General features: G+C 42.8%; 1 protein-coding gene across 1 annotated transcript; it reads left to right on the top strand.

Moving 5' to 3' along the window:
* Positions 1 to 34,739: 34,739 nt before the first annotated feature.
* Positions 34,740 to 55,706, top strand: PI15 (peptidase inhibitor 15). The gene is made up of 5 exons (XM_045002808.1): positions 34,740 to 35,018; positions 51,580 to 51,698; positions 52,040 to 52,172; positions 52,331 to 52,446; positions 55,571 to 55,706. Exons 1-5 carry the CDS (start codon positions 34,746 to 34,748, stop codon positions 55,704 to 55,706), a joined length of 777 nt encoding a protein of 258 aa, XP_044858743.1. The 5' UTR covers positions 34,740 to 34,745.
* The last annotated feature ends 16,383 nt before the right edge of the window (positions 55,707 to 72,089 follow it).

The following is a 72,089-nucleotide window of genomic DNA, read 5'->3' as shown; positions in this document are numbered from 1 at the left end:
GCTGTGTTTTGAGTCTTGAGATATTTGTTTATTCTGTTGTTAGTGTCTAATGTCCCATGTATGACACCACACAATTTGATACGCCTTTTTATTGCATTTGACACAGACTGGCAGGCAGTTTTGCTGCCATCTTGCCTCATTGTTATTGCATAAAGAAAGCAAAATGGTTCACATGTACATTCTACTTATAGCCTACCATTTTCTCACTTACCATTGTGGTTAAGTACTTTGCGAAATTAATCTGTGCAGTGTTGTTGTAGCCGTGTTGGTGCCAGGATATTAGAGAGATGAGGTAGGTGAGGTAATATCTTTTATTGGACCAACTTCTGTTGGTGAAAGAGACAAGCTTTCAAGCCTCACAGAGTTCTTTTTCTTCTGAAGAGCTCTGTGTGGAATTAATGGCAGGCATGGGGGATAGATTGATAATGTAACTATATTTATGCATTTAAAGATAGCTTCCTCTTTTATACTGTATGCCTGTGTATGTATATATATATATATATATGACTAATACCCATTTAGCTAGCATCCCAGAGGGATGATGAACAAGAAATTGCCTGGAATATATGCCTCCACATTATGGGCATGGTCTCAAACAATCCTTGTTTGTTTGGGGGAAAAGGGAGAGGAAGTCCCTTTGAAAAATCTTTCCTCCAGCAAAGCGGGTGGGGGTGATGTGTATTTTAACAAAGTCCTACCCAGGGATGTTTTTTGAAAATACATTTTCAATTAAAATAGTTTATTTTGGACCAATGGAGTTGGTGTTTTGTTGCATATTAGCACTGTGCTATAGTACATCTGAGATCTTGGGCATCGATCTGTCTAAAAGGAGTTTGGACTTCTTCTACCACTAGAAAACTCATTAAAATAAGAACATTTTTTTAAAAAGGAGTTTATGTGATTCCTGAAATATGGACACTTGAGGTACAATTAGAGATTGTAGTTTTTGCCCTAGACTCAGGATAGGAAATAACTGCAGTAATTCAGATAACACTCTGGGTAATTCTTCCCTTTTTATAGGCAAGCAGTATACTATCATCTACAGGCTGAAAGATCAGCTATGATTGTTCTTTTGGACACAGTATCATGTTCACTATGAGAAATTCAGTATATAATTTCTTAGGATGGGAATTAAAGATCTATACAGCAGAGAGAATGTATGATTTTATGTTATAAAATAGTTGATTTTCTTCCAAAACATTTCATTAAAAGTAAATTAGACTCTGTTACAGCACACATATTTTTGTAATCTGTTTTTATCATTGTAGGCACAGTACAGTGGAAGCAGGCAAGTTGTCTAAGATTCCCAGCTCAATTTGCTCACTTTGCAAACACACCACAGACTGATTAAATCAGGTGCTGCTGGATCGCTTGCATTACTAAAATAGCAGTTTCTTTTGGACTGGGCGCTGTTCACACAGGGTCTTTTCGTCAGTAAAACTTTTGTCATTCGGGGGTTGTGTTTTTTAACACCTCTTAATGACAAAAGTTTTGCCGACTAAGTGCCGGTGTAGACAAAGCCAAAGGGATCTGGGTTCTGTTTCCACCTGTGTCACAGAAGACAACACAAGCTCAGACATTATAGCTGTAAATTTCTCAAGCTGAGCGCTGAATCAAAAATTAGTGGTCAATAAACTTCTGCAACTTAGGTCATAGCCTCTTTGCACCTCAATTTCCCCATCTGTAAAATGGAAATAATATTACTTATGCCCCTCACAAGGTTATAGTGAGTCTTAATTCACTAACATTTATAAGTATCAGAGGGGTAGCCGTGTTAGTCTGGTTCTGTAAAACATTTATAAAGCATTTTGAAATTGTCTGATGGAAGGATTGATACATTTTAAGGTCAGAAAGGCCAACTATGATCATCTAGTCTGACCTGTATAGAACAAGGTATAGGACTTTGCCCTAATTAATTCCTGCATCAACCCCATAACTTCTGTTTGAACGATAGCCTATCTCCAAGAAAGACATCCAAGTTCTACACAAGTGCCTAGTAATTTTGAATCCAGTTCAGCAAGGTACTTAAGCATGTACCTTTCCCTAAGCAGGATTAGTTCTATTAACTTCATAATCTCATTGTACCTTGCTGAATTGGGACTTTTATTATTACGATTTATTATTTTGCAGTCATTGAAAATTGCCAAATAACTTGTTTTAAGAGCAGGAATAAGCAGTTAATTAATCCTAATTACTACATTTACTACCAATGCAATGTGCCAATTATTAAACAGACAACACATCTACAATTAATAGAACATTAAAGCCCAAATTTTCATGAATATGCCTAAAGTTAGCTCTTGAATCCATATTTAGGCACCTACACAAAGCTTTTATTTAGGTGTCTAATCATAAATTCAGGAGCTTATATTTAGGCTCCTAAATTTCAGTTTTGGATTACCTTTTCTGTTATTTAAATGAAATGTAAACTTTAAACCTTAGAAATCACAAATATCAAATTAGACTGAGTGTTTTAGTAGCTGTCTATTCTTTTGTGGCCGTGCTAATATTTTAAAATGATATACACACATTATTAAGATCTGTTTTCCATGCCTTATTTTGAGACTGCAGATGGGATAAAATGGCCAAGTTCACTGATTCCACAGGCACTGCTTCATCACAGCAAGATGCCATATATGTGAAGAGAAAGAAATAAAAAAGTCACTCCCTTTCCCAGTATTGTCATATGATTTCATAAGCACAACTTTGGGAGATATAATAAAATAAACAGATTGTTTTTTAAACAGATGCTGGTCTGCATGGGAACAGTTGATATATGAGGGAATAGTCTCAGATCTAGTACAAAAATAATATTTAAGTTGGAACAAGTGCCCTTGTGATTTACACCTAATATTGCTCTCCTTCTGACAGACAGCCAGATTTTAAGGGGGAAAATGTATTTCTCATTTCAAAGCAGCACTGAAAATTTGTAAGGGAAAACAATCCAAGGATCAGAGATATATTTTATATATTTTGCCATAGGATGCTTGTGTATTGATCTACAGTACTACTATGATAGACAATAAAACAGTCAAGGCATCTCATGTTAAAATAATGTTTTTTGATAACTACTTTGGTTTAAATGCTAAGATTTTTAATGGGACCTAAGAGAGTTAGGTACTCGAATCCCATTGAATCAATCTGGATTCTTAGCTACTTTTAAAGATTATGGATCCAGTCTTGTGAGATTATGAGCGATTGGGAGTTGAGAACATTCAACAATTTGCAGGATCAGATCTTATGTCAACTCCTACATCTCTCCTAAACAGAGCTAGTATTGTAGGTCAATGAGAGAGCCCCTCATCTGCAATAGCACTAATGAATGGAAAAGTCCTTTGGCTTCACTGGACCTGCAGAATCCACACATTTTTCATTCAGTCTGTAGCACTACTATGGGCCCAGAGTAGGCAGAGAAAGTGGTGAGGGAAGGAGTGCTTCAAGCAAATCTGGGGCCCCATGAAGCCTACTGACTGCTAGGAACCAGGTTAAGAAAGGCTTGCTTTGGAGGGGCGAGAGTGGGGGAGAGAGAGTCCAGAACTCATGTGTGTTTGTGGAGGGAATTAGGATAATAGTGACTGGAGGTTTCCTGTTAAAGTGAAGAAGTGGAAAATGTGCCCCACACAGGACTGGACAGGCATTCTAATCCCCCTGTGGCTCAGGTTATTTTTATCACTACAGATCTGTCAGTCAGCATGGAGCAGCTCACACTCCAGGCTATGGATCTGTGGCACAGGAGCAGCAAACATCACACTAGCATTTGGGATGGCCTAGGGCGCAGGGCTGTATGTGGCTGCAGATTTGGGACCATTGTTTAAACCATATAGGACCAATGATTTTGGGTCCCAATCCAAAGGAACATGCGTACCTGTTCCAGAACACTGCCCAGCAATGCTACCTTACTAGCCCCTGGTGCAAGGGTCATGGTCAGGATAAAGGGGGAATGCTTCTAAACCTGGTTAATCTCCAGCCAAAACAGCCCACTGAGGCCATGGGCAGCTGAGCATAAATTGGAGAAGCATTGATTCTTCTCAAATTTACTTCAGGGACCAATTTGATCCCTGACTGACCCAAGGACTGGGAAAGCATACTGCCATCTTTGTTTCCCCAGCTGGACTGGAGAATCTAGCTCTTCAGCTCTAAACATTTTTTCATGGCTAAATAAGCTATTGTCTTAATATTCGATTTCTTTTAAGGAGTGTAGATTTATCCTCACATTAGGGACTAAAACAGATTTGACTATAGTACAGAGGAATAACTCACTAGGAGAGAAGAGTTTCATGTCTTAATAGGGAGATATCAATAGGGACAATCTGTAAAATCCCATTTGTACATTTGGTTATTAGGATGATGAGAAATAAATGATGAGATGGACATACAAGTTACCCTGGTTGCTTTTACTTCACCATAGAGGAGGTATTGTTTAATACATCCCATCCGTGTGTGTGAGCACACAGAGGTTTGTGCTTAACCACTACAGTGAAGGGGGCAGTATAAAAACCTAGGAAAGAGACAAAAAGAGGCATCACATGTCTCCAAAGTAAAGGAGGAAATGTCAGGGTTTTCTCTAATGCAGACAGAGCTTTCTCTGACCCCTTGCAATAGGTATTCACAGAATTTGGTGTACTGCATGGCCAAGGAGTTCAGGTACAGTGGTAACAAGGATAAATTCTCTAGCCACTGCCAAACCTTGTGTTGGTCCACATGCTACTGGTAGGGATCAAGTGGAATGGACATAAATATGTGTAGAGTGGTTCTGGATGTCTAGTGCAATGCATGATGAAATAACTGTGTCCTTGCCAGTATGGATTCAACCCAAACACAAATAAACTGGGATACCCCAGAACTGATATATTACCAATCCTCCAAATAATATTCAAAATATTAATATTCTCCTTTTTTCTTACTTTTTTTAATGAATGGACTTTAGAATCTTCCCAGTCTCCTTTAATAAATGCAGTATGGTCCCTTAACTAGACATCTTGAAATGGGTCAGTCTTGGGACAAACTTTGGACTGGATAAGCTGTTCTTCTATCTCCTTTATCCATGAGTCTAGTTTATGTAAATAACAGAGTGGGGAGGAGTATATTAGCAGGTGGAGGAGTGTGGGGAGTAGGGGCGAAGCGAATTTGGGGTTGCATTGAGAGGTGGGTGATAAATGGGGATGAGTGGTAGGGGAGGTGAGAGGAGCTGGGGGCTCAGGTGAGGGAGAGGGACACTGGGAAGGGGATGGGGGTGAATGGCAGGGGAACTGGGGAAGAATAGGGATGGGGCACCTCTCTGCCTCTCATTCTCATCTTCTGTATGTATGCAAGGATATAGGGGTCTGAGCCTTGTCCCCTACCTCTCTCATGTGAGCTGGGATCTGGGGATCCCCTGCCCTCAGGGGATAATAGAGCCCATTTTCTGCCCCCTCAGGTAAGCCAGGTTCTGGGGCAGCTTGTCTTTTAGAGATATCTGATCCTCTTTCCCTACCCATCCTGTGAACCAGATCTAGGGAAGTCCTGCCCCTCTGGATGTTGAGTTTACAACATTCATGCACCATGAACACACTGATGAGACTGGAATAAGGATCTGAGAATGGATATACTTGAAATATATCTGAAACTCTCCAGCTCTGGGGAGGGAGGAAGAGAATGACTACTGAGATGAATGGAGCAGTTCACACACCTCAGAGCTATTGTTTTAGGCTGTAGTCCTATCCATGGGATAGTCTCTTTCAACTGAGAACATCTAATTGAGAAGAATGGGCCACTTACCAGCTCTTTGATCCTGCAACTCTGGAGCTGGAAATCCAGTCTGGGCAGAAATCTGAGAATGAACTTTAAATCCTGGGAAAAAGTCTGTCTGTCAACTTGCTTTTTGTTTTTTCTTGGAGAAATGTCATCTGAGTACATCAGAACATTTCCAAAGGTCTGAAAGTACAATTAAAAAGAAAATAAATTACACATGTGAATGCTCACTGGTGGCGAAGGGTGATTAGGAGTGCAAGATTAGGTGGTAATAGGAGAAGAGGAGCTTGGGTCTGCAATGAGGGCTTGGGGTAGGGTTTAAGGGGAGTGGGACAAGACAAGAGGGGTTGGATAATATGAGAGGTATCAGAAGAAACTGGTGGCTTAGGGGTAGGATGGGCTTCATCAGGCCAGAATTCTCCCCTTCCATGTGTGTACTGGGATCGTCCTACCTCTCCGCAGGGGTTCGAGCTCCTCTCCCTTCCCCTCCATGTGAGTTGGGATTGTCAGACTGAAGGTAATGCAAATTTAAATATCTGAAATCCAGAAAATAAATAATTATTTATGTGTGGGGGAGTGGCTGAGTTTCAAGGAGGTGCTTTGCATGGCTGGGGAAGTCTGGCTGAAGCAGAGGATGAGTGGTTGCAGTGAGGAGCCTTGCTCAGCATGCTTCTCAAGCTACATGCCCAAGGTAGTATGGAGCCCTCCAGTAAGCTGCTGCCTGTGATATGTGTATGCAGCAGCACAGGGTGGGAGACACCAAGAACCAACATGTTACTGGCTTCTTCATTGCCAACTAACCACTTAATGGGCTAGGAAAGGTTGGGAGCTGGAAATGGTGGTGGGGGACCACATGTTGTGGGGTATGGTGGGGCAGGGTGAAAAAGGAGGAAATACATACGTCTTCTCTCCGATGCTTAAAGTTATTGTAACCATCATGTAATAAAAATCTCAAGCTTATGGAAGGACCAAGGATGAGATTTCTCTCACTGGCCCTGTTAAGCATCCAGACATTGCAAACATTTCAAAGCATGACCATTATTTCCATTCCACTATAACAAAATGTACAGGAGGAGCAAATGTACATAGCAATTGTGTAGCCTAGTGGAAAGGCCACTGGACTTGTACTATTCTTAGCTCTGGCACTGGCCTGCTGGGTGACCTCGGGCAAATCAGTTCACCTCTGTATGCCTCAGTTTCCCATCTTTAAATTGGGAATAATGATCTAAAGTTCTTTGAGATCAGCTGATGAAAAATTTTATAAAAGCTAGGTCTTTTGATTATTACCTAGCCACAGTAGCATATCAACTGAAGACCTAGGTGAGAACTACAACTGTCTAAAAGACCATTAACTCCTACCAGTGAACATTTAATTTTTGTTTACAAACTAGGAAATTAAATGGCAAAAATCTTTACCACAAAGTTACAGTTGCCTGGGGAAAGCTCATACCTTTCCAGAGTGCTAAACTCAAACTTCTAAAAAATCAGGAAATACAGAGTGAAGATAAACATCCACACAGCTGTAACTCTGTCCTCTTTAAGCAATGCCCCAATATGTCCATATCTCACACGCTCCCACTCTGCCTTTTCACCGTAGTGGATAGGTGCTATCTGAACAACTTGCGCTCTGCTCAAACATTGAGCCCCCTCGCCGAATACCCCTGAGCTGGCAATAGCCACTGGACATTCTCTGTATGCTTTCTTGTCAAGGCTGATTTCCCACTCTGGCACTTCGAGTGCAGAAGGTGGGGGCCCGCAAGGATTTTAAAAATTAATGCTGTCCACACCAGGCTTGTATTAAACTCTCAAGGTTACAGCTTCTTTTTGACCTTGGATGGGTAGATGCTGCCACCACCCAAGTGCAAAAAAACCCTTGGGACCCAGGAAGGTGCACTTGGGAATTCCTTCCTGTGGGGTACCCTCAAGCCCTTTCGCCCTCCCTCCGGGGAAGAGCTGAGAAAGAAAACAAAGGAAATCAGCTGTTGCCACCAGCTAATTAAACAACCTATGCACACCTCTTAGGACACACAAATTCAATTCTGTTCTTAAAAAGGTAAATTTTATTAAAAACAAAAAAAGAAGAAAATACATTTGGAACCTAGGTTTTTTGCTAGGTTTAAAAAGAGCCACTTATAAGGATTAAGCATCAAAATAACTTTCTTGAGGTCCAGCTTAAAGGTTACAAGCAAAACAAAAGCACCTGGGGTTAGCACAGAGGAGCCCACAAGCCTTACAAAATAAAAGAAATAAACCTAATCGTATTTTCATAAACATTTCCTGATCTACTTACATATCTGGTGTTTCAGATAAGTAGTTCTAGGTATGATCTGATGATTTTTCATACTTCGCTTAAAGCTTCTTATAGCATTGCTGCTATGTCTCTCCTCTCTCCAGAGAACAACCACAGACAGATTATGGGAAAGTTTTTTTCCCCAATTTTAAAAAGTTCTAGCCCTCCCATTGGCTCTTTTGGTCAGGTGCCCACGCCCTTCCTTTTACCTGTGGACTTCTAAACCCTTTACAGGTAAAGCAAGTAGAGAACAGCTACTAACAGGGATTTTATAGCTAACTGGCTGGCTGGGTGTCCATAAAAGGGAGCTACTCCCTCCCCGCCTCATTTATCACAACTCTATACTATGCTATTCAGGTTCTTATACTGTGCTCATCACTGTAGTATCTGAGTGCCTTCCAGTAGTGCACTAAGCTACATGAGTATCATTTGTCACATTAGGTTTGTTCTCTCTCTTATCTTCCCCCTAGGGAAAAATTGTGTATGAAAAGTTCTGTTTTCTTCTGGTGTTTTTATTAATTATTTATTTTATTATTATATGAACAGATTGTGCTGTGTTTATATTACAGAAGGCATGGTCACAAAGTGTGTCTTTCACTTGGAATAGAAGTTGGTAAGGTTTGTGATGATCCTTAGTTCCTGTGGGTGTTTTTCCCCTGTTCTTGGACCAGCCTCCAACAAAACTCTGTTTCCTGCACAGATGGCAAACAGTAAAGGAACAATAAATAAGTGACACTTAAAATACTCATAAAACTTTTTCGGTAAAAATGGTACCTTCTTACTCAACAGATCTGCTCCTTGTGTGTATTCTGAAACATTTCTACTTGCTTTAGTGACAAAAATAAGGCTTTACTGCATTTTACTCCTTCTACCCCTACGGAGCCATAACAGCTAACAGAGAGAGAGCTGCAAATTCTATCCCATCAACACAATTGTTTGCTGAGTTCCAATCATTTAGGCCCAGCTCCTGAACCACTTAAGGCATTGACTTAATGAATATAGCATCAAGCTCTAACCATTTTTCCACCATGTTGAAGGCACTGGGGCTGCACACATTTTCTGATTACCTAATTTGACCAGCACAGTTTCATTCCTGTTGATGATGCACAAGATGGAAGAAAACCAGCACAACTTGAAGAACCCAGGCAAGTGTGCAAGGCTGGCAGTTAGAAAATATATATATATTTTGCTTGTAAACAGAGCATATTTGATCCATAAGTCATTAAGACATAATACATATGGAGCACTATGGTGCCATGTTTAGAAGCACCATTCAGAGCAAAACTGTACTTTAAGGGGTATGCAGCTATTTGTGAAGGCCCCTCTCCTGTGGTGTCACTTTTTCACTACAATACTTTTTGCTATGCTTTATAAACAGGACATTTCTGCCAGCCACAAGTAACTGAATACAGAAATGATATATTTTCTATTAGGGCTGGTTATGTTTCTTTCATGAGTTAAAGACCTAATTCACTAGGTTCTATAGTTGTGAATTTTCCTCTGAAGTGAAAGGTTAACAAAGGAGCTATGCAAAACTTATTGATTTCAGTTCACAGAGTCTCATGTAAAGCAAATGTTATCTTCACTTTCAGGTGGACTCACAAGATTTGAATTTCCCTTTGAGTTTCAGTACTGAATAAAGTCAAAGAAATGCAAAATGCAGTGAAAGACATGGTTTTGATACAAAACCACAAATCAGATGAGATTTTTTTAGAGCCTGGGCCCAGGTTCACTCAAAAGATTCATGAACCTTTTGGTGAATATGGGCTCAGTTTTGAGTGTGTAATGATATATAAAACCAGACATGTTTCACATGGGTTGTAGGTTTTGTAATTAAAGTTTTGCACATCTCTGATTAACCATCGCTTATCACTCTAATAATTGAGAACAATTGGCTAAATTCGGTGGTGTAACTCACTGACTTCAATGGGATGAATACACTGTAGTAGGGATGAATATAACCCAATATTATTTGCACAAAGCTGATGTTTTTTGTCTTTATTTATGGTCAGGTTTACACATATCAATCAGGAGCAATTCTATTAAGCAAACAAAAGTAACTAAAGAAAATCAAGAACCAGCTAAAGAAACTCACCACTCCTTACTGACTTTGACTGGAAATACTGCTTGTCATTATTACTCTGAAATGTTTCTAAATAGGTCATTTCAAATAAAGTGACCATAGGGTTTGTCTACACAAATATTTAGTTCGGGGCAAGCTGGGGTATAAATCTACCACGCAGAAGCCTGCTGTGCATCAGATGTCCATGTGGACTCTGTTGCTATGCACTAAGGGTTCCCAGGCTTTCATCTACCCTGCTTTGAAATGGGAGGAGATCAAAGTACACTAAGGAACTGTTAGTGTATGGCAGCAGGGTCCAAATGGACACATAGTGGACAGCAGACTAGAGGGGGTAGAGTTAATTCCCAGCTTGCCACTAACTAAATGTTCACATAAACAAGCTCTTAGTGAGCTAAATGTCATTTCTGCCACTCTCAGTTCCACCTGAAGATCTTAAGTTCCATCTTTCTTGTTTTTCTCATTTTCTACTTGGGGATGGAGTAAATGGATGGAGGACTCCTGGGGGTATTACTCTTCTCTCAGTTATAACTTTAGTATGTTACTGTAACACCGTTGTTTGCAAAGGAGTTTACATTGATGTAACTGAGATCCAAATGTGGCCCTAGTATTTGTATACGTTACAGACAGTTGCTTTTTCAGATTGTTGTGAATACATATGCTTAGGTCATTCCAGTCTGAAGCCATCCTATGTATGTGACTTGTCATTTCAAATATTTCAGCTTTTGAAGCAGTGAAAGTGCAAATATATATCTCTCTTTTAGCACACTATGGACCCTTTATTATTTTTAATGACCTATTTAGAAACATTTCAGGATAACATGACAAGCAACATTTCCAGTCAAAGTCCATAAAAGATTAGTGATTGTCTTTGAACTGGTTCATGCGTCATACTGCTTTCATTTGTAATTTATGCTGGCAGCTGGACAATCTGCTGAAGTGAATCTCACTTGGCACAACATAAACCTGGCAAAGATTTCTGGACAGTTATGTGCATTCACTTTATGAACAAGTACACCATTCTGTGCACTACCGTATACTGTATCAAATTAAACAGCCTCACATCATCCTCTTATTTTGCCTGCAGTTTTGCTTTTGCAGACAATTGCTGGTCCAAATGATGGTAAATGATTGCCTAACTACCTCAAGCTCTCTAAAAGTGGGGACCATGGCTGCCTGAACTGTGGCCCCGGCCTTGCCTCTCCCCCTGAGGCCTTGTGCTGTGCCACCTCTTCTTCTCAAGTAGGGTTGTCAGGTGTCCGGTTTTCAACTAGAATGCCTGGTTGAAAAGAGACCCTGGCAGCTCCAGTCAGCACCACCGACTGGGCCGTTAAAAGTCCAGTCAGCAGTGCTGCGGGTCTAAGGCAGACTAGTCCCTACCTGTCATAGCACAGCACTGTGCCCCAGAAGCAGCCAGCAAGTCCGGCTCCTAGGCAGGGGGGAGTAGGGGGAAGGGGAGAGCCATGGGGCTCCACGCACTGCCCCAGCAATGAGCACCGGCTCCATACTCACGTTGGCTGGGAACCCTGGCCAATGGGAGTTGGAGGGGCGGTGGCTGCAGGTGAAAGCAGCATGCGGAGCCTCCTGCCCGCTCCCCCACCTAGGAGCCGGACCTGCTGGCCACTTCTGGGGCACAGCATGGAGCCAGGACAGGCAGGGAGCCTGCCTTATCCCTGCTATGCTGCTGACTGGGAGCCACCTGAGGTAAGCCCAGGCCCCAGCCCCTCACGCCAACCCCTTGTCCCAGCCCTGAGCTCCCCCCAAACCCAGAGCCCCTTCCTGCACCCCAAATCCTTCATCCCTGGCCCCACTCCAGAGCCTGCACCCCAACCCCCTGCCTCAACCCAAAGGCCCATCCTGCATTCCGAATCCCTTGGCCCCATCCCCTAGCCTGGAGCCCCTTCCTGCACCCCAAACCCTTCATCCCCAGCCCCACCCCAGAGCCCACACCCCAAGCCCAGAGCCTAATACCCCCTTCTGTACCCCAAACCCCTTCTTCAACTCACAGCCCACTCCCACACCCCAACTCCCTGCCCCAGCCCAGAGCCCCCTCCTGCACCCTGAACCCCTCATTTCTGGCCCTACCCCAAATCCCACACCCCCAGTTAGAGCCCTCACCTCCTCCCACACCCCAGCCCAGTGAAAGTGAGTGAGGGTGAGGGAGAGCAAGCCACCAAGGCAGGGGGATTGTAGTGAGCGGGGGCAGGGCCTTGGGGAAAGGGCAGGGCTAGGGTGCTTGGATTTGAAAGTTGGCAATTCTATCCCCAAGGCCCCACCCCACCCTGCCCCTTCTCCCCGAGGCCCTGCACATGCACCGCCCCTTCTTCCTGAGGCCCCAGCCTCATGCCGCCCCTTCTACCTGAGGCCCCGCACTCTGGCCACCTCTTCCTCTGAGGGCCTGCCTTCCCCAAGCACCACTCCCACACTGCCTAGCATTACCATCCCTCCAGGATTGGCCTGGAATTTCCAGGAATTAAAGATTAATATTTAATTTAAAATTATGTCACGTGATGAAACCTCCAGGAATACGTCCCACCAAACTTGGCAACCCTAATGCTGCCTCTTCCTCACAAGACCCACCACTCACTTCTCTCCACATCCTCTCCCCCATTGCTTGCCGTAAAAAGTGATGGGGTCGTGGCACCATGGCCCCCCTGTTCCAGCACTCCTGCCAAGCAGTACTGCTCCTCCAACGAAAAAAAACCAAATTCAAAACACAAAATAAAGGGGAATTCCTTTTCCTACCTCCTCTCTGTATGTGTGTGACCTTGTTATTGGCCCCAGGGTGTCAGTCCTTTTCCTAAACAGGCAGTCAGTTAGGCAGCTTCCCCTGTAAGGAGGAGAGCAGCCTCCCACCCTGGAGAAGCCATTCTCCCTGAGGCCATACTAGCCCTGCAGCAGCTTGTCTCTCCCTCTCCTCTCTCACCAGAAGTGGGGTTTGTAAAGGTCTCAGGCAGCCCTTAATTGGGCTCAGGTGTCCCTAAGTGACCTGAGATTAAAGGGAAAGCTTTATTCTAGGGCTAACATACTGCCTTCCACCACTTTCTTACAGCTGTCCAGCCTGACTTTACATAAGAACATAAGAACGGCCGTACTGGGTCAGACCAAAGGTCCATCTAGCCCAGTATCTGTCTACCGACAGTGGCTAATGCCAGGTGCCCTAGAGGGAGTGAACCTAACAGGCAATGATCAAGTGATCTCTCTCCTGCCATCCATCTCCATCCTCTGACGAACAGAGGCTAGGGACACCATTCTTACCCATCCTAGCTAATAGCCATTTATGGACTTAGCCACCATGAATTTATCCAGTCCCCTTTTAAACATTGTTATAGTCCTAGCCTTCACAACCTCCTCAGGTAAGGAGTTCCACAAGTTGACTGTGCGCTGCGTGAAGAAGAACTTCCTTTTATTTGTTTTAAACCTGCTGCCTATTAATTTCATTTGTCACACAGGATGCTTATTTAAGTGTATAAATATGAATCTGGCCATCTACCTTTGAGAGGTAGACATTTGGGCCTCTTTCCAATTTTGACATTTTGGCCAAAGTGTTTCTGTGATTGTTTTGTTTTTACTATTTCATTGGTATGGCTGGATGATGTCCCCATATAGGGAATTTATGGGAAGGGTAAGTGAAGGAGCAAAGTAGTTTTGAACATACTCATTAGGATGACTCTTAGTAGGGGGGATTGGAAAGGTTGCTTCATTTTAGGGTCCTTTGAAATCTTCCCATGGCTCCTACTGAGAATTACCTACATTGACTGGGTGAAACAGAGTCTTACTGCATAACTGTGGTAGGATAATGGCAGGCCATTTCTGAATAAATCCAGCACTTTTGATGATTCTATTATTGAATGTCACTGTAACCCTGCATTTAATATTAAAACCTTCTTGAATAATATCTGTGGCCCTATTTTGGGACAGCTAGGTATTCAGTGATCCCTCAACTTTATGGAGTTTGAAGAAATTGTGTAAATTATGGTTCTGCTAGTGTACAGATGACCAGGTTCTATAATAAATGTCAAGGTTCTCTGAGCTGGTACTGATATTGTTCTTGGAGTCCTCATAGATTGGGGTCCTTGGGGACTTTACATTGGGATAGATCTTGACTTCCTGACTGAACAGTTCCTTCCCAGTCTTAAACATCTGTCATGAGGGAAAGGTAATTGAGAAGGCAATGACTTAATTTCCAGGAACACCAATGACATATGGTAGGTTCTGGTCTGAATTCAGCTTCCTTTGGAGTTGTCAGGGTTATGAATGATCTTCTGCTGGCTTTAGATTGTGGTCAGTTGGACTATCAGACTGTGCTGGGCCTCTCAGGAGCTTCTGATACAAACATGGGATTGCCACTTTTGCAACAAAATGATGTTTCTCTTGCATCTGGAACTACCAATTCCCTGTACTAAGAATTACAAAAGTTTCTTCCCTTAAAAAATGGACCCTAAAGATTGGAAACATTTTAATGGTGAATGAACTTATTCCTGTGTATAACTTGCAAAACACTTTATTATCCTTTTGGATCAGGATTCTTATGTAATATAAGATATTGTTATCAATAATTACAAGAGTACACACAGTAACCACATAAAAACTTGGGGCTTTATTAAACCCAGGTGTAATCAGAGCAACTTAAGTGACCCCTTGCCTACAGCTGAATTTGGACATTTATGCCTATGCTTAAAATAATTCTGTGAAATCATTCTAGTTAGCACAGTATATAAAACATTTCATTTGTTTGAAAAACAAAAAGGATTTTAAAATCTGAATTATTTAGATTTCATTTCTTGAACTTTGATTGAAAAATGTCTTTACTTGCTAAAATATCAGCATTGCTGTATACAGCTGGGAAAAAAAACATTTTGAACTACATCAAAAATAATATTGTACACAGTCTCACATTAATACAGAATGTAGAATTCCAGAATTTGCATCATTTGGCAAACTCACTATAAAAACAAACTTGACACTAGGATTCCCATTTTAGAAAATATTTTGTCTAGTTGTATTACCAGAGATCTTTGTTTGAGAACTTTGCTTAAGGTCAAAGAGGCCGTTGTATTGCTCTGTTCATAAAAGCGTAAATAATCTAACAAGACATAGAAGATTGACAAGACTGGAAGGTGTCTACCTCAGTCTTTGCCAATTTTTCCCAAATTGAATGCAGATGTGTGTAGAGGAAAGCTAATGATGACAGGAGAGATATCAAGAGGAATCAGAAAAAACATTACACTTACAGTGACAATATTTTTGATTCAGGTGATATCAATAGTTGAAATGCATCTATCTTCAAATCTTTCAGCCTCCAAGGAACAAGTAGTACAAAATTACTTACAACTATATGAACAGAAAAAAAATACCTCTGTCCAAAGTGTTTCAGCTTCAGAAATTGAGTTTATTACTGCCATTCTCACCATTTTAATCTCATTCGGGTGAAGGTCCTTTAACCCATCCTGTTAATCTCTTAATAGTTTCCCTGCAGCTTTTCCATTCAATGGACCACTGACATTTAAAAAATGTCATTTACTTCCTGTGCCCCACAGACGATTCACAGCTAGAGTTACATACTTACAAGAAGCTGTACTGATTTGAAAATCTCAGCCCTCATCTCTAATGCTAGGACCCATGAGAATGGCATGAGCATCCTAGTTCCAGTGATGCCTTATCTTGATCCAAGATGTTTGACTATGCATCTTGCAGGGCCTCTTTGCTCAAAGAGCACCATTTATACTGTCTGTGGCCTGAACCTCATTGTTAAAACTAAGGGATTCTATGTACCACATTATAGAACATGGTGTGTCATATTTGTCCAGTGGGCTGCACCATTCATTAGCGTGGAAAATTTGAGCTAAAATCAAATTTATGTTTTGCATATATCAAAAGCATTGGAGAGCCCAACTAAAGTTAAAAATGACAGCATTTGGAGTAAACTCTTGTAAAGTAAAAAATGGTAGTCAACATCGCATGTAAACCCAATGTAGCTGGCCTGCTATAGCTTTGCTTATAGTTAAGGTTGGACTCCTGTTCTTGTCTCTGTTGCCACACTTCCATTACAGTAAGGACAGGAAGAGAAGACCAGCTGTGACCCCCCCAAACAGGAGGAGGAAAAGGCTAGACCAGTGGTTTTTTTCCTAACACGAATCTTAGATCTTGTTGCATTGTTGTATGTTATGCTTCATAAAGGCTGCTGCACTGTGAGAGAGCAGATAGTCTGTTGGGCAGCAAGTGCGGGGGGGGGGGGGGGGGAGCATGGAGTGGATATGAATGCAGCAACAGTGGTCTATAGCTCTATGTGAATCAAATCAGCCTGTAGCCCTTTGGATACACCCTTATCACAGCTTGTAGCTCTAGGTGTAGAGGAATAATTCACCTTTAAAGAGGGAAATTCAGGCCTATAGTTCTGTGACGTCAGCTTCAGTGGCAAAAATCCCAACATGAGGTTGACTGAATCCAGTCTTGAGGAAGAGAACGTCACAACCATTAAGTGATTGTACCCTTGTGGAGGGAGACAAAATCTTTCTAATTACTGACTGTCCTTGCCTTAATGGTGGAAAAAACCCATTGTTTAAATTAGTGAATTCTACATTAGGATGTAAAGTCAGTGGCTTTACAAAGTCAAAAGTGGGAATTTTTGTAATCGTAAATACTCTTGTTGCAGTGAAAGGCCATTTGTGATGGACAATTTTGCCGTATCTATGTTCCACATGAAGTTGACTAAATTAACTTCACTGAATTCAGCTGAAGCCAATAGAATTACTTTACCCACTAAATTGTTAAATCATTTGGATGCCAAAATTATACAATACAATTTATGCTAGGGAAAAGATATGTACCTTTAGGAAGAAAAGTCATTGCAGTTAGCTCCAACCCTTGGGATTGAGCTTTTCAATTAAGCTAGAACGGTGGGAATGAGGCTTTTAAATACCTTTAAAAACCTGTGTCTCTCTGTGCCTCAGTTCCCCACCTGTAAAATGGGTAGACAGTACCTCCCTACCTCACAATGGTGTTGTAAGGATAAGAATATTAAAGACTGTGTGGCACTGAGATGCTGTGGGAATGGGGGACATATACGTTTCTTACATAGATAGATGTTCAAAGAATTAACCTAGCTCTGTTCCCTCTGAAGTCAATTATTTGTATTACAGTAGCACTAAGATGTGCAAAGCAAGATTGGAGGCTACATTGTGCTAGGCACTGCATGAACACCTATATTGAGACAGTCCCTGCCATCAAGAGCTTATACTCCTAATAAACAAAGGCTTGGAGGGGAAACGACTTACCCAAGGTCATCCAGCCGTTAGTAGAAGAGACAGGCATAGAACTCAGGTCTTCTGACTCTGGACCCAGCTAGACCACATCACCTCCCACATAATAATTTAGCAAGGATTTTTTAAAAATTACCTTTCCACACGCAGAAATCATTTTGGTCATTTTTGAGTTAACTTTATCTATTGTTCACAAAAGAAGCATATTCAGAAAGTTGAGTTCTCTTTGTCAGTAAGAAATAGTGATGATGAATAGCCTTGCATTTTGCAATGCTGATGCCGGGTCTCTGTCCACCTCTTCATACAAAAAGAAGTATTAATAGTGTTGAATAAAGAAATAGCACTCAGACCAGATTGTTCTTTCCTGGAGTTATATCCTTGCTGTCTGATAGACAGAAGGATATTGTAAGCTGGCGAGTCGGGGCTCAACCCTCCTGCAGACCCGGAGGGGAGCCACACCGACTCGCCCCTTGTCCCCTCTAAATAATGGGCGACAAGAATCAGGGGTTAGCTCAACCCTACGCCTCGGGCCCTCTGGATCCAGGGGCCGGGTGGCAATCAGTCTCCCGAAGGTTTCAGGGGTTCAAACCCTCAGGCAGGGGCTGACCTCAAGGCACACAGTCCATAAGTATACGCCCCGGCCCTCAGTCAGGTCGGGCACCAGGACAGCAGTCCTTGGGCCCAGACCCTCCTAGCGGGAGCTGGGCACCAGCAAAGTCAATTCGGCCCAGGCCCCCCGGAGCAGGGGCTGGGCAACAACAGAGTCAATATAAGCCCAGGCCTCTGGAGCAGGGGCTGGGCAACAGCAAAGTCAATATAAGCCCAGGCCTCTGGAGCAGGGGCTGGGCAACAGCAAAGGCAATATAAGCCCAGGCCTCTGGAGCAGGGGCTGGGCAACAGCAAAGGCAATATAAGCCCAGGCCTCTGGAGCAGGGGCTGGGCAACAGCAAAGTCAATATAGGCCCAGGCCTCTGGAGCAGGGGCTGGGCAACAGCAAAGTCAGTATAAGCCCAGGCCTCTGGAGCAGGGGCTGGGCAACAGCAAAGTCAGTATAAGCCCAGGCCTCTGGAGCAGGGGCTGGGCAACAGCAAAGTCAATATAAGCCCAGGCCTCTGGAGCAGGGGCTGGGCAACAGCAAAGTCAATATAAGCCCAGGCCTCTGGAGCAGGGGCTGGGCAACAGCAAAGTCAATATAAGCCCAGGCCTCTGGAGCAGGGGCTGGGCAACAACAAAGTCAATATAAGCCCAGGCCTCTGGAGCAGGGGCTGGGCAACAGCAAAGGCAATATAAGCCCAGGCCTCTGGAGCAGGGGCTGGGCAACAGCAAAGTCAATATAAGCCCAGGCCTCTGGAGCAGGGGCTGGGCAACAGCAAAGTCAATATAAGCCCAGGCCTCTGGAGCAGGGGCTGGGCAACAGCAAAGGCAATATCGCAGGCTTCTGTGCCTGAGCGCTGATGTGAGGGGGAAACTGCCACCCGCGAGTGGGGTGGCAGGGGGAACACAGGCCCGCCCACTCCACTGTGTTCCAGCCCGGGGCCCTATTAGCGGCTCTCACGGCCGCTGGTCAGTGGGGTCCTGACCGCAACACACTGACATGGGGACCTCAGTGTCCGTAGCCTGACGGGTCGGCTATCCCCGGGCTACACTCCATATCCCCCTCGGGGCCTACCTGCACACTTGTACCAGGTTCGGGCCAGTCAAAGGTCCTCGGCTCCTCCGGGTCCGGGCTTGGTGGGAGGTCTGGTAGCACCTCCGGGAAGTCCGGCCCGGTCTGCTCCAGCGGCTCCTCCGGGTAGCAGGCCCGGGGAGGCCCCGGCGGCTCCTCTTCGGGGGGGGCGCAGGGGCGATCCGGCGGCTCGTCCCAGTACCGGTCCCGGGGTAGTCCTGGTGGTTCCTCCTCGTAGTGGGCGCGGGGAAGCGGGGGCTAGTCGGGACAGCTGCCTTGGTTCCTAGGGGGCCCCCAGGCAGGAGCTCCCGCCGGCACGTCTGCTCCCGGCGGCTGCTGGCTCCTGACTGAGCTCTGGCGCCCTCCCTTTACACTTCCTGTCCCGCCCCTTGACTTCCGGGGGGTGGGACCAGGAAGTGGTGTCTCAGCCCACTTGGGCGTCTGGCAGGGAGCGCCCTCTGCTGGCCCGGAGGGAAGCCACACCGACTCGCTACACACACCCCCCCTCAAGTCTGGCTCCCGCTGATCGGGGCCAGGCCCTTCCATTCCCCCAATGCGAGACATGAAGTCGGCGTTCGCATGGTCCTTGCCAGCCCGATGCAGAATAGTAAAAGAATACGGCTGCAAGGCCAAGTACCACCTCATGATGCGGGCATTCTTGTCTTTCATCCGCGTCAGCCAGGTGAGGGGGGCATGGTCTGTGACCAGGGTGAAGGGCGCCCCCAAGAGGTAGAAACAGAGGGCTTCGCAGGCCCATTTTATGGCCAGCGCCTCCTTCTCCACCACTGCGTAATTTCGCTCACGGGGGAACAGCTTACGGCTTAAATACAGCACGGGGTGGTCCTGTCCCTCCACCTCCTGGGACAGGACGGCCCCCAGTCCTACCTCGGAGGCGTCGGTCTGTAGGATGAACCCTCGATCGAAGTCCGGGCTATACAGGACCGGTTCCCGACAGAGGCATTCCTGGAGGCGCCGGAAGGCTGACTCGCATTCTGGGGTCCACTTCAGTTGCCGGGGACTGTCCTTTGTTAGTAGGCCGGTGAGGGGTGCCGCTATGGAGGCAAACTGGGGAACAAACCTCCTGTAATACCCGACCAGGCCTAAGAACTGCCGGACATGCCGTTTGGTGGTTGGGGTCGGGCACTCCATTAGGGCCTGGACCTTTCCCACCAGGGGTTTTACCTGCCCCCTGCCAACAGTGTACCCTAGGTATGTAGTCTCCTGCCAGGCGATCCGGCACTTCTTGGGGTTAGCCGTCAACCCCGCCTGTCTTAGGGACCTCAGGACGGCCGCGACCCGGGGCAGATGGTCTTCCCACCGACGACTATAGACGACCACGTCGTCCAGGTACGCGGCAGCATAGTCGTGATGGGTTTGAAGCAGGCGATCCATCAGCCTCTGGAAGGTCGCGGGGGCCCCGTGGAGACCGAAGGGCATCCTGGTGAACTGGTACAGTCCCGTCGGGGTGGCAAAGGCTGTCTTCTCTTTAGAGGTCTCCTCAAGGGGGATTTGCCAATACCCCTTGCTGAGGTCCAGGGTGGTAATAAATCGGGCCTCTCCCAGTCGGTCCAATAGCTCGTCCACTCGGGGCATCGGGTAGGCATCGAAACGGGAGATGGCATTCACCCCCCGGAAGTCGATGCAGAACCGACGGGTGCCATCGGGCTTGGGCACCAGGACTATGGGGCTACGCCACTCGCTTAGGGAGGGCTCAATGACCCCCAGAGCCAGCATCGCTTGTACCTCTTCCTCAACGGCCTTCCGCATCCTGCAGGGCAGCGGACGGGTTGTCTCTCGGACTACCTTTCCAGGCTCCGTTTGAATTGAGTGGCAGACCAACGTAGTGTACCCCGGAACGGCGGTAAAGGTCTTTTGGAAGGCCTGTAGGAGACACTTGGCTTGTTTGTGCTGGTCCTCGGAGAGTGACTCCCCAGGCAGGGGGGTCGGGGGGTCGTCTGTTTCGGGCACTCGGGGGCCCAATTCTGGCTCCGGCGGGTACGGGTTGATTAAGAGGCCCTCCCGGTCGTGCCATGGTTTTAGCAGATTTACGTGGTACCACTGAGTCCCTTTGCGGCTATCGGGCCGGCGTACCTCGTAATTGACCGCTCCCACCTTCCGGACGACCTCATATGGTCCCTGCCAGCGAGCCAATAACTTGGACTCGCTGGACGGTAGGAGGAGTAGGACTCGGTCCCCCGGCTTAAACTCCCGGTCTCGAGCCCCTTGGTTATAGGCCCGCTCTTGTTGTTCCTGGGCCTTTTTCAGGTTCTCCCGCGCTAGGGTCCTGGCTTGGGACAAGTACCCCTGTAACTGTAGGACATATTCCAGGAGGCCCTGGGCTGGGGAGGCCGACTGCTCCCAGGTCTCCCGCATTAGGTCTAGGAGGCCCCGCGGCCGGCGTCCATACAGCAGCTCAAATGGGGAGAATCTCGTCGAAGACTGGGGAACTTCCCGGACAGCCAATAACAGGGCCGGTAGGAACTGGTCCCAGTAGCGGAGCTCCTCTGGTGGGAACTTTCGCATCATCCCTTTGAGGGTGCGATTGAAACGCTCCACCAGCCCGTCCGTTTGCGGATGGTATACGGACGTGCGGAGCTGTTTTACCCCCAAGATGGTGCACACTTGTCTCAACAGCCGGGAGGTGAAATTAGTTCCTTGGTCCGTCAAGATCTCCCGGGGGAGTCCGACTCTTGCGAATATTTTTACCAGCTCTTTGGCAATAGCCCGGGCGGTCGTACTTCGTAGCGGGACGGCCTCCGGAAACCGGGTGGCGTAGTCGACGAGGACCAAAACATACCGGAATCCGGCCGTGCTTTTCGGCAGGGGCCCCACAAGGTCCATGGCAACCCGCTCAAAGGGTGTTTCCATGAGTGGCATAGGGACTAGGGGCGCTCGAGGTACCCCTGGTGGAGCGGCGAGTTGGCATTGTGGGCATGAGCTGCAGTACTTCTGGACGTCGGGATGGATCCCTGGCCAGAAGAACCGCCCCAGGATCCTTGCCAAAGTCTTCTCCTGCCCCAGATGCCCGGCGGCCGGCACATCGTGGGCCAACTTCAGTACAGCCCGCCGGTGGCACTGGGGAACTAATAGCTGAACCTGGGGTTCGCGAGTGCGGGAGTCTCGGTCTATCCGATAGAGTCGGTCTCGGCGGAGCTCGAAGTGGGGCCATTGGGCCGCCCGTTGGGGGTCCAGGATGGCCCCATCCACCGCCGCGAGCTGTTTATAACAGTGGCCGAGCGTGGGGTCGGCTCGTTGGTCGCGGCAGAAGTCGGTGTAGAGGCGGGGGTCCCGGGAGGGTCCCGTTGGCCTCTCCGCGTCGTCTGCAGCTGCGGGTTCCCCCTCGATGGTGTCCCCGGTGGACTCGGGTAGGGGCTCCCGGGGTTCTGCTTCCAGAGTTGGCGTAGCTCGAAGGACTTCTTCGAAGGCGGGCCAGTCCCGACCGAGGACAACGGGATATGCCAAGTGGGGGGCAAGGCCGACGGTTAAGCTCCGGGTGACTCCCGCAACCGTCAGGGAGACTCGGGCGCTGGGATACGGGCGGACATCCCCGTGGATGCACTGCAAGTGTATTGGTTGCAAGCTGGGGTCTGCTCGGGGTCCCAAGCCCTGGCGGACTAGTGTCTGGCCACAGCCGGAGTCGATCAGGGCCTCGACGCTCCGGCCCCCAACGACCGCGGCGACGGTGAGTTTGGGATGCAGGGCCCGCCGGGCCCGGTTATGTCCAGCCCAAACTTGTCCGTAGCTGCAGTCCATGTCGGGGCAATCCCTCTGGAGGTGCCCCAACTTCCCGCAACGAAAACATGGACCGAGCTCAGGCCGGTTACTCCGAGCGGTCCCTCGGCTTGGGCTCCGGGGCGGGCTTTGCCGGACTCCCAGGGTTCCAGGGCTGGGGCCGGCAGGTCTTGTTCGGGGTTCGGCTTCCCGCGACCGGGTTCGAGACTCTGGGTGCGAGGCAAGCCCGCGGCCGGGACGTCGCACGGCGCTCGCGGGGCTCCCCCTTTTCTCCGGGTGGGCGGCTTCGGGCCTGGTGCTGGGTCGTGGAAGGGTTGGCCCCGTCGCTGTCTCGGCGGCCAGGAAGTCTTCCATAAGCGACACCGCCGCCCCGAGCGTCGCCGGGCGATAGCGAAGCACCCAGGCCCTTCCTCGGGAGGGCAGGATGTTAACAAACTGTTCTAAAATGACTTGTTCGATCACTTGTTCTGCGGTCCGGAGCTCGGGGAGGAGCCAGCGGCGGCCGGCCTCCTTTAACATCTGTGCCACCGCCCGCGGCCGGGCGCCCGGTGGATACGCCTGGCATCTGAATCTTTGCCGGAACGTCTCGGGGCTGATGTCCAGTGCGTCTAGGATAGCCGCTTTTACCTGGTCATAGTCGCGCGCGTCCTCAGTCGCTAGGTCTCGGTAAGCCGTCTGGGCCGCCCCGGTCAGGTACGGGGCCAGCAGTGTGGCCCAATGCTCCCGGGCCCACCCTGCGACTAGGGCCACGCGCTCGAAAGTGACCAGGAAAGCTTCGGGGTCATCATCCGGGCCCATCTTAGTCAAGCGGAGGGGAGCCGCCATCTGGGGGGCTCCTGGCCCCTCGCCAGCCGGTCCTCCCGTGGGGCGAGGGGGGGTAACCAGGAGCTGTTGGAGCTGGGTCCCCAGCTGTTGTAGCAACTGCTGATGCTGCTCCATCTGGGCCGCGTGTGGCTCCTGGGTGAGCCGGAGGTGGGCGGCATCCCGTTGCTGCTGTTGCTCATGCTGAGCGGCCTGCTGGTGCTGTTGCTGTTGCAGCTGAGCAGCCTGCTGCCGCTCTTGGCTTTCCACAAGGCGCTGAATCAGGCGCTCCATGTCCATTCTTGGTCCTCGGAGGGGTAGGTATACCCCTCCCCTCTGCTTTATTACCCTTACTCACAGGGTAGGAGGTCGTTCAATCCTCAGAGAAGGCACCAGTGTAAGCTGGCGAGTCGGGGCTCAACCCTCCTGCAGACCCGGAGGGGAGCCACACCGACTCGCCCCTTGTCCCCTCTAAATGATGGGCGACAAGAATCAGGGGTTAGCTCAACCCTACGCCTCGGGCCCTCTGGATCCAGGGGCCGGGTGGCAATCAGTCTCCCGAAGGTTTCAGGGGTTCAGACCCTCAGGCAGGGGCTGACCTCAAGGCACACAGTCTATAAGTATACGCCCCGGCCCTCAGTCAGGGCGGGCAGCAGGACAGCAGTCCTGGGGCCCAGACCCTTCTAGCGGGAGCTGGGCACCAGCAAAGTCAATTCGGCCCAGGCCCCCCGGAGCAGGGGCTGGGCAACAACAGAGTCAATATAAGCCCAGGCCTCTGGAGCAGGGGCTGGGCAACAGCAAAGTCAGTATAAGCCCAGGCCTCTGGAGCAGGGGCTGGGCAACAGCAAAGGCAATATAAGCCCAGGCCTCTGGAGCAGGGGCTGGGCAACAGCAAAGTCAATATAAGCCCAGGCCTCTGGAGCAGGGGCTGGGCAACAGCAAAGTCAATATAAGCCCAGGCCTCTGGAGCAGGGGCTGGGCAACAGCAAAGTCAATATAGGCCCAGGCCTCTGGAGCAGGGGCTGGGCAACAGCAAAGTCAGTATAAGCCCAGGCCTCTGGAGCAGGGGCTGGGCAACAGCAAAGTCAATATAAGCCCAGGCCTCTGGAGCAGGGGCTGGGCAACAGCAAAGTCAATATAAGCCCAGGCTTCTGGAGCAGGGGCTGGGCAACAGCAAAGTCAATATAAGCCCAGGCCTCTGGAGCAGGGGCTGGGCAACAGCCAAGTCAGTATAAGCCCAGGCCTCTGGAGCAGGGGCTGGGCAACAGCAAAGGCAATATCGCAGGCTTCTGTGCCTGAGCGCTGATGTGAGGGGGAAACTGCCACCCGCGAGTGGGGTGGCAGGGGGAACACAGGCCCGCCCACTCCACTGTGTTCCAGCCCAGGGCCCTATTAGCGGCTCTCACGGCCGCTGGTCAGTGGGGTCCTGACCGCAACACACTGACATGGGGACCTCAGTGTCCATAGCCTGACAGGGGTCGGCTATCCCCGGGCTACACTCCATATCCCCCTCGGGGCCTACCTGCACACTTGTACCAGGTTCGGGCCAGTCAAAGGTCCTCGGCTCCTCCGGGTCCGGGCTTGGTGGGAGGTCTGGTAGCACCTCCGGGAAGTCCGGCCCGGTCTGCTCCAGCGGCTCCTCCGGGTAGCAGGCCCGGGGAGGCCCCGGCGGCTCCTCTTCGGGGGGGGCGCAGGGGCGATCCGGCGGCTCGTCCCAGTACCGGTCCCGGGGTAGTCCTGGTGGTTCCTCCTCGTAGTGGGCGCGGGGAAGCGGGGGCCAGTCGGGACAGCTGCCTTGGTTCCTAGGGGGCCCCCAGGCAGGAGCTCCCGCCGGCACGTCTGCTCCCGGCGGCTGCTGGCTCCTGACTGAGCTCTGGCGCCCTCCCTTTATACTTCCTGTCCCGCCCCTTGACTTCCGGGGGGCGGGACCAGGAAGTGGTGTCTCAGCCCACTTGGGCGTCTGGCAGGGAGCGCCCTCTGCTGGCCCGGAGGGAAGCCACACCGACTCACTACAGATATCTATTCCAATAGACTTCCTTTCCCTTCTGTATACTATCCTTTGCTGAAATGGCTGCTAAGTCCAACAGAAATTAAACATATAAATCTCTGTGCTCAGTATGAGAAATCTTACCTTTTTTAGTACTGCAATACACTAGATTTTTTTCAGTGACATGTTTAGTTATAAAGATGCTTAAATATCTCCAAAGGACCATATAAAGGGGAAACATTACTGCAGGGCTATGAGACAGCATGACAAAAATGCTTAGGCTCGCTCACCAGGAGTCAAAATGATGAGCATTGCAGACACTACGTTAATGGATTGGGAGACTTTGTTTTGTAATTTATCTACATGAAGACGCTCAACTCTAATACATTCATTTGTTTTCGTTTTGCTGGTTACGATAAGAACCCTAAAGGAACATCATTGCACTGCACAGTATGACGTAATATGACAGCAACCAACAAAACATCTGGAAAATGTACTTTTAATATGACAAGTACACTCTGTTTAGTAAATACTCTTGCTACTCTCCTCTGTGCTGCTGACGTTCCAATGAAATGATTTTTTTATCTATGTCCAAAAGTATGCTAGTTGCTTCAAATCAATGGAACATCATAATACACCTAGTAAGGGAACTTCTGGCAATATAGAAGGGCCATTCTAGGAGACATATCTGCATCTGGTATGCTCAGCAGCAACTTTTAGTGAAGTAGGATTCTTGCCAGGAGTCGTTAACATTTCCTCCATTTATTATTATTAATTATTATTATTATTGGTAGTAATAGTAGCAATAGTAGTAGGACTATTAGTAATAGTAGTAATAGTAGTAGCACCCAGGAGTCCCAGTTTGTTGACATATTTCTGGTATTGCGATGACCAGTTTAAAGAAATTATTCTAAGTGTCTTTCAGATGCCAACTTTGCTACTGCTGACATCTAAATCCTCAGTCATAACCACCAAACTAAACTACAGCTTGCTCTACATATTAAATCAATTGGGAAACTGAAGCTGGTGCTCAAAGTAGCAGTCTGCTTAGTCAGAAGTGTGTTTCATTCTGAGCACATAACACCAGTGCTTCATGTGTTCCATCTTCATTGCCTAGCAATTGGTTTCCAAATGGAGTTTAAAGGCTATTAGGATTTTACCTATACAGTCGTATCTGGCTTGGGACTTGTCTGCTTGTATCCACCCCCCCATGTGATACTGCTGAAGATGAGTTCAGCACTGTGGCTGGATCCTTTTGGCGCAACAGAGAGGGTGTTGGTGGCAGAGGGCTTTTGACTTTGGAATTCATTCCCTGCTTTGGTCTGACATAGTCCTAATCTGTTGACCTGAAGGTCCAGTGTGAAACTCATCTGTTCTCTTTAGGCTTTGGTGCAGTGGGTTAATGGCTGGGAATTTGAAGATGTGATATTTTTCACTCTTTAATGTTCTACTTATTTATTTTTTACTGGGACTACAGGATAGGAATAGGCTGGTGAAATAGATTTTATTTTTAAACATTTTGTAGGGTTTTAAATGTTATGACAAAAGTACTTGGAACCTGGGACAGCCATTTTAAAAACAAATATACATCAAAATAAATAAATTAGCCCAAATCTTTCAATCCTGAGTGTCTTATGTTGATCCCCAAACCCAGCCTTATGCACCTAGGTAAAATTGATTTGATTTGAAGGGGTCACCTCTTGGGGTCAGATGATAGTTTACCTTCCATACTGGCTCAATCCTTAACCTGCCCATCTGTAGAGAAAACCAATAAAAGTGCCAGCTAGAATGGTAGCATTTGTAATGCGCATACTTCTTCACTGAGAAATCAATGGAGTTCACTCATTGAATGGCTGACATTTAATATTCAAATCTGGATTCAGACTGGTAATTTAGAGTTAAAAGACTTCATATTTCATAACCAAACTCCAAACAATCTAGTCTGCTAATATGTTATAGTGTACCTAAAATTTTAAAAAATCCATTATTTTTCAGTCTTTTTACAAACTCTCAGCATAGTGCATTCATGTTGAAGAGGTTGTTGGTCGGAATGAATGGGGTTGTGAGTCTATGGCCTGTGATATACAGGAGGTCAGACTGGATAATCACAGTGGTCTCTTCTGGCCTTGGGACCTATGAGCACATTCCATTTAAGGAAGGGATCCATCAAGGTTTTTAGCTAAGCCAGAAATTGAGAAGTGTCTGCATGCTTTTCTCCCTCACTTTCACTCTCCAATCTGTTATTTCCAGGGCCGGCTCCAGGCACCAGCTGAACAAGCAGGTGCTTGGGGCGGCCAAGGGGAAGGGGCAGCACATCAGGCTCTTCGGCGGCAATTCGGCGGTGGGTCCCTCGGTCCATCTTGGAGGGAAGGACCTGCCGCCGAAGAAGAAAGTGGTGCGGTGGGTTGGGGTGGCGAAAACCCTGGAGCCAGCCCTGGTTATTTCAATACTTTCTTCTAAACTTTATATCCCCTCTCTTTTCCTTTCTACCCTGTCTCTTGTAAACCAGTGATGGGAAGGAGTAAATTTACTACACTTCTCCCACAGATATGTTTATTAGCAAATGTGGGCCACCTGGTCTTCTTGCATAGGCACGGGGGTTATAACAGCAGGTATTACTGAAGTGAAGGTCCTTGTGTGACAAATTGATGTGCCTGCTGATGACATACACAATACTAAACAAATCTCTCTCTTTCACTTTCACCCATGCATGCACACAGGGAAATCTGGTTCTTCAGTTCTGAAACCACAGAAGGCTGCTACTTCAGTAAAAGGATGCAAGGCTTGGATGCAAGCCAAATGTGGACAATTCAGAGATACAACAGGCATCACAGCCCTCAGCCTCATCAACTCAATAGGCCACCGTAGAAGAACCAAGGGTTCTTAGTCTCACCACTTTATTTAACATGACATTTCCAGGCACTAGTGAGTTTCATACTCCTGTTTCCTATTCTGTTTGAAACAAACCTACAGCCTGTCTCCCAATTAAAATCTGTATCTCTGGCTCTTACGGCATCCTGTCATTTCTGCTATTTTGATCTGTGTGGACATTCTACCTTGTGAAATGATAGACAAGACCATCCAGTCCTGCAGTGTGTCTCCCTATCTCTTAGAAGATAATCTTCATTAATTTTCCTTTATTGGTGACATATGCTGTCATGTGGATTAAAATCATGAGACATTCCCCATCATTCTTCAAGCTACCCAGGAACCCTTTGGTGGAATCCTGTCCTGGCACACTCTATCGTTAATCAGGCTCACAGATACCTTGGGCCATATTTCTAACTACGGACTCATTAACCAGGATTACTTGCCTCTTTTTACTTCTGATAATCTCCTTTTAACAGTGGTCAGATTGTTACCTCTCCCACCCCCACTTGGGCTCCTTAGTCTGATGTTCCCCTGTCTTGTGAAGTGCATAATAACTTCTTTGGGTATCAAGGTAAATAGTTCCATTCAAATTTCACTTCTCTTCTTACAGATTTTAGTCATCCTTGATTCTACACTGTTCTGTCCTCCTTCATTCTTCCTTACACTCTCTACCTCTGTCACTGGCATAAACATCCCTGGTGACTCCTGGCAATCACATCCACTGGAATTTAGCTGATTTGGCTTCATTTGTCTTTCTGAGTAATTTCAACTGCAGTTCAAATTCTTGACTCTTTTACTTCAGAACAAAACCTAATTTAGACCTCATGCATGCGATTGCCTAGGATCCTTCAGTTAAAATTAGGTATAACACGATCCAATGCTGGAAGTTGAAGTTAGACAAAGGGAGACTGGAAATAAGGCATACATTTTAAATCGTGAGAGTAATTAATCATTAGAACAACTTACCAAGGGTCGTGGTGGATTGTCCATCATTGATGATCTATAAATCAAAATTAGATGTTTTAACTAAAAGATCTTCTCCAGGAATTATTTTGGGGAAGTTCTATGGCCTGTGCAGTACAGGAGGTCAAACTAGATGATCACTCCGACTCAAAGAATACTTTCAAGATAACACTGAACAGCGCACTGGTACACAGATTCACTCCCACCAACAGCACAAGAAGAACTCCACATGGACTCCTCCTGAGGGTCGAAATGACAGTCTGGACCTATACATAGAATGCGTCTGCCGGTGTGCACAGGCAGAAATAGTGGAAAAACAACATCGCTTGCCTCATAATCTAAGTCGTGCAGAACACAATGCCATCCACAGCCTCCGAAACCACCCCGACATTATAATCAAAGAGGCTGATAAAGGAGGTGCTATTGTCATCATGAACAGGTCTGACTACCAAAAGGAGGCTGCCAGACAACTCTCCAATACCAAATTCTACAGGCCACTTTCCTCAGATCCCACTGAGGAATATACTAAGAAACTCCACCATCTACTCAGGACACTCCCTACACTAACATAGGAAAAAATCAACATACCCGTAAAGCCCCGACCAGGGTTATTCTATATACTACCCAAGATCCACAAGCCTGGAAATCCTGGACACCCCATTATCTCTGGAATTGGCACTCTCAATGAAGGACTATCTGGATATGTGGACTCTCTACTCAGACCCTACGCCACCAGCACTCCCAGCTATCTCTGTGACACCACTGATTTCCTGAGAAAACTACAGTGCATTGGTGATCTTCCAGAAAACATCATCCTAGCCACCATGGAGTTGGAGGCTCTCTACACAAACATCCCACACACAGATGGAATATAAGCTGTCAGGAAGAGTATCCCTGATGATGACACAGCACAGCTGGTTGCTGAGCTCTTTGACTTTATCCTCACACACAATTATTTCAAATTTGGTGACAATATATACCTCCAGACCAGTGGCAACGCTATGGGCACCCGTATGGCCCCACAATATACCAACATTTTTATGGCTGACCTGGAACAATGCTTCCTCCGCTCTCATCCACTCATGCCCCTTCTCTGCTTACGTTACATTGATGACATCTTCATCATCTGGACCCATGGGAAGGAGACTCTGGAAGAATTCCACCACAAATTCAACAGCTTTCACCCCACCATCAACCTCAGCCTGGACCAATCTACATGGGAGGTCCACTTCCTAGACACCATGGTACAAATAAGTGACGGTCACATTAACACCACTCTATACCGAACCCCCCCCCAACTGCTATGCCTACCTTCATGCCTCCCGCTTCCATCCTGGACACACAACACGATCCATCATCTACAGCCAAGCGCTGAGGTATAACAGCATTTGCTCCAACCCCTCAGACACAGACCAACACTTACAAGATCTTCACCAAGCATTCTCAAAACTACGATACACACACAAGGAAATAAGGAAACAAATCAACAGAGCCAGACGTGTACCCAGAAGCCTCCTACTGCAAGAGAAGCCCAAGAAAGAAACCAACAGAATTCCATTGGCCATCACCTACAGTCCTCAGCTTAAACCTCTCCAACGCATCATCAGTGATCTACAACCCACCCTGGACAATGATCCCTCACTTTCACAGGCCTTGGGAGGCAAGCCAGTCCTCACCCACAGACAACCCGCCAACCTTAAGCATATTCTCACCAGCAACCACACACTGCACCATAGTAACTCTAACTCAGGAACCAATCCATGCAACAAACCTCGAAGCCAACTCTGCCCACATAGCTACGCCAGTGACACCATCACAGGACCTAACCAGATCAGCTACAACATCACCGGTTCATTCACCTGCACGTCCACCAATGTTATATACACTATCATGTGCAAGCAATGCCCCTCTACTATGTACATCAGCCAAACTGGACAGTCCCAACGTAAAAGGATAAATGAACACAAATCAGATATTCGGAATGGCAATATACAAAAACCTGTAGGAGAACACTTCAACCTCCCTGGCCACACAATAGCAGATTTAAAGATAGCCATCCTACAGCAAAAAAACTTCAGGACCAGACTTCAAAGAGAAACTGCTGAGCTTCAGTTCATTTGCAAATTTGACACCATCAGCTCAGGATTAAACAAAGACTGTGAATGGCTAGCCAACTACAAAAGCAGTTTCTCCTCCCTTGGTGTTCACACCTCAACTGCTAGAAGAGGGCCTCATCCTCCCTGATTGAACTAACCTCGTTATCTCTAGAGTGATTCTTGCCTGCATATTTATACCTGCCTCTGGAAATTTCCATTACATGCATCTGACAAAGTGGGTATTCACCCACGAAAGCTTATGCTCCAATACATCTGTTAGTCTATAAGGTGCCACAGGACTCTTTGTTGCTTTTTATAGATGATCACAATGGTCCCTTCTGGCCTTAGACTCTATGAATTTCGTAGGAGTTATTGCTTCAGCATTTGCTATTGCTTCTTATTTGAGTACTTGTTGGTACACGTGTGTGTCAAAGCACTCTGATGCACCAAGAACTCTCATGTTCAAAGTCTGCTTTTCATGGCTACACCTGCTAGGATTGCACGTAGTTGTGTGTCTACTTTTACATGAGCATTTACTGTGAATGCCCATTACACATGCAAACTACTAGTTAAACAATAACCAAAAGTAATGGAAATAAAGGAAATCTCACAAGCAAACCTGTTCTTAAGAGATTTGCAGCCCAATTTTACAAATATCAGAGGTGTTGATATTTTATAATGTTTGCTAATACATCATATTTGTACAGCATCTAGCACAATGGGGCTAACCTTTAGCCACAATATAAATGTTAAGTAATAATGATATCAATCTAAAATGTGATTGCTTTGCAAAATTAATCCTTTGAACTTCTTGATAGGTTGGGCCAATTTCTCAACTTGTGTAAATCATTGACAATTTACAATATCTGAGTATCTGTCCTGTTATATTCAAACAAGGAGATGACAGTTACTTAGCAGTAATATACACAAATATGCACTTTGTTTACATAGGGGAGAAAATTAAATGGAACAAATTATCCAATATCCAACATCATACACGCAGAATATGCCTGTGTTCAAAATTTCTTGTTTGGTCATCCATATGAATATTTTGTGGGTAAAATTTAGACACCAGTGTTGGCCAATTTGTGCATACATAATAACACTATAATAATAATAATAATACACCTTATCCTTACATAACACCTTTAATTGCAAAGTGCATCAACAAAAGCCAGATATGTGAGTCTTACAACATGTCTGTGAAGGACTATTGTACATACGGCACAGAGAGATTAAATGACTTTATGTAGATCACACACACAGCTCCCTGATAGATCCAGGGATAGAACCTAAAAGTCTTGGCTTCTAGTCCCATGAAGTGACCATTGGATCACACTTCCTGGCTACAAATTCATGTAGTGAAATACTGCAAACTAGTGTATTAGCAAACACAGTAAGTGATAATGTATGGTGTATAAACTAATAAACTCTTTTGAAAGTGTTTCCATTCCCCTTGTCCTGTGAACATTGCACATCTTGTTTATGGCATCACAAAATACTTTGAGGGGCCTTGTCTTACAGAGTGCCCCAAATTTCCTATTCTTGGCAACTCGTTCAGCCTGACATTGAACGTGCTCCAATCCCTAACCCCCTGCTGGCTGCTAGCCACTGGCTGTTGCTGCTGTTACATTCTTCATGGCCTCAGTATTGTGCCCTCAGCTTTGCTGTATGAGTGGCTGAACCATTCTGTGCCTAAATAATTCCAGTTTATATGCTATTAAATCTGAAACAGATGGTTCGCTGGCCCTCTTTCACTCTTAGTCATGCTGTTTCTGTAGTTTCTCAGAGGCAGACGTTCAGGTAACTGACCTATTTGTTAGTTATAAGCTTTATTGATCCTTGCTTTGGAACTTGTAGGTGTATGAGAGAGAGAGGGAGAGAGAAAGCCAGAGCAAGAGAGTGAGCAAGAAGGAGCAGGGCTTTGAGTGTCTGGTGCACTCCACAATGAATGAACTAAACACTTCCCTTTTATGCTGCTGCTTGCATGCCCTGTAAGCCCACTAGCATAGCTCAGTGAGAAACCACTCTTAAAAAGCATTCCCATGGATTATTCTGAGCACTCACTTTGTATGTTGTCTTACCAGGTCACTACCTTATACCCAGTCATTGCCTATGTAAATTGTATTACTTGTTACTTGAATACTGATGTTTTAAAACAAAACATATATCTCCCCTTATCGCCATAAAATAGTATTAGGAAATCAAGATGAATTTAATCAAATGAGGGTAGGGGGAAAACTGTAAGAGAAAAGGTAGGAAGTACTGAGAAAAAAGAGGTTTGTCTTTTGCCTCTTTGTTGTATAGCAGCTGTGGGTATGACACAATATCTTAACCACCTACATTAAAAAGATGCCACCCAATCATTGTGTGTTCTGTGCAAAACTCCGCCCCTCCCATTTTGGCTAGGAAGAGACTTAGAGACTGCCTTTTCTGGATCATACAGACTGTAATATATAAAAGCTGTTAGTAGCTCCTGTAGCCAGCAGCTTCAAAACTAGCAGAGTTTTGTTCTTTGAAGCTTTGTAATAAGACACAATCCTCATTACAATGGTTCACACTACAGCATAGGAAAGAGCTGTATAAATTGGGATCACAGTATACTGTACTGATTTTTGGTATTACACAGAGGTAAGCCATTCAACTCAATAAGTTTGCTTTGCATGCATTTTTTATTATTGTTCATCATATTTTGCTGGAGTAAGATTTTAATATTATTACTAAGATGTCCTATTTTCATGCTTTTTTATATTCTTTGCCTGTTAGTTTGTATGTGAGGCATTATCAGAGCCACCAGTGCAAGCAGTAAAAGACATGCCCTGGAATGTATTTTTCATCACCAATAAATAAAATTCTGTGAGATTCCTTGCAGTCTGCCCAGTTAGAACAAGGAGTATGGTGTGTAGTACAAACTGATGGTGTGTATTAGTACAGTAATTGTGCAGAAAGTGTATCCGTGATTATGGTAGTCCAGATATGATGGCACTTTATTTGACCTTAGTTTTTAAAAGTTCATATTAAGGTTCACTTTCATACACTGTGTTATGAAGGAATAGCTCTAATTTGCTTTGTATCAGAGATTTAACAAATTGTGAAAAAAAAAACCCTTTTGATCTTAGGGGGGGAAAGGTTCCTTTTTTCTCTCAAGCCATAAATTTGTGTATAGAATCACATCTTTGGACACGTTTTCTTCCACAGATCTGCCCTCTGCTCTTCTGTCTTAAAGCTGAGCAACCCTGTGGCCTATCTTCCTCCCTTGGCCCTAAAATGACAGTAATCTCTGCAATCAGTTGTGCCTTCTTATTTTTCATTCTCTGTGAAACAAGTGCAATAGCATTACCCAATTCCTCTGACCTATTCCTCTCAAACAAAAATTTCACTGACATTGAAGCAGCTTTGGCAGCTCACTTGGACTCTGCAAAAATCCCCAAAATCAGGCGGAAGCGATACATTTCACAGAATGACATGATTGCCATCCTTGATTATCATAATCAAGTCAGAGGCAAAGTCTTTCCACCTGCTTCAAACATGGAGTATATGGTAAGTGGATTTTCGTTTACTTCTGAGAGGGGAATAACGTTTCATTAGACCTGCTGGAAAATGTAAGAGACTATAAATCAGTGATTTCATTTTCCAGAGCCAAGCCAACATTTTTTAGTTCAGTAGACAAATGCTTTGTAACCACTGCATGGCTTTACTATAACGTTTTGGGTTTTTTTAACTGAAGCATTGTAATGAATAATTATAAGAGCTAAGAGCCAAATTGTGAACCCTTTACTCACCCTGGTGAACATTTACTCTCACAAGTAGTTCCAATAATGTCAATGGGATTTGAGTCAGTAGGGTTACTCATGTGAGTCACTGCTCATTAAGGTAAGTAAGGGGTATACAATCTGCTTTTAAATAATTAGCATCTAAACCAAGTGGTTAAGATCCTAATTATTAATAGTTCCATTTCTGAATTACTAGGGAGAACACTAAGTCATAACACTGGTGTATTTAAAAAAAATGCATCCCATGAACATTGCTAGTCTCTTCCACATATATTATTTGCAGAGATCGATTTGTCAGGTGATCATGGTTTTTATTTTGCATGCATATTTTGTATTCATATAATGGTTTTATTTCTCTGTCAGATACAGTACTTGTTTAAAATGTTTCTCTAAACATGTTGGATTTACTCAGAAATCAGTGTGCATGATATCCTTAGGCATTTTTTCCCTTTATTGGCTGAAGTTCTTTCTGGGAAATATCTGTTCCTACAGTATGCTAACTGAACACACTAGTTATTTCCTCATTATGATTTAATGCTTTGTCATTGAAAGCCAGTGTATTTGTAATATGTGTTTCAACTTTCAATACATGCATACTTTAGTACTCTAACATTAAAAATAGGCCAGTTAATCAGAAATCCTTTTACCTACCAAGTAAGGAATTCACATTGTTTTTAAAGGGCAGTCAAATTTTGTATATGGAGTATAATATTCACTTAAAGACACAGGAGCATCTCAGATGACAACAGCTGGTTAACAGATTTAAGGAACATAACACCATTAACATGACATGCAGAAAAGGGGATGATGGTAATAAAAACAAACTCCTCCCCTTTAGTAGCTAAAGACTAACAATTTGGACTTCTCTCTGTCACAGATGTTACCTAAATCTGGGTTTGGTCATGCAACATGCTGAGTATCTCCCAAGGGCACCTCAGAGAACTGAGTGTGCACCGAACCTTGCAGCATCAAGGCTTGTGTCTGTGATGGAGATTGAGTTTGAAGTTTGGTTAAGTGGAAAGGTCAAAGGCAGAAAAAAATAAGAAGGTCAAAAGTCAAACTCAATCAGACTTTTAATTACTGAATTCTGTGACTGATGGTTTCTATTGATTCTGTACAAATAAACTTCACTGTGATGTCTGGGAGAAGGGCCGTCTAGCCTCCCCCTCCCTTTGCCTTGTGTCTTTTGGAAATGTACTGTGCAATTGACTACAATGAAACCAGCTGAAATGTGTTTCAAAAGCAATGTCAGGAAAAAAATTCATATTCTCAAGCGTTTTGTAAAAGAATCATTCACAAGACGAAAGTAAAGAAATTGTGACGAGCAAGAAAGAGGAGGATGACTCCATTCATTTAATTTATTTGTGTTAATTAACACCTCTCAGAAACTGCTAGGGCTTCATTACATATTGTTGGGCTTTCTGCTGGGCTTCACCCCAAAGTGGTGACCTTTAGACCTGACAGGTTTGACAAAGAACCAAGATACTGCCATTGGCAGGAGGGGTGAAATTCATGACAAGCTACATTTTACTCCCTTTCTTGCCTTCCTCACTGTAGAATATCTTGCAACAAGCCATCCAGCAGGTGTATCTGTGCTGCTTTGAGCATCAGCCAGTTCTGTAGCCACCAAAACAAGAACTAGGCCTCCTCTGAAGCACTGCTTCCTGTTTTAATTAGTCAGCAAGGGTCACAATGGCAGTGATGTGTTCCATTGTTTCCTCTTCAGAGTTCAGAGAACTTGGGCAAAAGGACTAGAAATTACAATTCAGTTAGATCTGCAAGTTGTAGCTCAAGGTACTACCAATAATTCACCTAGCTGTCCCTCACCCAACAGCATTGTATTGGAGTCTTATGGAAAGCTTGGATTCCATTGTGAGTCCTCCATGTAATTTCTTCATGAAATTTCAGTATGTATAATTTCATCAGTAATGTGCTGCTGGGAACATCAGGTCTCTGTTACATTTATGAGGTTATGACACTCAATATCCATTCCCACATATAATATTTGGGACATATTGTCATTGCCAACAGACCAAATGTATCATGCTGAACGTTCACAGAATTATGTCATCCTACCCTGAGGCGTCTGCAAAAGGGCACAGCTAGTTGTGAAACTGGTCTTCCTAAATCATTGTCTTAGTCACCTTATGACTAGGAAAAAACATGTCAGATGCAGGAGAACTTTGAAGTAGCTGAGGATGCTGTTTCAGTGCATTGAGTAGACATCTTGTCAGACAAGCTGAAAGAGGATTTTTTCATACAGTACATTAAAATAGGGATGAGAAAACTGGTTTGGAAAAAAAACCAAAGAAATATGTTGTCTCTCCTTGTTTTTTCCCCACTGTCCATACAAATCACATTCTGCTGTTTCCCCCTGATTGAATCCTTTTTTTCCTCACAAATGCCCTACATGCTTACTCCTTCCCACATTCTCACTCTCTTCTATTGATAGGGTTTAGGATTTAGCACAGGAACCTGGACCCCATACTCCAATTATTTGCCCCTCCCCCCATGCATGCTTGTCTCCTTTAACGTCTCCTTCTGACCCCAAATCTGTTCTGCCTCCCATGCAGTCTCTACATTTAGTAATATTTTGAGCTCATTGGGTATTATGCCATCTCCTGTTGTCTTAAATTCCTATGTTTACAGGGCTTCTCTTGGCTATACTACTGATATAAGGAAAGAATGGCCAAGAATGCACAAGATTTGTACATGGTAGCCAGCTTAGCCTATTGCCAGACCTCTTGAGATTCCATGACACATTTAATTTGATAGCCAAATTGATAAGAACAATGGGATATATTTTTATTGTTGCCACACATCAGTCTCAGACATATTATAAATGTGAAACACATTCTGGTCTTAACATTTTTATTTGGATTATGCATTGCCAAACTGGAGCTCCTCGCACTAAAGGTTTGAGTTATTTGACATTATTATTTGAGACCTGATTTTCCTCTGCTTATATGTTTTACACAAGTGTAACTCCATTGATTTCAAGGAGTTACTCTTGTTTTACACCAGGGAAAGCAAGAAAAGAATTAGACCTATTGTATTAAGCGATATCTGATGCAGAGTGTTAAAGAGAGAGCTAAGGTGTGTGAGGTAATATTTTTTATTGGACCAACTTCTGTTGGTGAGAGAGACAAGCTTTCAAGCTCCACAGAGCTGATTTTCAGGTCTATATAGCTCAATAGCTTGTCTCTTTCATCAACAGAAGTTGGTCCAATAAAATATATTTCTTCACCTACCTTGTCTCTCTCATATCCTGGGACCAACATGGCTACAGCAACACTGCAAACAGATGATTAAAATCAATTAATCTATTTGGCCCTAGTTTTGATTCTATAGGTAAACATACATTCCTTTGCTTAGGAGAGACCCGTTTAACAACTTTTTCCTACTCAGGGCTGTGTGCATTTGTAACAATATCATACAGGGGGAATTCATAACTTTGCCTAAAATATTGCTACATACGTTTCACCATGATATTATTGACCAGCAAGTTATTAGTTTTCAACTGATACCTCACCCTGTGTGTATTTAGAAAGCATCTTCAAGTTCACCAAGAGCAGTAATGAGCTCACAAATTCATTTCAGAGAGGCCATAAGTATCCATTAGATGGTCATAACTTCCAAATACTATTAGTTGGATTAAAACTAGAGCGCTAAAGGTGAAAGTCTCTGTATAAACATTCCTAGCCATCCAGTTACTCTTGAAGATGCTTTTGAAGTAGACACTGGGTGGTGGATAGGTCAAATAGATTGAAGCAATTTTGCTTACTATTCCAAGCACATTAAAGAGGCTTATTTGACACCTGAAAGTCTTTCATCATAAAACAACAAAGTGAGTTTACTTGGTTTGTCCTCCAGCACTCTGGCACTGCTGATAAAATGTCTTGCTGTTTATATATTTTGCCACATTAACATTATGTAACTAGTGCTGCTGCAGGTGTCAATGTACTAGTTTCTTTTCTTCTTTCATATATTTCAGAAGATGTTTTGTTTCTTGAGCTGTTTGCCTTTGCTCATGTACATGATCCCATTGAAATCAACTATGCTTGTAAGGACTGTAGGATAAACTCCTTTAAGAGTCATATATAATGGGTTGGACAGGATCTCTTAGTCTGTTCCAACCCCTTTCAGAACTGTCTTCTCCATTGAACACATATGGCTTTTATACAGTTTACTCTTGAACATAGTGATGATGTCTCAGTAACATCTCTTAGCAAATAATTTACCTTAGTATAACCTGTGAAATGTTTTTGGCCAAACACTATGAAATCAGAAAAAGAAATAGGGGCTACATTAGAATTAGAAATGATTTCCAAATGTTTAACCTAAATATTTCCTTGAGAAGTTGAGATTATTACTCTTTATATACTGTTTGTAACCAACGAATCAAATGTATCTCCCTGTTCCATTTCATATCATTACCTCTCAAGTATTTACAGAAAATTGTCTTCTTTGCATCATTTCTCTAAGTTGTATGATACATATCAAATGTCTTTAATCTCTTTGCATAGGTCATGTCCTCCCATGTTTTTATTGTTAATACATGTAAATTACAGTTACATCCACTTTAAGGCTCCTTTACCAGAGCAGTGAAAGGCAGCATTTGTGTAAATGAAAATTAGGCCCAATCATTTGAATTGATGGATTGCTAACTACCTCAATAGCATACAGTGGACTTTGTTCAAGAAGTTCTATATGTCGAATTCTCTCAGTCACATAGTTTTCAAAAATCCTATATAAATGGTAAAGTAATGGCCAGACAAGTCACGATTCTCCCCTATGTTACGGCTGCTTTCTGTCATGCCAGCAGAACAAATTGGCTCTAAATCTGGCATATTCAGACTTAATGTACAGGGAGCTGGTGTCTGGTCAGGGGACATTGCAGTGTAAAGGGGCCTTAGTTGTGGCTTCCCTGTGCCCCAATGGTCCACTTCTGCTGTATTGACCTCAGGTAACACTGGCAGCCAGCATAAGTCAGAGCAGCTTTTAGGATGCTCTCACTTACCTGATAGAGTGAATCAGCATCCCACTAGACCAAGTAAAGCTCTTACTGTGTATGTCAAAAACAAAAGCCAGGAAGTGTTTCTTGGTGAATGATTGGAGAACAGTTTGAAAGATAAACAGAAAAGACCACCACTGGAAAACATCCCTTCTCTGCAAAATTTAAAGAACTTCTCAAACAATAAAATGGTAAGGAATGTCCTGTTTAAATTTGCTTTGGCATGAGAGCTCCTTTCCCTTGTTTTAAGCATAAATGTTTTGGAGTGTCTATCCTAAAGTGTGGATGAATATTTACATTATGTAAATGTAATATCAGCGGAAAGCCTTCTGGGAGTTTGAGTCATAGGGGAAAAAGAAAAACCTAGTGAGGTTTCTTATAGAAGGGCAGTAACCCTGAGCCCTCAGAATTGGACATTCATTCATTATTAAATGTAGCACCTCTTGAACTTCTTGGCTAAAAACAAAGACGAACATTTTTCACAAGAATCCTGATCCAAAGCACACAAAGTACTTAGCTTCATACATGAATGGAGAAGGTAGTGACTTCAAACCTCTCTACATTTTTGTCCTCCTTCTACCTCTGAGACAAAACTGAGAAAGAGAATGTGTTCTCCAGAATTGTGGAAATGTGCATGCCAAAGAGAGCAAGAGACAAAAACTGCAGAGACACCACCTGCTCTCTATTAGATAGTGCAGTCCAGTTATGCTGACTATAGTGAGGCCAATGACATACATCCTCTACAGTTCTCCAATGTGGCCCAGAGCCAGCTTGATTCTGAGTGTGAAGATGTGGTCCAGAGAAAAATGGTTCTTTATATCTTCATTCAATGCCTGTCAACTTGTATCAAGGTGACGCATCACATGTTGAGACTTATCACTCCTTGGACAATATCTTGATTCTGAAGAACAAAGCAGCTCCAATAGGGTCTTTTATGTATATTACATCTGTCTTTCTGGTAGAATTGTTTTCAAAGGAAATGGAAGAAATGTTTTTCTCAGAATTTTTTTTAATGAAAAACCAAAAATAATCAGTTTTTGGTATATCAAAATTAGAAAAGTTTCAGGTTGTTCATATAAAAGAGGATAATTTTGAAAGAAACAAAATTTCCTTTAACATTTTTTGTTCTTGAATAAAAGACATTTCTCTCTGAAAATATTTCAGATGAAAGATTTCAACTGACTCTTCCTTCAGGCTCTTGGCAAATTATCAGTATGATCATCAGTTGGATAAAGTTAGATCCCCTTGGTACCTCTTCCTGAGTAAGATCGTGCCAAATAAAATGAGTCTTGGAGTAGGTTAGGAAAACACTGAATATTTTGAGGTTTGTAACTCTTTCACTTGACTTTTCCAAAAGATACACAAATAATAACATATGAAAGGAACGTATTACTATTAAATTTGTCAGCCTACTGATTTTCTTTCTTTGCTTTTTATTGTTTTAAAGCTTGATTCTAAAGATAAGAAGAAAAGCAGAGAACTGAAAGAAAACTATTTGGCCATTAGTGATGGGCAAACCTGAAAAAGTTAGGAGTATAGTTTTGGACTGAATAGGTACCCCAAAATGTAGATATTTATATAAAACTTATCTATACCTCTTGAATCTGCAAACTGAAGTCTCATGACAGCAGTTTTTTTGTGAGATTTCTAAGACATCTGATTCTGGTCATGCTGGGAATGAATATCATAGGAACGGTCCTCTTGTAGGGTTGCCAGTTTTGGTTGGACATATTTCTGCAGGTTTCATTGCATGACATAATCTGTAATTAAAGATTAATCTTTAATTCCTGGAGACTCCAGGACAATCCTGGAGGGCTGGCAACCCTTGTAGTATTTCAGCACTTCTGCTTACCAGAAGTTCAGAGCTGTGTTATATATTTTAAAATGTTAACCAACTGTCTTTGAAACTCAGAACAATTTCCCTTTGGGTTATTTCTGTGAATCTGTTTGCTCATATTTATTTGCAATAATAGCCAAAAGAGAGCTACATCTTACAGGTGGCCTTGTATAATAAATCAGGATTTTTTCTTTGCAAAGTGGACTCTAGGAATTTCTATCTACGTTTTCAAATTTGTGCTGCACATATTAAGGCAGGATTTAGACACTCACTACGTACTAATTAGTTACAGTATGCATAGTAACATTTCTAACAGGTGGCAGCTGAGGGCAAAGAAACTCTTCTTATTCTTAGAGAGAGTCAGCCTTGAATCCAAATGATCTCACAGCCCAAATAAATATATAAAGCTGGCCAAATCCGTCTATATAAATTCCAATGAGCTCATGTGTTTTCATCCCACAGTATGTACTGAAAGAATGAGGGAGAAGAGAGGAGGCATTTTCAATCACCCTGCTAAAAAAGCATGCAAGCAGAAGGAATGGTGGTTGTTTTATTAAGCTTAGGGCCAAATACTGGGGGGGGTCCTACATGTCCACAGACTAGCTAAAAACATTTAAAAAGCTACAGGTCCACTGTACAGAGGGGCCAGCAGAGAAGCTGCGCATGGGAATTCTGCATCTCCCTGCACAATGTGATAGGTCTCCATAGAGGGTGCCAGCATGGCCAGTTGGGATCTGCACACTGCGTGAATCACCTTGGACAAAGCCCTGCATAATGGTACAGCAGCAGGCCACTTTTGCTATTCCTCCCCATGATTACATGTGTAGCTGTCTTCTAGCTGTACAGACAACAACACGGGACAGATATGTAATCGCATTGCTTAATGCACCACAGGAAGGCGCTCAGATGCTACAGTGATAAGCATGGTATAAGAACCTATATAAGAACAAAACAGACAGCCTGGCTGATTGGGGCCAAGGATTTCATTCCTCAGTCATCCCATTTCTCCCTCCCATTCCCCAATTTTTTTTGTCACAGAGAGAAGTCTTTTTGCAAAGGATTTTCTCCTTCTCTAGGCTTTAACTTTGTATGAAGAAGTATTTTTGATCTGCACAGCCAGTTGAATAAATAAGCAAAAATGCATGTATTGTGAGAAATAAAATGGGAAGGTTGATGTAAAAATGTAATGGTTTTGATGGACCATCAGTAAAAGTAGGGTCTTACCTGCCATTTTCTCTTTGGGCCATCATGGTGGTTTGGTTTTTCTTTGTTAACTGAAAAGAAAAATCCATCAGCAGCCATGAATATAATGTAAATGAGGACACAAATATAAAAGGAGTGTGCATGTTAATAACCAGGAGGATGTTGCTTATATTTGCATGACAATATGGCTATGTCAACACTTAAATTGCTATAGCAGCATAGACATTCATTACAGCAACAGGAAGGGTTCTTCTGTTGCTGTAGTTAGTCCATTTCCCCAAGAGTTGGTAAGCTCTTGGAAGAATTCTTCCATCGACCTAGCACTGTCTATGATGGGGGTTAGGTCAACTTTACAACATTGCTCAGAGGTGTGGGTTTTTCACAACCCTGAGCAACGTAGCTGGGTCAGCCTAATTTCTTAGTGTACACATGGCCTCACAATTACTTATCTCCACATTTTATTTGCAATCTGATGCCGTAAGTATGCATGTACAAGTAAGGTTTCAGGTATATATACAGCTACACATGAAAGACTCTACTCCAAACTTTACATTGAAGTGAAATATTTATATTAGTCAAATTAAAATATATCTTTATTTGGGCAAGTTTATTATCTGTACAAGGAAAGATTAAGAGCTCATACCAACACGGGACCAGCATCAAAACAGGGGGAAGTGTGGCTATACTCTGTACTCTTCCCAAAAACCTAAGATCTTCCCAGTATTCCAGAGTAGTTGAACATTTCTCCTAAAATGATGAGCAGTTTAATATTAATGTCATTTAAATCATTGTCATTACCTTTCAGAGTTAACATCCCATTAATATGAATTGGCCAATTAAGGTACCTGTCTCTTAGCAGATTCAGGAAGACAGCACTACACTTACTCATGTTTATAACATTTTATTTGTGATTATAAAGGCTAGAAACTTAAATGTTTTTAAATGAAAGCACAAATTATGCAGAAATATATGGGCGCATGAGAGAAGTGCCGGTACTATCACGGAATACCTTGCCTGATTTGTCCCTTTCTACATGATGCCCTCTTACCTTTCCAGCACCTCCTGCTGCCTCTGACAACCTTCTCCCCTTTGTAGCTTAGGGGAGAAGAATTCTGTACCTCCTCTCTTCCCTTTTCACACATCATAGTAAGGGAGCATTGAGATATAAACATTGGGACTGCTCAAAAATTTTTCATCAAAACTTTTTTTCCAACAGACAAATGGGTTTTCAACTAAATGAAATTATTTCACTGAAAGTGGCTGATTTCCTAAAAAAAAAAATTGTCAGAAAACCAAAACCAAAATTATTTTATTTATGGATCTTGAGTCTGACTTTTCACAAATTCAGAATTCTGAGGCCCATTTATATATTTGCTGGAATACTTGGTTGCATTCAATCACCAAAATCAGTAATTCTTTCTAAAATATCACTCCTACACAATAGACATAGTTAAAGAGCTGACTTTAAAAACAACATTTCAACTATAAATAGGTATTACTGGTTTAAGGATCTAATCACTATCTCAAAAATAGAGAATACTGCCTGAATCAGTGCTATTTTATCTTCCTGTAAAAAGCTAAAAGAAGTTTTTCTAACTGCACCTACTGTAGTCCACTTTCGGAGTAAGCCACTAAAAAGAAGATTGTAACAACACTCCTAAGCATAAGAAATATAGTAAATTGTTGGCAGACCTTGCTGGTACATTTGGAATAAAGTAGCAATTTCTTTCCCGGGGGGGTGGGGGGGGGGAAATCACAACACGTCTTGCAGAATTTTAAAGTCAGATCATAAATCTCAGTGAGGATAGGGGCAATATAGGTGGTTAAAATATGCATCTTCTTTTCTTTGTTTCTCTGAAAATGCATTAAAGAGATGTGATAGAAAACTACTCCTTAGTGAGTGATTGATTTATTGAGTGGCTATGGATTTTTCCTCTGGTACAAGATTATCCAGTGGTGGAATTTTGATAATTTTTCACAACAGGGAGGAAACAATCGCTTGTGTCAGTAGAAATCAAGTCAGATAAATATACTCTAGTATAACATTTAAAAGCAATATTTGCACATACGCAAAGAGATGTGGGATTGCATGTTTATTTTCTTCAGGTGGAGAGTGGTGTCCTCCATGCACCAGTCTGAGGTTCAAAGTTCTCTACCATTTTTCCCTTTTGACTTGTGTTAGGCTATCAGACTGCTGCCTCCAGAACTGGTCAGTACCATTCTAAGCTGCCTAGAGAAGTTGATGGGGTGTGATGTGAAGAGCCCTATGCTTCTTCCAGTGCTATCCAGGGACCGAGGTCTGTATATCAACTCCAGCTCCTCCAGAGCTGTGACTGGGACTAAACCAATGCTCACACATGGGCACTTCTCTTGTAAACCCTTCAATCTGCACAGATTTTAAGCTTCCATTAAGTATTCGTAGAATGTGTGTGTATTTCTAGCCCTCCTAGTTATGAAAACCTTCAGGATGTCACCTGATGCAGTGTGGTTCATGAGCCACCAGGAATTCCCCAAACAGACAAATTGAAACAACAGTTTCTGAAAGGAATTGCTCCATATAGTTTAATGGGATGCTAACCCTGACATCTGACAGTGGCAGTTTAAACATCAGCATGGTTTGCATACTGTATTGCTGAGAGCATTTAAGCTGAAGCATTTAGCTGTCCTTGTTAACTCTACATGACCCCACTTTTCCATGAGGACTGAACATAATGAGGGAATACAATCATGGACTTCATTTTGCCCTGATTGAAGTCAGTGGGAGCATTGCCATTGACATCAATGGGTGCTGAATTACACCCTGCTTTGAAATGGGAGTATATTAAGTGCACTCCCAAACTGTTAGTGTGCATCAGCAGGGTCCACATGGATAATTAGTGCATGGGAGGTTAGCACAGGGTAGATTCACACCCCAGCTTGCTGAAAAATAAATATTCATGTAGACAAGCCCTAGATGAAAGCTTAATTTTTAATCCAGTGATAAATGCATAATGTGTCATTTCAAGATAGGTTACAGTGGGACTTGAGCCTGGTCTACACTGAAACCAGTAAGTACTCCTCCAAAAGAGCAAACCTAAAAAAAGAGGTGACATTAATTCTATTACAATTGAGTATTCATATAGAAGGCACTCAATGAATGCAAAAGAAAACTGCTGTAGTGCATGTACAGAGTGAAAATTGTATGTGGTCTCAGCATGCTAATAAAATCTGAGTCATTAAAGTTTGATATATCCCAATAGCATGCTCAGAAAAATGGGGTATGTTGATTTTTAAATTTGTTTTGTTTTAGTCAGTATAATTTAATCATGACATTGCACATTCATCATCCACAGATGCCCTTAGCAAAGCTTGCATGTTCAAACTGTCCTGAACAGCTGCTGCCAAGTGCAATAGTGTATTTAAGAATAAGCACATTAACTATTTTAGTTCACTAATAAAACAGAAGTAATTTTGTTTAGAGACCATTTTAAAAGGTGCAGTTTGCTCTTGGGAAATTACCAAGAAATAAATATATCTAGAAATTAAAACACATGTATAGTATAATTCAGCAGCCCTTTAGCAAACTTGCAATAGATTTTGTGAAAGCAATGGTGATGGAGGACTTCTGACTGCAGACAGCCCCAGCAAAGTTAGAAAATATATTGTTTTTCCTTATCTCAAAGACATTTGTTTCATAGTGTGACAGGATGCTGTTAACAGCTACAAATTGGGCACTATGGAAGCTATAGTGGAACCTCAGAGTTACGAACACCTCAGGAATGGAAGTTGTTTGTAACTGTTACCAAACTATATTGAAAACTCCTTATGAAAGAATACTAGTTTCACTTCTTACAGTTCATTCATTATTAGCAGTATGTTTTACACTTTCCTCTGCTATTTGCTGTTCTTGATGGGAATGATAGGATTTACTGTACTTCTTGCTTGAAGAGAGTTAAAAAAAACAGGGATGAAATTCTGGCCTCACTAAAGCCAGTAGTAAAAGTTCCATTGATTTCAGCATGGTTAGGATTTCATCCATGAATTTCAACTAAAATATAGAAACCTCTCTGGTTTGGTTCATGAGGCCATTATCTCTCAACAGTCAAATCCCTCTGGAGAAATCACTTCCACTGTGACTCCTACAAGAAACTGTCTAACTATAATAGGCAAATGGCAAAAAAATTGGGCAAGACTGCATTGCAGCTATGCTCATTTATATCATCTGAGGATCTGGCTGATAATATTTGTTTAAAAGTGTATTATCGTGACATGGCCATTTATCACCTGGACCCCTTTACTAAATGCTGGTGCTATTTTCCCTACCTTTTGTCTTTTTCTTAGATTGCAAGCTCTTCAATGCAAGAATTATGCCTTATTTTATGTTTCACAGTTGCTATCAAATTATGCTGTTGACTGAAAACTAATAATGATGAATTAATAAATCAAAGGAAACACAGTATTTTAGGGGTGGTCTCATCAATACCATAAAAAAGGGCATTACTGCTTCCCTGCTCTGATAAGATACTTCTGCATACACAGCCTGAAATTATATGCACATTTCTCTTTTGCCATCCAGATCGAAAGTTAGGCTGTGATCCCGTCTATGTCAAATGTTCATTGAAGTCCACAGGAGTTACGTATATGAGTGGCTTCCAGAGACAGTCCCTTAGTTTGCTGAATACAATCAGAGTTTTCTTTCTTTCTTTCTTAAGTATCTTGGTTCTTTGAGTAAATATGTTTTGGATTACATTTGATCAGATGCATTCGTCAGTGGAGAATATAATCTTGGGATTTCTTCTCTATATTTTCAACCTTTCCAAAATCCCTTTATTTATTTATTTTTTGTCCTGATTCATGTTTGCAACATCTCTCCATTTAGTGTTAACTGCAACTACACTCTTTGTTCTCTATTCCAAGTCACATGCCGAATAAAACTAGCCAAAGCACTAATCACTGCAGTATATCACTGGACACATTTGTCCATCTCCAAATGGAAAAAGCATTGTAATTTATCATTATCCTTTGCCAGTTTACAATCTATTTGATAGTGCTCATATATAATCCTATTTAAAGTCTAGTATTAGATAGAAAACTTTGGAGACCATGTTGGCACCATGCCTCAGTGGGTCACAACTGAGAATACCAAATTCAGGACAGACTGCTAAGAAATAGGGCAGACACACCCCAAACTGGTGGTTATTCTATCATTAGAGTTTACCAAATCGGTAACATAAATGAGCTTCTGTATCACCACACTACTTAACAAGAAGCCAAAAACATAGCCCCCTTATGCATTCCTGTCCTTGGCTCACCTGCACTTGGACTTTTTGATGAGTGATTACTGAAAACCAGTTTAATCAGAATTGGGGTCCTTCCAATCCCAAGGGATCAGCCACTTAGACAGGTCAATACATAACTCAGATCTTACCCTATAATCATGCTGATGCCAACCCTTCAGTAACTAAAATCTAAAGGTTTAATAATAAAAGGAAAGAGTTATAAATGGTTAATAGATCATATATATACAAATAATTGTAAAGTCCTTGTACCAAGTTTGTAGCAGTGATGGAATAAACTGCTCGTTTGCAATAGCCTCTCTAGAATCACTCAAACAAATTGGAGGATCACAAGGGACATTTCACCAACATCAATGGGAAAGGTACATGACGCTCTCATCTTCAGGAACTCTGGTCTGTCTAAATGACTGCAACAAAGGACTTACTTTCCAGACCAGAAAATAACCGTTGGGGCTGTCGAAATGCCTATAGTTATCCTTGGGGACCCATCCTACCCCTTAATGCCATGGCTCATGAAACCATACACAGGCACCCTGGACAGTAGTCAGGAGCTGTTCAATTATAGGCCGAGCAAGTGCAAAATGGTGGTAGAATGTGCATTTGGATGTCTAAGAGCTAGCTCATGCAGTTTACTGACTCTGTTAGACCTCAGTGAAACCAATATTTCCATCGTTATTACTGCTTGCTGTGTGCTCCACAATATCTGTGAGAGTAAGGGAGAGACATCTATGGCGGGGTGGGAGGTTGAGGCAAATCGCCTGGCTGCTAATTATGCAGAGCCCGACACCAGGGTGGTTAGAAGAGCACAGCAGGGCATGCTGCGCATCAGAGAAGCTTTGAAAACCAGTTTCATGACTGGCCAGGCTATGGTGTGAAAGTTCTGTTTGTTTCTCCTTGATGAAAACCCGCTCCCTTGGTTCACTCTACTTTCCTGTAAGCCAATCACCCTCCCCTCCCCCTTTCAATCACCACTTGCAGAGGCAATAAAGTCATTGTTGTTTCAAATTCATGCATTCTTTATTAATTAGTCACAGAAATAGGGGATAACTGCCAACGTAGCCCGGGTGGGGTGGTGGAGGAGGGAGGACACAACCAGTTTTAATCCATGATGGGACTTTACTTCTTCTGGTGGCTACTAGAGTTCCTCAAAAGGCTCTTTCCTCAATTGCACTTTGAAATTCTAAATGAACTTAAACTATCAATGCCTTCTCCTGCATCTCATATTTGATAACAGTGAAAGAGGGCACCTTTGAGTCACTCCATAACACTAACTTCAATGATTTTTCTCAACTAATTTTCTAGTACTGAGATAATTCTCACTGGTCTGTAATTCCCAGAATCAATCGCAGATCATTAGCTCATTGTCAAGATATAGGCATTATGTGCCAAATTGTCCTCTATGATGTTTATCTGCAATTGTCCATCTTGCATCATACAGAGGGAGGAATAGCTCAGTGGTTTGAGCATTGGCCCGCTAAATGCAGGGTTGTGAGTTCAATCCTTGAGGGGGTCACTTATGCTTCTGGGGCAAAAATTGGTCCTGCCTAGTGAAGGCAGGGGGCTGGACTCAATGACCTTTCAAGGTCCTTTCCAGTTCTAGGAGATTGGTATATCTCCTATTATTATAAAGTGTATGTTCTGTTTTCCAGCTTCACTGGATGTTTTTGGTTTACTTTTGTTTTTAAATATATATTTTTGGCTTGGATAAAATATTTATCTGGATTGTTTCAGGATTTTTTGCGTTTCTATTTGCTGTTTGTTAAAGCTGGCCTTGACTAAAAGCCTGAATTGGAATACCCTGAACTCTGAGGACCAAAAGCCTGAACTGGAATACCCTGAGCTTTGAGGCATTATGAAAATGCATCCAAGTCTGGAGCTAGACTTTGTTACTTGAGCATAACTTTATTTTTTAAATATATTGGAATTTGCACATATTCTATGATATTAATAAAATGCTCACTACTAGAGACATTACCCTGAATATGTGTTCATTCTGTAAGAGATTATTGAGTGCTGCTATTTATATTATTTGACTGACACATTCCTTTGTTTATGACTTCATAACTGTTTGCCATTGAATCTAGCCACAAACCAAGGATCTATGTGAACAAATGAGATACAAGCAGGAGACACTATTTAACTCCTGAGGGGGAAAAATCCTCCTTTAATGCAAATATCTCTAGTAATAAAGAACTGTGTGCTGGATCATTTGTTCCCACAGTAAAAATCATGGAAGACAACTTAGGGGGAGGAAATCACTAAAAGATCTTCTAACAGAATTGTTTGCTGATTATTCCACTGGGGAACAGTATTTGATCCCCTGTGGGATGAGTTCTGGAAGCACATGCTCAGTGTGGATCCTGGAGGAGTCCCTAGGAGACCCTCTACCTCCACTCTGGCCCTTTGCTTTCCTGACAACGTGGCTTCAAAGAAGCCAGGCTGGCTATTCCACCTACTATGTGTAGGGGGTTTCATGGAATATGTTATACCATCTGAGGTTGCATTATCCTTTCTAGAATGTTCCACAGGACAATGTGTGTCTTCTTAGCCCTGATCTCCAACAATTCATGGGATCCCCACTGCCCACTCTGGACTCTATCCAATACAAAGAGCCCCCAAAGACTCCTGGAAAGTGGATGGGGAAAATAGTGTCATAGGAGGACCCTTCCATACAGGATGGGGCACAGCTGCATACTGGGGTGCTGGACTGTGGTGGTGTATCCTGGCCCTCTGATAGATCCGATAAGTCCCCATACATGATGTAGCCATGTTCATGTGGATGCTGGAGCTCTCTGACTGTATTTTATTTTTTGTAAGACATACAACATATTTTTTTATGGGAGCCACAGATTTAACATCAAGTATTATAAAAATCTTCTTCAAGTGTTGAGCTATTGCTCTGATATGTTATATTGACCTGATCATATCATATCATACCCGCATCTTGGATTTGTCTACATTTTTCAGTACCACTGCTAAGGACTTTTTACTTTGTCAGGTTTGGGATGAAACTCTTGCCAAGTCCGCAGAGGCTTGGGCTGCAACATGCATTTGGGACCATGGACCTTCCTACTTACTGAGATTCTTGGGCCAAAACCTATCTGTAAGAACTGGAAGGTAGGTAGATGTCATTTTGTAAAACCTTTTATTTTTATAAAAAGTTGAGGGCCATATCCTCAGCTGGTGTCAATTTCAATGGAGCTACACCAATCTGAACCTTTTAGCTAGTGCGATGGCAAGAACTCAATTTGTTTACAGTTTATAAAGATTTTCATTCCATTCAGGAATATGAGAATTAATCATGGGTGACTATTACTGTAACCAAGGATTTCAGGTCTCCACAGAATAGCAGTTTGTGAATGGACTGTACTATGGATGCCAAGCCAAATGTTCTAACATAACACGTTTTGAAAATGAACTTTCCCTCCCCCACAACCTATGTCTTTAAATTAATCTAGGTATCGATCCATTCTTCAGCTGGTAAAGCCATGGTATGATGAAGTGAAAGACTATGCTTTTCCATATCCTCAGGACTGCAACCCTAGATGCCCTCTGAGATGCTATGGACCCATGTGCACACATTATACACAGGTTATATGAGTTCCATTCTTCTTTCACCAATCTATAGTTCAAAATTGGACTTTTCTGTGATGTGTATATATGTGTGTGTGTGTGTGTGTGTGTGCATGTGTAAATAATATTTCTTTTCAGTGTTGACTTCACCAAAAGAATAATGATTATTTATTCAGATGGTTTGGGCCACTTCCAATCGTATAGGCTGCGCAGTCCACACATGCCACAATATGAATATCTGGGGATCTGTTTGGCGACAAGCTGTTTACTTGGTATGCAACTATGCCCCAAAGTGAGTTGCTTTCTTTTCATTCTGTTTACTTTTATACTTCATGCATGTATGGGTTATTTGATAGGACTGTTTACTTCCTTTTTCCAGCTAGCATTCCTGTCATGCTTTTGTGATGGGCCCGCTTCCCTGAACAAATATAATAATTGGAAATATAAAAATGTACAAACCAAAGAGGAATAACAAGATGTGTATTTAACAAAATCACATCTCTTTATTTTTGTTATTGTAATGCTCATCCTTTGCATTACTCTTCCCCCCCCCCCCACCTTTTTCTCCTCACTCCCTTTCGATGTTAGGGAATCCAGTTCTGCAATTCATACTTATGTCGATTTGCACTTACTGACATGAGTTGGCCCATTGTAGACTGGAGCCTTAAACGTCTATAAATGGCCTTGCATGCCAATGGTGCTGTATAAAACAACCCAAACAAATAATAATGAGTTGTATATGTTTGATAAACTTTAAATGTTACAGATCCATAAGTGGTAAAGAATAGGGCAGTGAATGAGTGTGAGTAATTTCATTGTCCCAGCTGCCATATACATAAGAAGAGAATTTTTAACTGTCTCTCTGAAGAGTTGCAACCCCCAAACAGGTAAATTTTTATGAAAAAACCTCCAAAGAAGAAATCACTTCTATTTTGGGAGACAAGAAGGCAGGTCCTTTATATTTACTATTACAATTAATATAAAAAGTAGTAGCAAAGGAACTAGAGGGGGATCAGACAGTAAAACCAGATCTGACTCCAATCTCCCTACTTTGGGGATGTTTGGACTGATACCCCAATCAGGTTCCAAATATCATAACTTAAGCCTGTCTTTAATAGCAACCCAGGCATTATAATGTATGTATATATGTATCAAAAATTACAAAACACAAAGGAATTACAAAATTATTAGGATATATCATTCATTTCATTCAATTATGGCAAATGAATGAGGCATTGTTGAGAACTACTGAATTATTTGATGTGTTATTTGATGCATTATTAACCCTGTTATAATGATATGTTACATTTAGTTTCTTTTGTTCTGCAAATTCTGACTTACTTTGCAGTCTGTAGAAGAAATCCTGAGGTCTCAACTCAGTTTTACTAGGCCCTTACTCTATCAAAGTTATTAGCTCATTGTCACTAAATATGGATGCCAAGGCTTAGAAGGATTAAAAAAAAGGGTTAGACTTTTATGTGGATAATGAGAACATCAACAGTTACACTAGATAAGATAAAAGAGTGTTTTAAATGAGACATGAGCTATCATCCTTCAGAGCATAAGCCAACCACTCACTGACTAGAGCTAGGAAGAAACTTCCGTATAGGCAGGTTATCCCATAAGCTAAAGGGTTTCTTACATCTTCCTCTGAAGTATTTTGGGTGAATTCCTGGCTCCAGTGAAGTCGGTGGGACCAGTATTTTCATCCCTAGTATTTGGCCCTGCCAGATAAAGGATTTGGTATTACAGGGATCACTATTCTGGTCTAGCATGACAATTCCTATGTCCTATGTTTTGATGTCAGTGGAAATTTGCCTGAAAAGACTGAATGAAATTTGGCAAGGACGTCAAGGTCAGGACCTGAATATCTACATATAGGTTTCACTTCACTAATCACTAAGACATTTGCACCTCTCAGCTACACAGCATACCACAGCACTATACAATAGGTGAGGGCAGGAAGTGAAGAACACTGTAACCATTTTAAACTACAGGGGTTTTAGGGGTGCAGAAGAACATTATTCAAATTGGAATTTGCCCAAGACATCAGCGCTATACCTCCTATTAGCTGATGTATACCCTACTATAAACTGGTTGAAAAATATGCCAGGTAGTCCACAATATCTACTTGCATCTGAAGAAGTGGGTATTCACCCACGAAAGCTCATGCTGCAAAACGTCTGTTAGTCTATAAGGTGCCACAGGATTCTTTGCTGCTTCTACAGAACCAGACTAACACGGCTACCCCTCTGATAAATATCTACTTGAGTTTCTGATTTCAGAAACAGTGTTAAGAAGGGTTGTTTAAAAATGTGTGTATGGTTTAGACCTAATTAACTGATATATTTAATCTACAGCTCTATTAATCACTCACAATGAATGAAGCCAACATTCAACTTGTGGCACTCCCTTTAGATTACAGTATCTGTTATCAAGCTAGCAAATTTCCCTGCTTGTGCAGTCTGCTGTGCCCATTTGGAATAGGAATAAGAACGAGTAAAGTATTTGAGAGACTCCTACTTTCTTCCAAGACACAACCCGAAGTTAGGCTTTTTGATCCATCTTTATTGGCTGGGAAGGGGGAATGAGAAAATGCTTGACAAATAACTGCATTACTCACTGCTTTAGCACATCACACATGTATTAGAAGGTTCTTTTCTTAGTGAAATGCAACATTTAAGTAGAAATCTAATTTTAGCTTTCTTTTTCCAGTGACCATCCTGTAATCCCAGAGTCAATAATGATGGGTCAATCTCTAAAAGTTTAGAGCTTTGTATAAGCATCTAGAAGTCTGGATGCTTACTCAGATGCCACATTTGAGGCTACCCCACTCCTCATGATTACCTCTGCAGCCTGCTACCTACCTGTACCCTCGGTCCTCTAGCAGAAACTGGGCACCTACAACTTCCAGCCAAATCCCTGGGTCCTCATGAAATCCCAATAGACCCCTGACTTCATCTTTCAGTGAAATTTTCCAGCCATCTCACAGTTCCTGCACTCTTTCTACATGTCATTCTTCTTCATTTCCCCAGTTCCTTTGAGCAAACCAACATGAGTTCACACTCAATACCCAGCAAAATGGATCCCTGATGAGCTAAACCCTGTAACAAGATACTCAAAAGACCCACTCTCATCTTGAAAATAAACACTACAAATATGCAATCAATGAAAGTTTTAAAACTTTGCAACAACACCGTGACACTAATATCTTATTAACAAGAGCCCGCTGGTTGGTTTCTCTTTCTAGAGAGCAAAGTTGCAAAAGTCATTCCAAAAATAGTGTCTGTCACCAATGCAATATGAAAATATTTTATAAATACATGATAGGCAATACATCACTCAAACTTAGTTTGCACTTATTAAAAGATATTTTTCTTAAGTTACTAAAAATGTGTATTACTTTATATTTTCAGGGGCAACTGGATTGGAGAAGCGCCGTATAAAGTAGGAGTCCCGTGTTCCGCTTGTCCTCCTAGTTATGGAGCGGCTTGTACTGACAATCTTTGTTTTCCAGGAATAACATCAAACTACTTATACTGGTTTAAATAAGTTAACACAAGTTTACATTATTTTTAAATAATATGGCTGAGTAACAAAAGCTTGTATATTGAATTTTGCACATATTTTATATATATATATATAGTAATAATACCCTTGTTTTCTTTTTATATCCTTTTGCATAATTAGCTTTCAAAGTACAGTATAGATTCATTTTTAACTCTTTGGAATTTATAACTATAGTTCTCCATTTCAGGCCATGGTCATGTAGAGAAGGATAATTTTATATCATCTTAAGAAAGTGTAACTTCCTAAAGAATATGTTCTGTTTGATATTAAAAGAAAATTTAAAAGGGCACTGTCAACTTAAGTCTAAAATGTGACCCTTCCCTTTGAAATTATAGATATAGATAGATAATGGTCACTGGCAACTACACCAATTATTTAAAAATGAAAAATGTACAAACGTACAAAAAAGTACACCCCCCACCCTTCCCCACCTACATTGTCTTCATCTTGCAAATGGTTACTCCCATTTGCACTTATGCTTACTCCTGCATAGTCAATGGGACTCTGAGCAAGAGAAAACACATGTGCAGGAGGAACTCCAGCATTCAGCCTTATGTTAGCTCCCCCATGCACAACAGTGATTAACTTAAGGTATTTCAAGAGTTCCACACACAGCTGCTGCTATCATCAACGATGCCTGTGTGGAGATAGAGAAGTAAAGAATAGAGAGCCATGCTGGCCCTTGTACCACTAAGAAATATGATGGAACTGCAAGTGTTTACCAACCTGACTAAAGCTTTGTCTAATTTAGAAAGTTGTATCACTTTAGCTATACTGGATAGTTAACATTGTAGAACCCCATTAGTGTGGATGCAATTATATTGGTATAAAGGCACTCTTTACCAGTATAACTATTCCATATGGGAAAGGGAATAACTATATTGGCATAAGACACCTTTATACAAGTATAACTGGATCCATACTAGGGCTTTTACCTGTATAAATATGTTAGTAAAAAACAAACAAACAAACAAACAAAAAACACATCCCTAGCTGAAATAGTGCTACAGGTAAAACTTCCAATCAGGCCTCAGTGTTGCACAATTTTGACTAAAGGGTATCTCAAATAAAAAGTACAAAGTGAAAAGGGAACTTTTATTTAAAAGGGGGGGAGGGGTTAACAGTGTGCAACAAAAAAACAGAATCTGTAAAACAGTTGACAGAGTCCTTTAAACAATATGGTGAGGCTATTTCCTGAAAAGTATCTTTATAAACCAGCGAAGAAAAATATACTTATTCTCCCCGCCAAAAAGCAAACTTCTTGTGGGAGCTAAGTAGAAAATTTATGGAGAAAGGGACTACAGCTGAAACTAGAACACTGTATATATGTATAGATTGCTTGTCCTGAATGGTATCCATAACAGACCAGGGTCCAAATTCTGCCCTCAGATACATGTGTGCAACTGTCATTGAAGTGACTGAGAGTTGTACCTTCATATCACAAGGCAGAATTTTGCTCATGATGAACAGGGAATACAAGTGATTAGTTGTTTACAATTTTGCACATTTCCACTCTGCCAGGCACAGATATGTTGGGAGCTTTGAAGTTCATGAGCTTTGGAAGTTCATGAGTTTCACCAGAATCATATATATATATATACAGTTTATTTTAAAGCAAAGATGTCCTCTTCCCAAGGCTGGTTAAGAAAGTCTGCTACCAGAGTACATGATAGCTTTACTGAAATTACAAATATGGGAATAATTTACATGTAGTCAACCCTATTGCCAAAGAGATCAATTATATGGACTGAATGAATTCTGTAGTACATGGCAAATGGAATTATCACACTTCAGATATCTATGATTAGACAAGAGATGTATTGAAGCATAAGCTTTCGTGGGTGAGTACCCACTTCGTCAGACGCATGCGCATGCGCATGCGTCTGACGAAGTGGGTACTCACCCACGAAAGCTTATGCTCCAGTACATCTGTTAGTCTTAAAGGTGCCACAGGACTCTCTGTTGCTTTTTACAGATCCAGACTAACACGGCTACCCCTCTGATACTATGATTAGACACTAACTCAGAGAAAGTCATTTATTGTACTGTAGCTCTTCAAGCATATGTCTGGCTGACATTCCTTTCTCTGACATGACAATAATTAGAGAAGTATATAATGCCACTAGGCATCAGAACTTAAATACAAAACCACGTGTGATGTTTCTGTAACTTTTATTTTAGTAACAATGTAAATGTTACAGGTTTTCCTTACTGTTAACAATGGGCTTGAGGTCCCGCAGTCCTCACTTGGTCAAATAGTCCAGCTGGGTGAAATTCACCCCTTTGCAGAGGGAAAACACAAGCTCTGTGTAGCACTTAAGGCTCTATTTGAAAGGTTCCGTTTTAAGTGGTACATAGGCCATGTTCTGTAACCCAATGGGAGTTTTTGACTAAGGAATATAGAGGCAAAAAGCATTTTTGTACCACGTGACAGATGTTTTTTGGAGGATGAAGGGGGAACAGATCAAATTTTACATGTTTGCATTTCCTTACATTTGCAAGAAATTATAAAAAATAACAGGCAGAGACTATGTTAACAAAAGTTCTAAGCTGCAGAGCCTAAGAATTACGGTTAATGTTTAATAACTATGCACTTTGTAACTTGCAACTTGTACATTGTGTGGTACACTTTCCAAACAGAACTAGAAATTGTAAATTAATTTATAATTCTGTAATTCAGCTGAAAGTATTATAACGGGTATATATGTTATTGTATCTGTAACTTTTTTAACTTGGTAATAATAAGCTGATAATTTGGAATATTTTGTTTTCTGTAGATATAAGTAATAGAAAACTTTGCTACTATCAAACAGGGGTGCAGATTTTTTTTCAAAACACAGTAATGGTGCTACGGATAATTATATCTGTCATAATCACACTGTAATTTACAGCAGCAGGAAATAATCTGGATATAAGCTATTTCATAAGAGCAGCTTCTGAGAAAACCAGCAGCAAGCATTTAGTTTAACATATTTCATTTAACAAAGAAAGTTACAGCTAACTGGACATTTGACTAACCAAATGCAGTTTACCTTTCAATTTTTTATAAATGTGCATTATCTATTTGAATCCCTGCAATTTCCCTTGGATTGAATAATGACAATGCCAGCAAACATCTACCTTGATAGCCCGTGTCAGTGCTGCTTGATTGATTACCTGACACAAAATGCTGTTGGAATAAAAGTCAGAAATGTGCTGAAGACCAAAGGTGTCATATAATATTCCCTCACCATTACAGGGCTATGCTGAAAAAAGAGAAACCCAAAAAACCCCAAATATCATGGGACTATTCCACCCATTTCACAGGTTTACAAATCTGCACTCTTTTTCCTACAGAGCAGAATAGCAGTGTGCTTTTATAACAGTAGACTGGCCATTGGAAAAATATTCCTTTTGGATACAATATTTTTTGTTCTACTTTAAATATAAAACAGATATTTATGAAACTATACAAGGAATAAAATAGGGATGAAGAATAACTGTGATTTAAAATAAGAGACACTTATAAGAGTTATAGGAGTAAAAAGCTAAAAGGATGCAGCAATGCCATTAAGAACCCAGTGCAGCCTTTCATGTTATAATAATTGCCTGTGATATTTTGGCCTCACTGTTATGTCATTTACTGAGCAAATGGCTAGTAAAGGCTGCCTTTTTGGTGCTAAACTATATATTCTGGTGCTGGAGACATTTTTGCAGAAGACGAGTTTTATTTCTGATGTTACAATACATACTCTAGTGCTTGTGAGCCATGGGAATTTTGCCACTGATTTCAATAGGTCTAGAATCAGGAATTGCTGTCTTTTCTTTAGCGTAGGTATAAGACCCTAGCTGTGGTATTTACCAGTTTTGCTGTGGAGCCAGGGCCAGCTCCAGGCACCAGCTAAGGAAACAGATGTTTGGGGAGGCACGTCCGGGTCTTCGGCGGGAATTTGGCAGAGGGTCCCCTCATTCCTTCTCTTCCTCTTTGAGCTGCCACCGAAGTGCCGCTGAAGAGGAAGAGAGGGAGTGAAGGACCCACCGCCGAACTGCCGCCGAAGAATGGAGGAGCATGATTGAGCTGCCGCCAAAGTGCCGCCAATCGGCTTTTTTTTTTTTCTCCCCACTGCTTGGGGCGGCAGAAAACCTGGAGCCGGCCTGTGTGGTGCTTACTTTCTTCCAGATTCCTGTGCTTAACTCCCAGTGTTGCTAAGAAAGTTATGTACGTATGAAGTCTAATTCTACTCTCAGTTACACCCATGCAACGCCATTGAAATCTAGTTGTCTTCCTTATCTTTTCTTACCTACCTAAGTATCTGATTCTGGACCTATTGAAATCAGTGGCAAAATTCCCATGGACTTCAACTGAGGCCTAATTCCTTTCTGTTGGGATTCAGTGGGGAATGAACTGATCCCTAGGAAGGGGGATGTATGGCTTCACAGAGCCATTAGAGCAAAGTGAATCTTTCTGAAGTAGGTTATTCCGCTGGGAGGTGATTTGGGATCATTAAAATGTGTTCATAGGCTATTTGAAATCATTACTGACAGGGGCCTTAGCCACATAGTAATAAGACATTTTGTAAAGCCTTGAGTCTTGTGAGTAAAGTTTCCCTCAATTACTGTTGATTTCATTTACTAAAGTGGAATGATCTCAGCCAACCTGAGGGCAGCTCACAAATGACTTGCCATTTTTATTGGTGGTTTTTTGTAACTGTGAAGTATATAAATTCCTGCATCCTGGCTTTTAACTATGCACTGGTTCTGATAACCAGAAAGTATGTGAACCCATACATTGGGTTTCAGAGCTTCTCTCAGAATTCACTATTGCTATGCATACAATGAACATGATCCCCTCAAGTTCTCATTTCTTCTAGAGGAAAAAGAATACTTCTGATTAATTTATGACATTTTAGTTTATTATTAAGCATAAGTTCCAGGCCTTCTTTCTGCTCAATTTTTGGTTAGTGAGTTTGGCCCAGGATATGGTTTTTGTCTGGCAAACAGGACGTACTTCCTAGTTATATTGTTATGGATTGCAATATTTGATTCAGACTGATTAATGGAATGGGCTTAAACTCCTGGTTTAGGAACCACCCACTTCCAACACACTTTACTGAGCAGAGCTCTCTTTTGAGAAGCACTACAGAGACAACAGGAATAAAACATTTTGAATTCAAAATTATTTTCTTGTCTTCTGGAAAATGACAAAATCAAGGTGGAAAACGGGTTTCCCCATGTTTAACTCATAACGATATAGTGCACCCTTCTATGCTGTTCATCCTACAAACTCACTAGAGCTTCCGCACATCATCACACAAGGCAGAAACTATTTAGATACAAAGTTAAAGGTAATACCCTCCTCACAGGGAATTAGTGGCAATATGGGATTACTCTGAAGAAGTAAATCTCTTTGTTTCATGCAGAATCTTATTGTTTCATTGAAGAGGTGCTTGTGTGCTGGGATTCATTAAATAAGTAAACAGATTTCAGATAGTCTATAATTACTAAATGCTTGTATATTTGCTTTTCTCTTCATTTTCTTCCATACCATACCATTCCATACCATACCATAACAAAATAGAAGGTTTTGGCATTCATACATACAACAGAAGATTTGGTTCTTGCTATCGAAAATCAACCCCAGAATCTTTTAAGTATTTATGCAATGGAATTTCTTGTTTCTCACACATTTTTAGATTTCTTTCTTTCTTCAAAATGTTTGTCATAGAAGAAACTTCATTTGACACAGGGTTGCAGTGAATTATTGAACATATTGTTTCCATATTATACAATGACATACATATGTTACAACTGAGATATCAATTAGTATTCCTGTTTTAATTCTTGATGTTATGAAAACAAAGAAATATAGATTATTCTGAACTACTGTGTAATGTCTATGCATTTAAATAAATAATTAAAATGATCCGCATTTACACCTGATGTTCCTTTGAGGCACTTTTGTTTGTTTCTTTTGCTGTTTTATTTGTCTAACTAAAACCCTATGTAATCTATTTGGATAAAGAAGTCAAACTGGAAAGAAAGTTTTAGGGGACCTAAGGGTGGACATAACTGCAATTTGGTTTGAAAATGTTTAGATATTTACTTCCTCTTCCTTCCTGAGCCCCAACAGGCCTTTCTGAAATCCCTCTTTGGGTCTCAGCAGGTCTGGTCATCTCTGGTAGGAGGGCTGTCATCTTCAAGTGTCAGGAATTTGAAGCCTCAGCTTGAATTAACGGTGAGGAGCTGAATTATTGCTGCTTCTGATCAGGACAAGCTAATCTCATGAGATTTGAACAGAGCAGCCATCCAGAGCCAATCAGAGAAAGCCACATCTCGAAAGCACCACAGTCTACCTACAGTACACAGAGACTTATATGGCCCTCATTATTGTATAAGAACCTATATTCTTCAGTATTATATTTAATCTAACTAATGTGCTGTCATCAGACATGTTGGAAACTGTTTGTTTGGAGACAAGGAGAAACAGGATCAGAGATAACAGTAAGAATCAGAGAGAAGGAACATCCTTGGAGTCAGAATGGGGAAAACTCTCAGGGGCTTACTGGAGCAGAAAGGGCTTTCAGGCTTTGACGGATAGTGTGGAAGTAAAGGAACAGAAAAATGGGTGTGATGGGGTGTTCTCTCCACACAAACCCTAAGTGGGTTAGTGTGGGTCAGAAAGGGCCAATTAACCTTATATGCTGCACCTGGAGGGAAGGCAGGGATTGATACATCCTAACTGCAGATGAAGCCTAGGAAGTGAGACCAAAAGGAGGCTGTAGTGGGGTGTTTACCTGCTCCTGCCCTGCGGGGCTTGAAACATCCCAGGAGAGGGGTGGGGCAAAAAGCCTGGGCTGATTGGGGAAAGTAGGCTCAGCTGTGGCCATGCCCTAATCAGGCCCAGCTGGCCCCTATAAGAGGCTGTGAACCAGAAGCCCCCCTCAATCTCCTTCTGCTTGGAGAGGGAGAAGGGCCTGGCTGCAAGGTGCTAAGTAAGGAACCTAAATTGGAGCAAGGCTGGGTAAGGGCCAGAGGAGCTGGGAGCTCCAGCCTAGGAAAGCCCCAGGCTGCAGCCTGGTAAGGCCTATTAGGTACTGGGTTGCAGGGTGCAATCCACGGGTAGCCAGAGGCAGCAGGTCCAAACCCTTTTGCCTGTGATGAATGGCTTATACTGTAGTCTGCCCCAGTGAATGGGGGCTAGATGGAGACTGGGAGGTAGCCAAGACTGAGGTGAAGTGAGTATAGTGGGTGGGGGTTCCCCTGGGAGGGGGAGACCCTGAGACTGACGGGGTTCTGAAAGGGGGGGCAGAAACCCTGTGAAGGAGCACTGGGTCTTAGGAGGGACACAGGGGCCAGAGTGAGGTAAGGCAGATCACTGGTCTGCAGAGGGTGTTCCTGGCTGGCAAATGAGCTAATTCCCAAGGACAACCAGCAAGAGGTGCCGCAGGGGTGAGTCCGTGCCCGGTTACAGAGGCTTACAGGCAAGGGGCCTGCAGTCACTCTCTAGAGGCAAAGGGAGTTGGTCAGGAAGAAGGAGGAAGTCTAGTAGGAGAATAAGCCCCGGATTTGCCCTAGCCTAGCGAGTCTGGCAAGAGGCCAAAGGAGGTGAAATAGCCACAGGGATCAGAGGAAGCTCTGGTAGTAAATCTAGAGATAGATCAGATGATAGAGATGTGTGGTAGTAAGGAGCTCAGGGAAACAGCACTAGGGACTGAGATTACTAGTCATAGGGTCCAAGGGCTGGGACCTGGAGTTGCAGGCAGAGTTGGGTTCCCTTACCAGCCATTGGGAAGTGATACAGGAACTAGAGATGGAAAGGAAGACTATCTGAGGTGGCACTGATGCGGGGGGTTTATCCATCTAGCTCCATCCTATCCTTCCTCTGGGTGGTAGTAATCCCCTCACGTTCTACCTGCTACCTTCATGGTCTGTTTGGATAGAAGCCAGTAATACGGACACCAGAATGTTGCTTCAAGCAGAGATGTAGTGGGGTGACCTGACCAGCAGATAACTTTCTCTAGAGAACTGGTAATAGTATATGTATTAAAAACTGACCAAAAAATACCAACCATGAGGGAGTTATTGACAGGTAAACAAATTAACAAATCAGGAACTGTTGCTCTGCAGAGCAAGACTACAGCCTGTCACATGAATCATAACCATAACAAGACTCTTAGATCTGCAATCCTCAGGCCAGGAGTCCATTCTGCACATGTGCAGATCCACAAAGGTCACACAGGAGAAACCTTGATAGACAGACCTTAGGATGCACTCATTATACTGACACTATACTATTAGCACAGCCTACATTCCACTCCTTTTCTTTTCTTTCCCAATGGGCCTGTCTTAGGTTGCCCCTGTCCTTTAGGGATCTTACCTGTCCTTGGCTCACCAGCCCTCAAGGGAGGATATTCCTTAGGGTTATGCTTCATTTCAGGTCCTGTTTACAATGTGCTCAACTAATTTAACAAGTTCATTTCAATTTTCATCTTCTCTTGAATGCTTCACAGTCTAAAATACATTATTTTGGTCCAACAACACATTAAAAACATAATTAATACACAAACAATTTGTATAGTGCATAATACAACTATAAGATGTAACATTACATTCAAAACTCCCTTTGTGGTAGGTGGCCATTGCAAAACCAATTCTCACCAACTATGCTGAATAACATTTTTGATCATTTCAACTTATTTTGCAATTTTTTCATCAACAATATTCATTTTTACCTTAATATTCCCTATCTGATGTTCTAACTTTGCATTAAATTGTGTAATGTATGTCTGGTTTTCCAACTGAAATAGGACTTGGTTAGACAATCCCCTTCAAGATGTTCCTGAAATGTCCTGATCCTTTAATACTATGATGGGTACAGTTTATTTTTGGTCTCCTACTTGAATTTCTTGGATACTTTGGTTGATGCACCAGGTACCAGCCACCACAGTGCCCACAACAGTAATATTTAGAGTTTCAGTTTGAAAATTAGCAGGTTCTCTAACATGGAAGTATACTTTACCTTCTCCCAAAAAATTGAAGTGTTTATCGATACCTAATGCTGAAACCAATTCACAGTCCCCTAGCTGATTAATACATGTAGATTGGTATGTGTCCCATTCCCCAAATACAGTGCCAATCTATAAAAAGGGAAATAAGGATAACCAGGGGAATTACAGACCAGTCAGCTTAACTTCAGTACCTGGAAAGATAATGGAGCAAATAATTAAGCAATCAATTTCCAGACACGTAGAAGATAATAAGGTTATAAGGAACAGTCAGCCACACCATCAGGGGCTTGTTCACCTGCACATCTACCAATGTGATCTATGCCATCACGTGCCAACAATGTCCCCCACCATAACATTGGCCAAACAATAAGAATAAGCAACAGAATAAATGGACACAAATCCGACATCAAGAATTATAACATTCAAAAACCAGTAGGAGAGCACTTTAATCTCCCTGGACACTCAATAACAGACTTAAAATGGGCAATTCTTCAACAAAAAACCTTCAAAAACAGACTCCAACAAGAAACTGCAAAACTGGAATTAATTTGCAAACTGGACACCATCAAATTAGGTCTGAATAAAGACTGGGAGTGGATGGGTCACTACAAAAACTAATTTTCCCCTGCTGATATTCACACCTTCTTGTCAACTGTTTGCAATGGGCCACCTTGATTACACTGAATTCATTAGCACTACAAAAGTGATTTTCCTCCCTTCTTGTCAACTGTTGAGAATAGCCCATTTCCACCTTAATTGAATTGTCTTGGTAAGGCAACTCCCATCTTTTCATGTGCTGTGCATTTATACCTGCCTCTGTATTTTCTGTTCCATGATCTGATGAAGTGGGGTTTAGCCCACAAAAGATTATGCCCTAATAAATTTGTTAGTCTCAAAGGTACCACAAGGATTCCTCGTTGTTTTTGCTGATACAGACTAAAATGGCTAGCACTCTGAAACCATTCCCAGAAAGTAGTTGCCTCTTTCTTAGGATTGCAATATACAGTCTAATTATTTGTTTTAAGACTTATAATTATTAAATCACCCACACTGGGTCAGAAAAGTAGAAATAGTTTACTGCTCATGCAGACAAAACCAAAAATAATTACACAGTAAAATTTTACAGGACCATATATTTCCATAAAGTTAAATGACTTCATCAGAGTTAGACTGGCTATATCTGAAATGGAAATCAAATACTCTCTGGCCTATCATGTTGATACCTGATTATATATAAATATGTGGGGGTGACATCCTGGCTTCCTTTGGAGTCAATGACAGTTTTGTCATTGAGCTAAACATATCCAACATTTTAAAAAGACACCTGAAAACCATATGCAATCCTCCATACTGTGTATAAGCAGGTAATAGAAAAAAAGAAAGTAGAAACAAGTGATTGGAAAAAATAAAAACTATGAGTATAGTGCCGGTGGAAAATATATATTTTGACTGGATTCTTGAAAATTGGTTCTTTGGCTCATACAACTTACTCAGAGTTCATGCAATAAAGGAACTGTAATGTGGCACTCATTTTAAAGGTAGACATTCCTATTCCTAGCACCTATATTCACAAAGGCAATAGTCCCATGAAAAGTTTTCAAAATAAAAAAGGATCAAATAAGCAAAATATTTTATATGGACCACACAAGTCTATAAGGGCTCACTGTGGTTCAGCAGGATAACTATACTGGATGTGTGCATATATACATGTTAATCAATTTGATCAAGATTAGTTTAACCAAAGATATTTTATGTATATCACCCCAAAATAAACCTTTATACCATGTCATACTGTGAAAGTCTGTTTGTGCTACAAATTAACAAAGTCGATTGGTACTTTTATATATATACCTCCATTTGAGTTCATGAGGCATTGGACCTTAAAATTGTTTTCTTGTCAATGCAATAGAATATCCAGTGCTGGTCCTGGCAGTTCATGAAATATTTGACCTTAAAATTGCAATACCCCACTTGTTTTATTTTGTTTTTATTCTATTAAAAGTTATTTGTTTCATCACAATATGATTTCTAGTTTATGATTAAATGAATTTTAATTCTGGGTCCAAAATTCCCTTACAAAGAATGTTTACATGATCAAAACTGCTTGCAGACAAGTGTATGAAAAGCAAACAAGGGGGGCAAACATGGTCATGCAACATGGCCACCCATGTAGTATGTTGTAAACCAAGTAGGAATTAGCATTCTATGATTCACCTTTGAGTACTAAGGGTAATATAAATATGTATCCACTGTTAAATCACTGGAGGAAGGAACCAAGGAGGAATAATGATGGAGCATTTACCTGCACTCATTTGAGTACAGAGTCTGCCTTTTTCCCTGGTCTTCTCTATACAGGATGTATGAGTCCCATCCCCACACCATTCATTTGTATAAAAGCCAGGCAGGGGCTGGCACTAAAGTGTGGTTTTTCTTGTTTATAAGTAGAGAAATACCAATAAGAAAGTGAAAAAATGACAAATTTGCTCTTCAGGGTATTCTTTGTGGGGGCTTTTCCCCAAATTCAAATAACTGAACTGGTCATCAGAAAAGTACAGGACTTTTCTTATCCCAAACATTTTCATTTTCCTATGGGAGTTGTGCTTTAAAAGAAAAAAATGTGAGCTGCATCATTACAGATTTTGATTGATAAGACTCAGATTCTGCTACCTTTACTCATGTTGAATATTACCTTGCTTCAGGCAAAGCCCTAGATTCCTTGGGTCTAATCACAGACTAAGGAAATGTAAGTAAGGGTGGTAAAATCTGTCTCATGATTATCTGTGAGTGTTAATGGATGTGCAGATCTGTATATATTGCTACATTTTTACATTCCCATTCCATGATTTGACAATTCTTAACATTAATGAATAGTCTTTCTCAGTTGATAGCACTTTCTTTAGCAGTTTCTTCCCTTGCATCTTAGCCAACCTTCCCTACATGTGCATTAGAAACCCCTGACAAAAGCCAGATGATGGCTGAAGTGTTGTGATATTGCCCTCTTTGCCCATATGAAAAAAATATTTCTTTTAAAGAAAGAAAAACCTCTTCTAGTGGAATTTTTCAGCACTCTGGCTACACTTAAACTAAGATTGGAATCATCATTGGCTATTGTGATTTGATGTCGTATTGATTCATTATCAGCTTTAATAAAAGTTCACAAGCATTGTTATTATTGTTATCAATTATTATTTATGTATAGAAATGCCCACAATGTGTTAGGCCTTTCCAGATAATCAGGCAAGGACAGCTCCTAGCTCTTGAGACATTTCAATGTACAGTCAGACAGGCTCTTCACAGTCTAGTAACACTCCACTGCAGCAGCTGCTCACATGGAGAAGAAAAAAACGGAGTGCACTTTTTAGCTGTCTTTTAATGTGCTTTAGTAGCTGGAAACAAGGAGGAACCAGCACAATGTGACCAGCTAATTCTTTGTGGACCATGAGAATGTGTTCTGCAGTATGTTTTGAGAAACACTGCTGCAAACAATTCAAGAATACATTGGCCAATAAAATCAAAGAAAACGTTTTGATGGAATGTACAAATCATGCACTAGTGAGGAAGTGAGTAAGGAGTTGCTCTGGGACCAGGCAGATTTGCTCCTCCACTCCTGCAATGCAGGCAGAGAAAAGGAGAGCAGAGTAGCAAGCTTGCTGGCAGAGAGCAAAGATGAGCTGACCTGAACACTGAGCTCCTGCTGCTTGAGGCCTGGCTATAGTGACCTGACCAAGCCTACAAAGAAGGGACCTGTGACTCTCTGAAAGTTAGACACGTTATCTGTGTGTTCAGCTCTTTGTTTTACCCTGGGGGAAGCAAGGGGATGGGTAGGAAGTGATCCAGAGAAGCAACCACATAGCACCTGAGGGGGCAGGACTTAACTGCCTACCATTGGGCCCCTGGATTGGAGCCCACTGGAGAGTGCGGGCCTGAGCTCCCCTACCATGCCCTGAAGAGGGACAGCAATGGAGGTCTGTCCCTCAGTGGAGAGCCTAGATGGGGGAAGATCCTGAAAACCCCAGGGCCTTGACCATGAGACCCTGACCCAAGGGAGAAGCTCTGAATCCCTTGCTTTCTACTGAAGACCTCCCTATTGTTGGACTCTCTTTATACCCTGAAAGGGGTCATGTTGAAAATGTGACCTGGCTGGAGGGTTGAGTCACTAAAGGCACATCTACACAGCAAAGAAAAAACTGTGGCTGGTCCATGCCAGCCGACTCAGGCTCGTGGGGCTCAGGCTATGGGGCTGTTTCATTGCTGTGCAGACTTCTGGGCTTGGGCTGGAGCCTGGGCTCTAGGACTCTGCAGGATGGGAGCAAGAGATCGGAGGGGACTGACCAAAAGGACAAAAGAACTGCTGAAAAGACAGTTTAGAATTCTGAAGAAAATACCGAAAGCAGCAGTAAACAGCAGTGGCCACAGCATTGGCAACACTAAAATAAAACAACTACGGGATGAAAAGACAGAGCAAAAGGAAACTACAGGGAGTAATCTGCAAATGTAACTGTGACCAGAGCAGAGAAGCTGAGCAGCAGAAGTGGTTTAAAGGGATACCAATGGATTTAACAAGTAAATTTGCCAGTTTTTAATACAATTTTTAGTGTAGTATAATCGGCGATTTGTTGCAAACTGGCCATTTGTAACAAATCGCTTCCCTTAGAATCATTTGACCTATTTGCTATTGTAGTTTGAATGCGCTTTAACTTGCAATAAGGGATTGTGTCATGGATTTTGTGCCTTGTTTAGGATTTTTAGATTATATTGTATTAGGGATTATTAGTTATTTTAATAAAATATACTTTGTTTAATAAAATATACTTTGTTCTGCCTCTGTCAATTACTTTATCGGAAGGTTACATCTGTGTCTTTTAGTGTTTCACCTACAACCTCGGAAACTTTTACCTCGGGAAGAACAAACTAAGGGGGAAATTGGCAGATTATTATACCACCGTCCCAAAATCCATTTGTCAGAGTAACGGGAGAATAAGCAGCCCCTCAATTCCCCTGAATACAGCAGCTGGAATTGTATTTAGCTGTTATTTTGGCCACACCAGGGAAAATTTGTACAGTATGTCTTACTTTGGCTCATGCTTGGTTTAAACTAGGAATTTATGTCAATATAACTACAATCCACACCCCTGAGCGATGTAGTTACAGTGACCTACCACCCTCACCTCCCATATGTAGACAGCACCATGTCAACAGGAGGGCTCCTCCCTCGACATTGCTGCAGCTGCTTGGGGACGTGAAGTACCTATGCTATCAGGAGAAATTCCCGTTGGCATAGGTAGTGTCTTCACTGAAGTGCTACAGTGGCACAGCATTGCAGCATTTTAAATGTAGACAAGACCTAAAACTTAACAGTATAATGCTTTAAAAGTGACAACACTTTAGCAAGGCTACATGTTCAAAAAGGAAGGTGTCAGAAGCAATCTGCTTGCGCATACTAAGGGCATGGTTACACTTGCAAGTTAAAGTGCATTAAAGCAACCCCAGGTGCCCTAACTCACCACCCGTCCACACTGGCAAGCCACTTAGAGCACTCCGGACTCTGCAGCTGGAGCACGCCTGGTAATCTACCTCCATGAGAAGATTAACACTTGCTGCACCTCAGCTGAAATGCCTCGGTGTCAGTGTGAATGAGATGTTGCATTACTGCATCTGATCAGCCTCCGGAAACGTCCCATAATCCCCTTAAGTCAAGTGGCCACTCTTGTCATTGTTTTGGAATCGCTGCAGGAATGTGGATATGCCCTTTGAAAGCTCCGTTTCTGACAGTCAGCATGCTTATCTGCTCCAAGACAAAGCAAGCCATTACTGTGGAATGCTGTGTGTGAGAGAGAGGTGAGGGGATGAGGGGGCTCTGCTGCTGTCTGAACTTACAGGACAGCACGCTGACATACTCTCAGCCCCCCCCAAAACCCACTCTCTCTCCCCCCACATACACACAACACACTCCCTATCACACTCCACCCCACCCCCCCATTTTAAAAACACGTTGCAGCCACTTGCATGCTGGGATAGCTACCACAATGCACTGCTGTCTGTGGCCATTGCAAGAGCTGCTAATGTGGCCACGCCAGTGCGCTGTCAGCTGTCAGTGTGGACAGACTGCATCGCTTTCCCCACTGAGCTCTACAAAGGCTGGTTTGACTCAAAGCGCTCTACATCTGCAAGTGTAGCCATGCCCCAAGATAAATAGTTCCCCAAATGGAGGGGAAATGTACTGTAACTTCTAGCATCTGGTCAGTCTAAGTCTATGTCTACACTACAGAGTTATGTCAACTTAAGTTCCATCGATGGTCATAAACCACTCAAATTAAATCACTTGTGCATATCCACACAATGCTCCTTGTGTGGGCGGAGTGCATCTTTACAGTTGGTGCTCTTACATTGGCAGAGAAAGCAGTGCACCATGGCTGGCTATCTGACTGTGCAACTCACCATCTGCTCCTGCTTGGAGTCCTGGGGGTCACCGTCCCATGATGCAGTTTTCTCCATCTCATAATTCCATGGGCTTCCAACTATATTTCGTGCTGCTTTTCAACAATTTCTGTAAACTGTGAGCCTGCCATCTCTTTCTGAAAGCATGGATCCTGCACTCCTCTCCAGTCTTGTGCTAAGTGTTATGAACACAATGCAGCTGATCTGGCAGTACTGTATTTCATGAGCTGCGAATCTGATAAGGACATCCTGATGTCTGCCCTGCTGTGTGCCATATAAAGAAAGAATTCAAGATTGATATTGGCATTCACAGAGCAGCTGCATATGATGGACAGTTACTGGGCTCAGGAAACAAGTACTGAGTTGTGAGATCACATCATGATGCAGGTATGGGATGATGAGCAGTGACAGCAGAACTTTCAGATGCACAAAGCCACCTTCCTGGAACTGTGTGCGGAACTCGTCCCTGTCCTGCACTGCAAAGACACCAAAATGAGAGTCACCCTCACAGTGGAGAACTCAGTTGTGATCGCTGTGTGAAAGCTGGCAACTCCAGACTATTACTGATCAATCGCAAATCAGTTTGGAGTTGGGAATTCTACTGTGGGGGTTGCAGTGACGCAAGTGTGCAGGGCCATTAATCGCCTCCTGCTACAGGGCAATGTGTGGGAAATAGTGGATGGATTAGTGGCAATGGGATTCCCTAACTGCAGAGGCGCAATAGATGGCATGCATATCCCAGCACCTCCTATGAGCCAGGAGCCGTGGGGTTGAAGCCCCCGTCCCAGGCACTCCCTACCAGATTGAAGCCCAGATCCCCAATGCCCCCTGCTGTTGAAGCCAGGAGCAGCAGGGCTGAATTCCAGAGCCCCAAGACCTGGTGCACCCCACAGGGCAGAATCCCTGAGCTCATGGACAGAGTTGGAGGACATGGAGGTGT

This window comes from Mauremys mutica, chromosome 2 (assembly GCF_020497125.1).
Source record: "Mauremys mutica isolate MM-2020 ecotype Southern chromosome 2, ASM2049712v1, whole genome shotgun sequence".
Lineage (NCBI taxonomy): Eukaryota > Metazoa > Chordata > Testudines > Geoemydidae > Mauremys > Mauremys mutica.
This window is presented reverse-complemented; position numbering and strand designations above follow the sequence as displayed.

Excerpts from the sequence above, each read along its gene's own strand:
- PI15 (XM_045002808.1), top strand. The coding sequence starts at position 34,746 with ATGACAGTAATCTCTGCAATCAGTTGTGCCTTCTTATTTTTCATTCTC. Across the intron at positions 51,699-52,039 it reads CTATCTGTAAGAACTGGAAG|GTATCGATCCATTCTTCAGC; the intron begins GTAGGTAGATGT and ends AAATTAATCTAG. Across the intron at positions 52,447-55,570 it reads GTATGCAACTATGCCCCAAA|GGGCAACTGGATTGGAGAAG; the intron begins GTGAGTTGCTTT and ends TTATATTTTCAG.